The sequence below is a fragment of the Pleurodeles waltl genome, chromosome 11 (genome assembly GCF_031143425.1).
Source record: "Pleurodeles waltl isolate 20211129_DDA chromosome 11, aPleWal1.hap1.20221129, whole genome shotgun sequence".
NCBI classification, from domain to species: Eukaryota; Metazoa; Chordata; class Amphibia; order Caudata; family Salamandridae; genus Pleurodeles; species Pleurodeles waltl.
The window spans coordinates 6,765,108-6,822,387 of record NC_090450.1 but is presented as its reverse complement, the minus strand read 5'-3'; the positions used below and the strand labels follow the sequence as shown (position 1 = coordinate 6,822,387).

Below are 57,280 nucleotides of genomic sequence, written 5' to 3'. Positions count from 1 at the left end.
CTCTATCACAAACATGACAAGTGTCCTGTCCGTAGTATTAGATCCAGCGGCGCTTGTAATACTGAAGATGGGGTATGTGTCACGTTTGTGATGGAGTAACTTGTGAGCCAATCCCAAAGTCAGGCCCTTGGTAGCGTTCAAAGAATATTGTGGAACTTGGGTGTTACACATGAAGAAAGGCCGGGGAGACGGAGGGGGGGGCTAATTATTGGAATATTTGCTGAATCCTGCATTGGATGCTGGCTTGCTAGCAGCCTCACTGAAGACTTTGAAGTCACAGCTCCCCTGACTTTTAACTATGTTTGCGCTATGATAATCCCATATACATACAGCCACAAGACATTCTGACACTTGATGGGCTCAGACCCCAGTTTCTTATTCGTTTGTGCATGGCTTTTGTAAAGTCATATTTATTATCTTTGGTCATTTCAGAGCACTAGAGGAGATGTGAATGTAGACATTGGCTGAGGGAACGGGAAGTTAGACTCCATTCTGAACACCGTGTTTGGCAACCATCGATCACAACCTCAGGTACAGTAGAAGTTCAGTTGAAGTAACAAGGCTGAATAATTCCCACTTTAGGTGTTTCGTGAATGGCTGTTGGGATTGGATCTCTCCTTTCTGGTGTTTAGGAATTCTATGGTCTGGGCCCTCAGTGCTTAATTTGTAAATAAAAAGGTGCCGGTGCCCAAAGCTCTCCTCTGAAACACACGGCTGCTGCATTTAAATGTGCGAACACGGAATACTGAGGCAGCATAATCCTGATGCCATCTCAGGCCTCTTTAATCCATTTACAGCCACTCCCTGCCCCTTTAGCTCACTCTTGTAGTGTTCCGCTTTCTCCCATTGTGACGTTTTTTCGTTTTTCCCTTCCACAGTCTTTCCCATATGTGTATTTTGCTCGCAGCAAATACTTGACGCAGAAGAATAAGCCCAGGCCCTCAAAAATAAGTGCCGGTGCTTAGCACCGGCAACAACAAGCACAAATTAAGCACTGTGGACCCTGCACCCCAGGGCTCTGCCTGTGTGTGTCATTGTCAAAGCAGGAATTTGTTACAGCAGACTGCTCCCGGAAAATGCAATGATATCCAGAGCCCAAAAAATGAGTCTGGATTTGTTTTAATATATGAGGTCTAACTTCCATCAACCCCCAAACAAGCTCATCTTCTCTGCTGTGTTGACCCCTTGCCTTCTTTTCCAACTTTATTCTAAAAAGCTAAGACTTTTAAGGTCTACATTATGAGACTTCTCCAATTCTCAAAGGGGACATATCTATTTCACCTTCAGTCATCTTAGATGTATTTCTCTATTGACACCCCCGCCATTGGCACTAACATGGGTTGTTCCATAAAATTGCAAATCACAGGCAATTCTATGGCAGTGGTTCTTAAACTGAAGTCTGGGGGACCCCTTAGGTCCAAAAGACCTACTGGGGGGGTATGACTGCTTAGAAAAATAAATAATATTAACAGATTAATAAAGTGTAGTAAAGTGATTGCAATGTGCAAAGTAAAGTGAAACAAAATGGAAATCTGAAAATGTTAATCCATCGTGTGAATTTGAAGGAATTTTGAATTAGAGGCTAAGAATGAAGTTGGTGCCCTCAGACTGACTTGTGGGATCAGTGCAAGCACTTCAAACAATGTAATATGGGTAATTGGTGGCTTTAGTTTAATATAGCAGGACACCAACCCCTCCATTAAGATTTTGATTTTCTATATTTGTAAATAAAATAAACAATTTCATCATTAGTGTATTTCATAAATGCTCGTGTCTGTATTTTTGTGTATTCTTTAGTGGTTCAAATAATTGAAACTGTGTAGACTGGCATCCCCAGCTTACACTAATGACTCAGTGGTGTCCCCGGATTCCAATAATGATTCAGTGGGTCCCCCAATTCCAGGAATGATTCAGTGGTATTCCACAGAAGTCAACAAGTTAAGACCCACTGCACAATGGTATTCGGTGTGATGCAGCATCAACCGTTATGTAGAATTTGTGCTCAGACACTTCTGGCATGTTCCTGACATTTTCAATTGTCTTGTGGTACTTCCATTGTAAACCGAGTTCCATGTACAAATCAAAAACTTTGACTACAAACCTACTGTTAAAGGTGCTGAATTGGTTTAATTATGTAATGAGGGTAACCAATTCCCACCTGTCCCATAACTGTGGGTAATGATGTCCCTGATGATAGATCCTCTATGACAAATGATTCTCAGTTGCCCTCTTTTCAAATCAATTAGAGTATGTACACCACGCGACCAGTGTGCTGTCTTTTTAGAGATGTAAACCTGGGATCTGCTGTGTCCAGAAGAGGGTCCTCTAATCCCTGGCTCAAGAGTCTGTTTAAAGAGGGGACACTTGAGTCAGAGGTGTGGACCTCATTACAAGTGTGCTGTGCTCTCAACATTCCTCCATATAGAGCGGCCTAAATCACTGATCACAGGTGGCATGAGGTATGTTATGGTTCAATGCCATTTTCAATATATCCTGGTTTCGATGTTCTCTTGCAACTCTTGCTTGTTTCCTGTCCAGGGAGGACCTGGCCTAGCTGTTCGGGCTGGACTATTCCCATGGGGAACAGGGTCAAGATTGATTTGCATATGGCTGGGTCTAAACTGGGGTGACGTGGTGAGCAAAATAACGATGTATTAAACCCAGATCTGTGACTGGGGGTGAGTGTTTGAAAAGTTTAGACTCTCCGTCCATCATTTTATTTTGTTTTGTGATGTTGCTTTGTGTGCCCTAAGTGGCAGGGGTATGCCCAGACGTGGGTCCCTTGCTCACTGCGCCACTTGATTCAAGCTAGTCTGGCTAATGAAGGATGAGACCCAGAAACCGCTCCCAGGATGCTTGTTTCCTGTCCAGGGAGGACCTGGCCTAGCAGTTCGGGCTGGACTGTTCCCATGGGGAACAGGGTCAAGGCTGATTTGCATATGGCTGTGTCCAAACTGGGGTGACGTGGCGAGTGTTTGAAAAGTTTCAACACTCCGTCCATCATTTTATTTTGTTTTGTGATGTTGCTTTGTGCACCCTAAGTGGCAGGGGTATGCCCAGACGTGGGTCCCTTGCTGGCTGCACCACTGGATTCAAGCTAGCCTGGCTGATGAAGAGTGATACCCTGAAACCAGTCCCAGGATGCTTGTTTCCTGTCCAGCGAGGACCTGGCCTAGCAGTTCGGGCTGGACTGTTCCCATAAGGAACAGGGTCAAGACTGATTTGCATATGGCTGGGTCCAAACTGGGGTGACATGGCAAGCAAAATAACGATGGATTAAACCCAGATCTGTGACTGGGGGTGAGTGTTTGAAAAGTTTCAACACTCCGTCCATCATTTTATTTTGTTTTGTGATGTTGCTTCGATGCACAACCAGGCTAAACAAAACTTATTGACTTTGCAATTGTGTGTCTCAGTTTTACACCTTTCGTGCTTCTAATCGTACAACCACACCCAGATTGTTATGACAGTCAACGAAAAACAAGACCACTCAATATTACAAGGTGGGACTACCCCCACTAGCTTGCACAACGGCTTTCTTAAATGGCCAACAGTGTACTCATGAGCGGACTCCAGGCACCGGTTCTTAGATTCCTCATGTTTCTAGAGCTTAGCAGATAACAGATTTGAGCCTCTGGGAAGAGGGTGACTGGCATTTTCCTCACATCGCTCCTAGAAACATAGAATTTTTTTACTACCGGGCATAGAACATTACACGCTGTCGTGTGTTGCTTCGGGGAAGCGATATAGCTGGGATTAGAGCCTGTGGCTTGGAGGCTACATACAGATGTCCGCGTTAGTTGCATTAACAAACTGAGCTTTCTCGCTGCGATCATGTGGCCTAGAATATACTCAAGGCCTCTACAGTAGGAGAATTTATCCCCTGACATTTCTCGCTGGGATCACTACTTGTGGCCTGAAGGAGACATTAAGAGCTCTACAAAAGTTGCATTTATCCTCTGAGATTTTCAAGGGAGGTTAGTGTGACCCGAAGATCACACAGGGACCTTGTAAGACTAGATAATTCTAGTTACCTGCAGATCACATGTGGGGCTGTGATCTTTTAGAGTGTTTAATTGTCTGACGTCTTCCAAAGTCTACAGTTATATTTGCTAAGCAGTCTCAAGTCCTTACCGGCCTTTTAGTGCAGAGAGTAAGGAGTCAGCCTGGCCATGCGATGTCCTCCCCTTTTTTTTCGAGTGCACTCTTAGCCGGCTCCTGTCCCTTCCTGGGTGGTGATGTAATGGATACGCCTGCGCCTGCTGCACCCTTGGGCATGTCAGGGCCCAATTGAACCATTCAGATACAGCTTGTACAGTTTAGAGAAAGGTATTGCATTGACTTTTGAAAACTGAAGACGTGGAACGTTGTTCCCAATAGTTCCTGCCAACTTCAACCTCTACTTTTGCATATCTTGACAGTAACTTCACCTGCTTAAAAAAGCACATTAAAAGAGATCAGAAACACCATCACTCACTAAGCCACTTCCTTTCCACACGGTCTCCTTAGAGATGAGTGCAAGGGACAGTAAATATAGCACCACAGCTACCGAACGTAGGGCTTTCAGGCACTTGCAGCTGCAGGGAACGTGGAAGGCACTTTCCAGAAATATCAAGATCTGGATCTTTTGCTGAAAATCAAATAGTTGGGTTCAGTTCTAATATTCAAGGGCTTCTGAGCCCAGTGAAGGAAGGACCTCTCTTTTATTCGAGAGATCACGGTCATGTGTTCTACATCAGACTGGAGGGTACAAGAGGGGCAATATATGAAAAAGTGCAGGTGAATCGAAGAAAAAAGATGCTAAGAACCAAGAGGGTATCATCATTCAGCAACTCTCTCTAATACTAAATGAGATAGCACTACATGGTGACAAGACACAAACCACAGAAGATCTTACCAGCTACCAGAATACTAACACCTCCAGGGGCATCAACATATTGACATCTCTTACACGAAAGACCTTCATCGAGAACTCCAACTTACTGCTTTCTAGCAACAGGACAACAGGAAACTGGAAAATACATTGAACAAACTCTATCTACCTTAAGTAGTAAATGCACTCAAGCAGCACGAAAAACTCAAAGTCCGAGGGGATAATTTAGGGATAGGTGCCTGCTGGACATCCACAGAAATTCAACATATGCCCCATCTGCCCACCCTGAGATTCTCCTCCCACATTTAGAGAGGGAGACTTGCCCGCTTTATGATGGAGAGCCCTCGGCCGCCTCCGCCATCAGAAACATTTTATCCAGCAGCTCGTCCTCCAAAGGACCGCTGACTCCAGAACGTTGAAGGACCGCCCCACTTTTTCTTGGCCATGATCGTCATGTAAGCCATGTGGGTTGGGCACAGAAAAAAATAAAACATGTAGGTGAATATGAGAACCAGGGAAACATCTCAATTTGAGCACAATTAAAAAATGTATGTGAGCCTAAGTTTGGGGTAGGTGTTAGTGAAGGCAACATTCTATTCCTGCTGTCCTGTTTGCTCCCAAAAAATGTCTTCACAATGCTGCATTTCTGTATCAGCAAATTTACTGCTTTCAGGTCTGTGGGTGTTTCTGAGAGCACCCACCTCTAAGACACGGTGACCACTCACCAATTTGTGGTTGTCAGGGTAATCCCTCCCATTTCATAGGCAGTTTCCACGCTGAATCTACTTGTAGGTTTACACCTGCCAAGGGCATGTGTAAGTGTATTTTCATGGAGGGAACAGGGATGGGAGCCACCTCTGAAACTGAATGTCATGATTCAACTTCTTCACTGGGGAAGAGAGATAAGGAAGATTGCAAGTCCAAATCCGCGTTTGCCTTCCATTCTGGCTTGCATTGGTCACATTCCCAAATGTGGAGGTAGTTAACATAGGTGAGGAGTTATGTGATTGTAATTTGTTTGTAGAACTCATGAGTCCAAGGGGATTGCCCTATATGCCGCTTCCACAACAGACCAGTGCCCCTCAATCCCAAGTGGCAGAGGTTGTCATGGTGAGTTGTACAGAAAGCGAGAACATTGATTCTTTTTGAGATCCGAGTCTTTAACAGAATGGTGGCTTCCATCGAAGTGGCGCACCCCTGGCCCAGCCAACCAGAAGGAGCGGGAAGTTGTTTTGAAGAGTTGCGGTGCAGGTTTGGCAGGCCTCAGTGCTCAGTTGTCCTGTCATCCACAGAGTCAGGCTTCTCTGGCTCCGCCCACCCTCTACCATGACAACGCTCCTGGTTTCTCACCTGAAAGGCCTCCAGAGTTTGAGTCCATCTGGCTTCTTGGCTCAGCCTCCCTGCACAGGTGCCTCTTCATTTGCATCACCTTACATGCAAGGAAGAGCAAAGCACCCTGGGAGATGCAGCTAGTGAGAGGGACTCACACCTGGGTCTGAGTGACCACCTGTGTGGCTCGTCCACACTTATATTGTTTAAAATTTTAAGAATTGTAAGAATAAATATATAATGTTTTAAAAGAAAAGCTAAAGAGGTGTAAGAAAAAAATGAGGTTGCTGTAGACTTTTTTTTTTTGTATATCTGCCTCGCTTCTGTAGGATAGAGACGAAGAAATACTAAGGAAGAAAGTGCCAGACGGAAAGAAGAGTGAAATGAACATTAGGTATGAAAACAGAGCAGAAGAAGGGTGTGGGAAGGATTGTGGGGCAATGGAGGGCTGAAAGCAGAATGGGGGAGCCAGGGCCTGACTGTAAAAGGAGGGGTGAGCTGACGTGGGTGAGGAGTGGATGAAGCCATGCAAAGCCAAAAAGGAAGAAGGGGTGGGTAAATGAGGGATAGAGGGAGGAGCCCCCTCTAAAGATAAACAAATGTGATAAGGTAGGTGGTAGTGAGGTGATGTGGGTAGGTTAGGCTGAGGTAGAGGGAGAAAATGGGGGGCTAAGATAGTTAAACAAGATAAAGTAAAAAAAAAAAAGCAAAAGCTCATGGAGAATCTTGTTGGTGGAGAGTTGTGAACTGGAAGGATATTCACCAGTTCACTTTCATCGATCTGGTGAACGCCTTCAACGGTGAAACGTGTACGGGAGTTGTCAGGACTGGATTCACTGAGTCTAATTTTTGTCAAAACTACTTGGAAATGCCCATGTGCACACTCTAGACATTGGTGGTCGCATCCTAATGCTCAGTTTTCTGTACTTTTTGTGTGCATGCTCTGCATGGTGAGTGTTGGTCACTGACGCCACACCTTCACGCACTGAGCGCGGCTGGTCAGGATCATGTCACCATCCCAGGCCCACGGAAGCGACCAGGATCTTTTGCACATCGTATATACCGTATAAATAAAACAGAAGCTGCAACAGAGCCGAGTTGAATACTGGTTTTCTTTGCCTGAGACTTTGGTTTGCAGATGATGGCCGCCAGCTGAGACCCATACAACGCCCCTTCAATTCTGTCTTTAAAACTGGAAGAAACATCTGCAGCTTGGGTGATAGGGCTTCCGGTTTTATGGTATTTATTTTTTGGCTTTTCCTTCTGTATTTATCCATATTTATTTTTTGCTGATTCTATCTATATTTACACATATGTTTTCTGGTTTTGTGAAAAAATCAATCTAAAATTGGTATATTTTAACTTTGTGGAACCAAAAAATTTATGTTTTCATTTAAATGTCTGCCAGTTTACAATTATATTAGGACCTCTAAATGATAAATCAACACACTTTTAATAAAATATGGAACGTTTAGTAACAATCTTCTGTGTATATACTGCTCTATAAGCAACATTATTAAAAAGTCTTTTTTTAACCTTCTTACCTGTCAATCCACACAATTATTGGCCTGGCAGCATTTAGCATTGGTCAGAAAAGATCCTGCTTTCCGTTTTTATCCACATTTAAAAGTAAAAACAGACAGAAAAATAAATTGCTTTCTGTCTGTATTTACCTTTAAAAATCGCTAGAAACAGAAAACAGGGAGCCTTAGTTACAAGTGAGACTCTGCTTTCACTCCTCTGAAGTCAGTGTCTGGAGCTGTGGAGGTGTGTGTCAGTCCTATCGTGGATTCTGGGGTCTGAGGTTTGCCTTCACGATGCTCTGATCAGTGGTGCCTGAGCCTTGTGCTTGAGCACTGCCATGAAACACTGACAACCCTGTTTTACATATCAGTGTGCAGAGTTGTTAGTGCAGCATTGTGGTCACTGCTGTGCGTAGTATCTTACTTTCGATACGTTCTTTGTTTGGTATAATAAAAGAAACAACTTTAACCTGAGTCATGTCTTGTACAATGTGTTAATGGGCTCATCTTATGCATCATACTTCATAATATTTGTTGTTCCTCTTCTTTAACTTTCTATGTGTTTTTGTGTTTGTGTCATATGTAGAGCTCCCATTTTAAAGTTTTTTAGCATTTCCATCTGTATTTATCCATATTAATTTTCTATTTTGAGGATACACCCACAGGTAAATATTAGCATAATTTACAGATATATGTTAGCATATGCCTGTATTTGAGAAAGCCCCATCCTCCTCATGCGGTCTCTCTGCTCAGTTTTCGGCCTCGAATTCATGAAAGACCGCATGGAGAGTCACTCACAAAAAGCACAATTTTCTGTATTTTTCCACTTTAAAAATTAAATGGAGAGGGAAAAACACAGTTCTGTTTCTCTATTTGTCTGTACAAATGAGTTAAAAAGGAAAAATTGGAGCGTATAAAAATCATGTTTTTAAGTAATTATAACTGCATTATGCCTACCCCTGAATTCTACATCACAGAAATCCATTTAAACAAACACAAACGAACAAGGAACCTTTATTCGATTTTGAGTAAAAATCATAAAAGCACAAAGACAGAGATGTTAAAAGTTGTAACATCAGTACAGAATAGCCTGTGATAGTAAAGTGCATTCGTTTACTTGTATCATTAAGAACCATCTTAAAAATTACCCTTCCATCGTTTTGCTATGATGTACAGACATTTTAGGAAAGCAGCAAACACTGAAACAGTTGTCAGGTCTGCATAGCGACTGGAGGTACTCAAGAGACACCCTACATTTTTTGATAAGTGATTTCAAAATGTATTTGGAGACAAAGTTGAAAAGGATTATGAAAAAAAAAAGCAAAAAATATAAAATGCACTTAAGATTGCCTGGACGTCCCATCATAGGGGTTTAACGATAAGTTGTATCCCACACATTTGCCCCATCAGAAATCACAGCAGGTGCCGCCCCCGGTCCTGTCCTGAATCTAAAAAACAGGGACTTCTTCCAAGAATGTGAGCTCCAAGGTTGGATAAGTTGCCATGCCCTGGTGGCAAGTGTGAAGTAATAACTACGCACAGACTGCATGTCACAGACCTCCTCTGGTCTGTGTGGCAGACTGAGCCCTGCATAGCACGGGCACAGGCAACATCTACCCTTCCGTCAACAGGTACTGCAGACACAAGGAGCTCACGCACACCTGTCCCGATCTACCTATCACACACACACAGCTCGATACATTCATTGGGTGCTTCCGGTAGGCCAGCTGCGGAAGATTGAAGGTATACATTGCAGAGTCTATTCCTCATAACTTCACGTGCACACATCCTTTGCATGTCAGGGTAACTATGTTCCAGCATATTGATTTTTTAAAATAAATACATGCAACTTTTATTTGTGACTTTTCTATTTTTTGCCTTACCCTTTTCATCATCAATTTAATATGCATTTTATCTAACATTTAAACATTCCACTCAGCTGGGACTCTGTCATTATTTTACAATTGATCTTACTTAGACATTCACATAACTAGTGCATACAATATCTTTAAAACACAGCAATTGTTTTTCGAATATGAGACTGTTAATTATTTAACAAAATACATCTTCTACACAGTGTTTCCAGTCTACTCGGTTGTTTGTTGGTATTCATAAGGATAGTGTTAATCTTGAAAATGCCTTAGACCCTCCTTTTTCATGCAGGAAGTGATCCTCCCTGTTGCAGCGGGACTGCCCCCTGCATGTTGAACGGGTATGCAGCGTGCCTCTGTAGCCTGACTGCATGTGAGACAGGTGCCTGCTTTAGGAAGGCTGATGACAGTCGCTGCAGAGATCAGACACTTTCTTCTGCCTTTTTGAGATACTCCTGTGTGGAGACAGCACTATGCCGGCCCTCAGTGAGCTTCACCACCTCGCACAAAGACTGCTTCTGATAAAAAGCAACATTTTTTTTTTTTTTTAAAGAGAATAATGTTAATCTGCAAAATGCTTTGAGTCCATCATGTTTCATTCATCCTGCTACACCCATTTTGGCTACTCTTAGATAAAAATGTAATCACTGACTGTTTTCAGCTTTCTCTGTGGCTTGTTTAACACTAACTGCAATTAAACCCACATGTTTCCACATTGAATACATGTAAATTCCACAGCCCTTCACATTAAAGTCATACAAATCCCTCACTCATCCACACTGAAGGTGTATAAATCTCTCAGGGCAAAAAATGGACAAAGACTCCTCCACATCGAAGGGGTGCTTGTCCCACACTTGACCACATCGAAGTGGTGCTAGTCCCACACTCCACCACATCGAAGGGGTTCTAGTCCCACACTCCACCACATCGAAGGGCTGCTTGTATCACACTCCCCCACATCGAAGGGGTGTTTGTCCCACACTTGACCACATCAAATGGTGCTAGTCCAACACACCACCACATCGAACAAGTGCTAGTCCCACACACCACCACATCGAACAAGTGCTAGTCCCACACACCACCACATCGAACAAGTGCTAGTCCCACACTCCACCACATCGAAGGGCTGCTAGTCCCACACTCCACCACATAGAACGGCTGCTAGTCCCACACTCCACCACATCGAAGGGCTGCTAGTCCGACACTCCACCACATAGAACGACTGCTAGTCCCACACTCCACCACATCGAAGGGGTGCTTGTATCACACTCAACCACATCGAAGGGCTGCTAGTCCCACACTCCACCACATCGAAGGGGTGCTAGTCCCACACTCCACCACATCGTAGGGGTGCTAGTCCCACACACCACCACATCGAAGGGGTGCTAGTCCCACACACCACCACATCAAAGGGGTGCTAGTCCAGCACTTTGCCACATTGCAGGAGTGACAATCTCACACTCCACCACATTAAAGGTGTGCCAATCTCACACTCCACCACATTTAAGGTGTGCCAGTCTCACACTCCACCACGTTGTAGGGATACAAGCATTGCACTTCACCACATTGAAAGGGCGCTTGTCCCACATTCCACCATATCGAAGGTGTGCTAGTCCCGCACTCCACCAGAAACAATGACTGAAATTTTCTAATTCCTCATTTCAGACATAATTTCAGGTGAGGAGCAGATCCACAGTGTAGAAATGGCAGTCAGTACTCAGAAGGTAGTAGTTTGTTCACATTTCATGTTTCAAAGTTTCAGCAGTGGTCCGTTCTTATTGAGACAGTTAACTTTGTTCGAACAAATTGAATACCTGCTAATGCGAAACATTGTAATTACTGAAATATTTTCCAAAGTAGATAGATTTTCATTTTTCCAAACTCATAGTAAAGAAAGGCTGAGTCAATCCCACATAGAGAGGAACTTGTGACATGAAAATAAAAAAAAAAAAACAGAGCACGCGTCCGCGACTCCGTAACCCGCTGCACTTTGCTGTTGGCTGGAAATTTCGCCTGGTGCTGGAGTTGGTCCAGAAGGCACTTGCTTGAGATACTCCTTGGGTGACAGAGTGGTCCTGTTCTCTTCAAGAGTCACCAGCATTGCTTGGTTTGTACTTGTACTTTGAGAGGTCTCGTGGAGTTCACTGTTGTGTGCACATCCTGTGCTCTTGACCTCATGCGGAACCACCAACCATGCTGAGGTGTCCCTGATAATATTTGATCTACCAGTCACCAGTGCAAAAAGTACTTGTAAAGATCTCAGAGGGGTGCAGAAATGCCCACAGCCATGGAAGAAGACTACTTTTCTTGCGTGCTTCATTCGTAATTCTAAAATACTTCAAACTTGACCATCAATGGGCTCTTCCCCAAACCACACCTCTCTCGCCAAGTACAAAGGAATAAATATTTTTTAGACCAAGTTACAGCTTAGTTGATGGAACTGGAAAACAAAAAGGAAACATATGTCAGTGAAGTTATAAAATATGCAATTTTTGCAAATATGCAACAATTTAAAAAACAAATGCTGGCAATTTGTGAAAATTAAGATAGGTTGCCCTTGATTTAAAACAGTTTATTACTGTATGTTCCTTGAGGGTTTTTAGCCAATCTGATGACTGAGACTTATGGCAGGTGAAACACATCTTCACCAATAGATGGAGCCCAGACAGGAAGTGACATGACAGGAAGGGAGATCTGTGGCATGACTCCAGTAACATATCCAAAGTAGACTTGGAAATGCCCGACTGAAGTAACAGATGCAGGATAAACTTGGAGATGGCTGGCTCGATAAACAGACCAGGATGGACTTGGAAATGTCTGTCTTCAGTAACACATGAGTGATAGACTTTGAAAAGTCTGGCTCTGGTAACTGATGCAGCATAGACCTGGAAATGCCTGACTCCATTAACAGATGCAGGATAAAATTGGAAATGCCTGACTCCAGTAACAAATCCAAGATAGACTTGGAAATGGCCGACTCTAGTGACAGGTGCAGGATAGACTTGGAAATGACCCACTCAAGTGACAGATGCAGGATAGACTTGGAAATGACCCACTCTAGTAACAGATCCAGGAAAGATTTGAAAAGGCCGACTCAAGTAACAGATCCAGGATAGACTTGGAAATGGCCGACTCAAGTAACAGATCCAGGATAGACTCAGAAAGGCCTGCCTTTGGTAGTAGATGGCGGATAGACTTAGAAACGTCTGACTCCCCTAACAGATGCAGGACAGACTTGGAAATGGCTGACTCTTGTTACACATCTGGGATACACATGGAAATGGCTGATCCTCATTAAAAGGATACATTTGGGAACAATAACCATGTCTAACCAGACAAGAATAGCATTGGTAAGACAGCAGTGAGCAAGTTTTAACAATTTGGAGAAGACTGAGAACTGCTGAGCAGCATAAAGAGAGTTCAAAGGTTGTTGCATCTAGAAGTTAAAAAAGTGAAAGGATGAAAGTCCTGTACAAGGGGTGAGAAAAGAGGTGGTACAGCACGGAGAGGGCTAAGGGAAGGCATATATATATGGGTACACAAAAATGATTTATAGAAGCTAAACCTTACAAAGGAAACAGACTTGAGAGATATGCTGGAGGAACATTATAGCTAGAGGTAGCTGGAGAAGTAGACAGATGGTGGTTTTTCAAACAGATTGAAGAAAATACGAGGCCGAAGAGGAGGAAGGATAAATTGGTTGGATACATATAATTCAAAAAGTGACATGGCAAAAGTTGAAGGTGGTGTGGGTAGAAAATTTTAATTACTAGTTATGCTGTGTTATGCAGATTTGTAAAAACCTTATTACCCTGTGGAGTATTCTGGTGCAGGTGTGAGTCTAGGCAAACCTAGGGCCTAGTGGGACTACTAAAAAAAACAGGTCTTCTTCTTGTGGAAATCAAGAAGTGAGGGGGAGGCTCTTATGTGTAGCTGCAGGTCGTTCTGAACTTTAGGAGTGATGTGGGAAAAGGCTCTACAGCCTGGTCTGGTTTTCCATATGGGAGGGACTCGAGATGAGCAGAGTTGTCTGGAACGTTAGTGAAAGCAGATGAGATTGTGAAGGTATACTAGGCCAGTGTGTGATAGTGCCTTGAATGAGTGGGTGAGGAGTTTGGAGGGTGCTTGTTTGTGTATGGGGAGCCAGTGATGCTTCTTCAGCTGTGGTATGAAGTGAGTGAGCATGAGAGGTTGAGACTGATAATGACCGTTGAGTTCTGAATGGTCTGCAGGCTTCAGGTGAGCTTTTTGTTGATCCAAGCATAGAGGGGGTTCCTATAATCTTACTTGTTTGTGAAGAGGGTGTGTAACTTTTTTGGGTGCTGCCGTGGGAGCCTTCCTCAGCATCCTGAGGGTATAGAAGCAAGAGCCGGTGATGACATTGACTTAGGCGATCCAGTTGAGTTTACTGTTGATGACTATCCCGACTTTCTTGGCAAGCTTGGTGGGGGGTGGGTGTCAGCCCTAACTCTGTTGGCCACCAAGAAGGGTCCAAAGATAGGAGTCGACATCTGGAAAAGAAGAGGTGGGAGCCAGGGAGGGGCCTGATTTGCCTGTAAAATGACTTTGAGGAGGATACTCACAGCTGCGAATGAAAGACCACACAAGAGATATGATTGTACTGAGGGGTGAATGAGGGAGAAGGAAAAGAATGATAAAGAAATGTTGAACTCACAGACATAGAAACGGATAAAACCGTGCAGTGAGGAACGTCTGTAGCAATCAAAGAGAATAACCTGGCCTCTCACATCAATGACAGAAGCAAGGTTAAAAAAGGGGTGATAGAGAGGTTAGAACTGCTGGAGGAATTGGGGGTACCCGTGAACCCTCCATTGGACTGGTCTGTGAAAGCCAGACTGAAGGGGGCTGATGAGGGAAGGAGATTCAGATCTGGAGGAGAATTGATAATGAATCTATGCATTTGAGATTTTGTATATTGTGAACATATCAGTGTATCACGGGGCATCAGATATCATGTGACAATGAACTTCAAAAGAAGATGCAGATGCTGACAGAAGCTCACTACAGATGCAGGACCTACAGAAAAAGGTTGATTCACTGAAACAAAACTTAGGAGTGTACAAGCGTCACCCGAACCAAGAAATCACAAACTGATTCACAGAATCCGGATCTATAGATATTTACAGGCCAATATTGATGGGAAATACTCCAGGTAACCTCAGTTGTCCACTATTGTAAGTTTAGTTACTTGGTGGGTAACTTAGAATACTCCAGGGAGGGTGCGTGTGGGGGTGGGGGGGGTGGGTTGGGGGGGGCTAAGCAGCCTTGGAACAAACACGAAGTTGTTATTTTGGGAACATTCACATTCATTTACAATGCACTTTCTGACCATATTTGCACCCCTGATATAGCTGTCAAATATCCTGTGTGTAATTAAGGCGAGAAAGCACACAAAATATCCCGTTAGTTTGACAGCGATTTAGAGAAGTGGTTTCCTAACACGAAAAGGCTATTTTCCAAAAGGACAAAAATTTCATGAGAAATTGTGCAAAGGCGAAGATTTACTGGTTCTTCTGTAGCTAAGGCGTACAGAGCATTGAATTTAATCTTCTCAATTACTTCAAGTGAGGGAACTAAGTGCATACAACTCTACGGTGGACCAATAGCTCTCTTTTTCAATGGGTGCCCTAAAGATCAGAGAGCGCAGAAAGAATGACCAATACAAGCCAAAGATCAGAGAACGTAGAAAGAATGACCAATACAACCAAAGATTAGAGAACGTAGAAAGAATGACCAATACAAGCCAAAGATCAGAGAGCGCAGAAAGATTGACTAATACAAGCCAAAGCTCAGAGAACGTAGAGAGATTGACAAATACAAGCCAAATATCAGAGAGCGAAGAAAGACTGCCCAATGAAAGCCAAAGATCAGAGAGTGGAGAAAGATTGACCAATGCAGAGAGCGCAGAAAGATTGACCAATGCAAGCCAAAGATCAGAGAGTGGAGAAAGATTGACCAATGCAGAGAGCGCAGAAAGATTGACCAATGCAAGCCAAAGATCAGAGAGCGCAGAAAGATTCACCAACACAAGTCAACGATCAGAGAGTGCGCAGAAAGATTGACCGATACAAGCCAAAGATCAGAGAACGTAGAAAGAATGACCAATACAAGCTAAAGATTAGAGAACGTAGAAAGAATGACCAATACAAGCCAAAGATCAGAGAGCGCAGAAAGATTGACCGATACAAGCCAAAGATCAGAGAGCGCAGAAAGATTGACTAATACAAGCCAAAGCTCAGAGAACGTAGAGAGATTGACAAATACAAGCCAAATATCAGAGAGCGAAGAAAGATTGACCAATGCAGAGAGCGCAGAAAGATTGACCAATGCAAGCCAAAGATCAGAGAGCGCAGAAAGATTCACCAACACAAGTCAACGATCAGAGAGTGCGCAGAAAGATTGACCGATACAAGCCAAAGATCAGAGAGCGTAAAAGATTGACCAATGCAAGCCAAGGATCAGACACCGCAGAAAGATTGACCAATACAAGTTAGTGAGACAGCTGGAGCCTCTCAGGGTTTGAGAGATTTAGCAGCAGAGAGCGGCATATAGTCGGGGACACCGTCTGAGAGGATACGGTCCAGCCTGCACCAATACTGGTCACTGATGGCATTTGTAAAGTGCCTCGATTGGATTGGTCTCTTGGGGTCGTGCTTCGTGGATATTTACAAACACAATGGTTAAAGAGTGCCCACTGGATGACATCTAAGGTGCCTTTGATCTTGCCCATGCATGTGAAAGGATGCCCTTAGCTCTGACGCTGAAATGTGCGTTTGATGCCACACAATATGAGTGGCACATATTTACCGCAATTCATTGCCAAATAGTGGCAACATTTCCACTGAGAAGTTTTACGGTGACCTAGTGAGCCTCACTTGGCTTTTTGCTTAAACCAGCTTTAGTGTTACTTATCAGTTCTATATTTAAAATGGAACTATATCACTTGCGGCAGTAACACACCATCACAGGAAATGCAAACATAATATCTTTCCTATTGCCACCTTTGTTCTTTTAACTCAGCCTCGGGAAGCACCTTCTCGTCTTGTGTAAGGTATCAGTGGGTGTGGGGAAACAACTTAAAACAAGAATGAATAAATGGGTGAATTAATGCATTCTACCATCCATGCATTCGCTCGCCCGCCTGACCATACATTGCATTGCCCTTCTTGCATGAGCTTTATCGCTTATCCTATCACTCATGCATCCACTGACTCATTATTTCATTCACCTACTCACCCATTTGAAGTATCACCAACAAGCTCACCAGTCGTCAATGAAGAGACCCGTTCAGTTATAATCTAGACTGATTGCCTTTGCAAGTGTTTGTTTCTCAACAAGGCGTCATACCGCATCCATGCACCAACTTATGCCCCACTGTGCAGGTGTGCCGCATTCCTCTCTGGTAATGGACAGGGTTGTGTTACTCACCTTACTCAGAGAATGAACACACTCTTCCACCGTGTTTTTATTTCAGCTTCTTAATTATTTATTCAGAGATAGATTATATATGGAGCAAAGCCTCGTGCAGAGGAAGTGAGTGATAATTACAAAAATCTGCCATACCCTATAAATCAATGCCAGATAACTCCATGTGTCTCTTTAGTGGTTCTAGTGAAGAAGCTCTCTCGGGGTGCTGTTCCAAAGGTCACAAGAGGTCACTTCCTGAGATGGTGTCATCACGGTGATATGTTATCAGGGGCAAATGTCACACCGCGTAGCTTCCTTTGGCGTCACAGGGGCAGAGATCACATGACGTCACTCCCTGTTACGTCACAGTGTGCGCGGTATCTCTTCGGCTGCTGAACCAACGTCAATGTGTTTCAGAGCTGACTTCTGTTTTGCATGCGTCTATGTCCACCATCTTAGAACAAGACTATGTATCACCCTAGTTACTTGATTAGATGACTACATTGTCCAGAATGCATTGGTTCTAGCCCATCACATTCGAACTGCTACTGAATCTTAGTTTGTTTTTACTTTTTACTGGAGTGAATCTTATTTTGCTGATTTTAGGGCATCCTCTGATGCTGAAACTGTGCCTAATGAAGTGCTCCATGAAACATTAATTTGCTGCTCTTGAGTTCTGGGAGGTCCTCATGTAAGATGTATGAGGCTCCGCTCTGCTTAAGATTGCTCATTAAATATGGATGATATCTCAGGCCTAATGGGGCTTTTATACCACGGTCGGGTCAGCTGGTGTGTGTGCTGCATCAGAGAGGGTGCTTGAACCCCCTAGGGACCAGGCTTGGCTTCATCGTGTGCAGTCAGACATCCCGCCTCTGCTAGGCAGGGGCTCCATATACGTCTACATGCATGCACAGCCAGACGTGGAGCATCCCTTGTGAGCTATGCTCTAGAACCCTCCTATCAACCCTTATTCTAGGTCCCCACATCTTTTATCACAAACTAGGTGCCCCTGTAGTACCTGCTAACGCTGTGTACAGCTCTCCACTGCCTCTGTATGGTCTGTGGTTTAAGTCAGGGCCGGCTTTAGGGCAGTGCGACAGGTGTAGCAGCACAGGGCCCTGCCCTGCAGGGGTGCACTAACTTCAGGGGGGCCGCTGTATTTGACAATAACTTACGATTTGAAAACACATGCTACATAGTTCCTTGTGCGTCCATCTTTCACGCAGGATAAAAATGCCCAGATAACTCCTGTAATTAATATTCCCGCTAGAGGGACAGAGATGGAGTTTTGTCCAGTGGCAGTTTTGACTCGCCATAAAGTAGCACAGAGTGTTAATGTGCCTGCTGCAAAGAATGGATCTGTATTTTATGTGAATAGATTAGTAAAGCCAGTCTTTAAAACAAATGAAATGTATGTGAGAGGGGGGCCATGGAGAGATGAGGGGCACATTTACTGGGTGGTCGTGAGGGAATATGACAAAGAGGTCATATTGAGGGGAGAGGAGGCTTCAAAAAAGATTGTTGCACAGGGCGCCACAAGCTCTTATGCCAGCCCTGGTTTAAGTGTAAGCTAAGTCACACGATCAACAAATACAAAACTTAATAGGCAACTCCCACAATGTAATAGACAACGTACATGATGTAATAGTCAACGTACATGATGTAATAGACAACGTACATGATGTAATAGTCAACGTACATGATGTAATAGACAACGTACATGATGTAATAGACAACGTACGTGATGTAATAGACAACGTACGTGATGTAATAGTCAACGTACATGATGTAATAGACAACGTACGTGATGTAATAGTCAACGTACGTGATGTAATAGACAACGTACGTGATGTAATAGTCAACGTACGTGATGTAATAGTCAACGTACCTGACGTAATAGACAACGTACGTGATGTAATAGACAACGTACATGATGTAATAGACAACGTACGTGATGTAATAGTCAACGTACATGATGTAATAGTCAACGTACATGATGTAATAGACAACGTACGTGATGTAATAGCGCACAAGATCTAATCACTTTGTTATTCTTATGCTTGCGCTTGAGTGAGTTTTAGTGACTTTAGTTAACATTAAAATTGGTGGATTTCAGAGTTTTTTTTAGTTTAACTTTAAAGTGACATTTTCACTTTACTGTAACCATTGTGTAGGGAAAAAGTGTCCAGTCCCTCCGGTGGGAGCTGCAAGAATCCTCCTGCCGGGTAGAAGCACACATTTTTCCCTACCCACCTCTTTTAAGTAGAGAAACACAGAAAGCACCTGCACACCAGTGTAAAAAATACCTGCTCTAAATGGGCCTCAGCATTGCTGGTTCCCATTGGAACCAGGATGGTGGCAATCGGGGTGTCACTGGGGCCCGGGGACTCCCCATACAGACTGCAAGAAGGTGTCTTGTGAGTGCCCTGGGTGGACGCCAGATGCAACTGCCTTAAATCCCATAGGGTGGGGTCCTTGGGGCCAGTGTAGTAAGGGTTGCGGGCCCACCACCTGCAAAAAAAAACAGCCCCAGGGGATTCGGTGTCTGGACCCGTAAAGGCTCAGGGAAGGTGGCTGAGCTATGCCTCCCCCCTAGAAAGAAAATGCAGCTCGGGTGATGGGGTCCCCGTGGCCCTTAAAGAATCTGGGAGGGGGGCACCCCATACAAAATGGATACAGCTTCAGGGGATAGGGTTCCTGGGCCGTGTAAAGGCTTGTGGATGAGGTAGCACACACCCTCTAATATTTAAATATATAAAACAAATAATTGTTGGCTCCCACGGTGTTTATGGGAAGTGCACCAGAAGCTACTAGAAAATAGGTAGAAAGCACAACTCTTATAAGTTCACTCTCTCTCCCTCAGCCATGTCAGAATATACATTTATATTCCGAGTAACATAGTACTTTGAGCAGTGCGTCAGCTGATTCTTCTGCAGCCCCCAGAGTATTGTTATGAACAACTAGAATGTTAACATTACATACCTATAACTAAAGTCTGGCACATCTGAGCAGCATCTTGATGGAATCAAAGCTGAAACACTAAAAGCATTTCCTTTAGAAATCAAGACAGTGATTGGGTTTATTTTGTCCTGGACATTATGGTTATTGCTCTTGGAAGTTAAAATGAGGACCGATGTTCTAGAACTTCTTAAAATGTCTTCCACTCAGTGTCAGAAATAAGTCTATTATGCTGAGTAAAACGTACACCCAACACAAGAGCAGCCTGAGTACCGATTCCTCTGTGTTGTAGAGCAGCTACTCCTCACATTTCTAAAGAGTAACTAGAGTGCTAACCTGCCGCGGGTAAAGCAAAGTGCGGCACATCCGAACGCCACCTTGAAGGAATCAAAGCTGGAACGTGAGAGGAATTTCCTACAGTGATTACTTCAAGAAATGATGAAAATAAAAAGGTTATTTTTCTCATTGAAATAGTGATTAGTGCTCTAGAAGGCTAAAATAAACGATAAACACATTTTCTGTATCTTCCTCATCCATTTCAGTAAAACATTCTGACACGCAGAGTGAAACACATCAGCCTTATCAGCCCTGAGGGCACAACTGGTCATCTCAACACTGCTGCCACCCCGACCCCTGCGGCCTGAGTCCAAGGCACATCCACTGACATCCAGCACCTGCTTAGCCAAGGTAGGAGATGCAGTGGGAGGGCCAATCAGGTGGGAGTGTCTGTCAGGAGAGGCCAAGTTTGGGTTAGTTGAAAGACCATATCTGCTTGCCCATGAGTGGTTTCTCCGATCTCCTTCCAATCACTAAGTCTTGGAAGACTTCGACTCAATGTATCACTCAAGAAACGTTGTTGCAAGCCGAACTAGAAAATGAAGGAGTTACTTACTATTGGCAGGGCTGCTGAAATTATGCGGAAGGGGGGTACCAAATTATACCTCAGGGTTGACTAAATTATGCGGCGAGAAAAGGCAAATTATGTGGCAAAATGCAGCACATTTTTAGACAGTATGACCATTACTTTTTTTTTATTTTTACTCTTGGTGATATTGTCTGGGAAAAGATTACACATTATTGGTATCATTTTAACAACTAATACATAAATGCGCAACTTAAGGATGGCGAGTTAACAACAGACCTTCCTACAGCGGAAACACATATCCCCACGTTTTTAGTGACTTTTGTTGCGTTTGAGCTCGAAACAATTTTTTGGGTTACAATCTTCAGATTATGTAGCAGATGATGTGATTTAATACGGGAAATCCTTAATTATTCCAGAAAAAGCTGCAGCCATAGAATCTCATGATTCCAGTGGCCTCGACCAATGGCCAGGCCGTCACTTGCATGGTGTAGTTTTAAATGGTAAGGAAACTGACAATACCATGCGGTGCTTTCTGCTCAGGGCCGGACTGGCCGTAGTGGGCATTTCCCCGGGGGGCTGGAAGGGTGGGGGCCGGCCTCACAGCAGTGGAGGCTGGTTTTGCACCCGTGCTGCAATATCTGCCCCAGTGCTTCACACGTGCACCCCTTCTCCACTCCTCCTCCCCGGGGGGCTGGTCCGACAAAGTGGCCCTGTTTGTGCCACATGTTAAAGCTTCGTAAATAACCTCACAGGAGTTTTCCCAGTGATGTTGCGTAAAAACCTTTCTACCGAAGACAGGAGAGCCACGACGTTAAAAAATTGAAAAATCTTTAAAAATGTAAGCACTTTGTAAATGTGTTAATATCCCGTCAGTGGTTAAAATTGTGCATGTTTAGTGTAGGCGATGTTTCCACCAAGGTGGACGAGTTGCTGCATTTTTAGTAACTTTTTAACTGTTTGAGGTAGAAACATTTCAGACTAAGCAGCGGGTGATTAACTGGCAAACGCTACAGAACTATAATTATGCGAAAAACGTCACGACGCACAATCGCATAATGGTAGATTCTCGCCATATGTGGCCTGAGCACAGTCCAAGCCCCGGGTCACTGTCGGTGACCTCGGATCTGTCACCTGGGAAGTAAAACTGTTTGAAGTGAGATTGGGGTCGGTCGGTAATTTACAGTAAGATAGCTGCGTCGGCTAATGCACCTGCTGTAGATGTCACAGTGGCAGCCGAGCCAACTCTCAGCAGGGGACTCACCCCACATCCTTCCAGAGTCGATCGAACCGGTACCCAGTGCTATCGACTTCTGAAGTAGCACCAGGTGGGTACGCAGGGCCCTGACACGGCACCCCTGGGGTGCAGCGCCGGAGAAGCGCTTAAAAAATTCTAATTTCTTTGTGAGGAGCTTCTGGCTAGGAGTGATGAGTTGATGGAGTTGAAGTGTCCAAAAAGAAAACATTGTTCGAATGAATTCTCAAAAGTGGCTCAACAGGGAGGTCAGTTTATGTAAAGGATAGTCGGTTGAATGGCCTTCTCAGGAGGTTTTGGGGTGACCTGCCGGTGACAGCACTGACCGGTCCTTTCCTCCATCAGTGGTACCCACTCAAGCGTCACTCAGGGGAGTAAGGACACCGGATGTCAGTTAGCAATGTTTTAACAACTTCAGAGAGCTGCCCTTACATAAAATAGCAGCTATCGAGGACAAGATGGAATGAAATACCGCGGGCGCCACGGCTCTCCCGTGTGATCTTTGCACAAGGACGTGCACACGGTGACAATAAACTCACAAGCATGTTGTGAACCGATCGTTTTCACTCAGGCCCTTCAGCAGGACAGTACCCCCCCTCTCCAAGGGACAGTCTGCCCTCCACGGCCCTGCTCTGCCCACCCCTTACCTCTGAAGAGCGGTCCTCCTGGCTGGTACTAGTGAGCCCGGCGCCGGCGCACCGTGGCGCTCCGTGTGATCTTCGGACGCGTCTCTCCTTAAGGCGCTAGACTCGGGAGCGCGGAGACTCTGCCCAGACCTCGGGTCCCCTCCTGTGTTTTGGTTTGAAGATATCCCGGTAGCGGTGTTTCAGGTAAAACCGGTTCAGAGGGAAGAACTCTGCCTCCGAGAGCCGCACGCCACCTCCGGCTTCCGTTCAGCTTTTTTTTTTCTTTTTGAACTCGGTTAAGAAAAATGTCGAGTATCTGCCCGAGTGTTAGATGGAGTCTGTGAGTCACTTACTCGCAGAAAAGGAAAAGTGCTAACCATGGGAGGGGCCAGATGAAGCGCTAAGCGGCTTCCAGACACTACAGCACCTGCGAAAAACGAAGAGAGCCAAGAACGAGGGTCCTCGCGACCTCTCCCATGAGTTTAATTATGTATTTATTTATTTATGTATTTAAGTTACATGAGCAGGAGTTGTGACCAGAGCACTGTTCGGATTTATAGTAAAGGTGATGAAACATCCACATGAAATCCTTCCATTACCATTTAAACATCTTTTGCTAAAGCAAGACCAGTAGAAGAGCCGACTACATTTTATTAACTGTAATAATGAAAAATATGTTTTCGTTGTTTGGTTTTGAACACGCGGACCATATACTCACGGCCTGGTTAGCGTCAGAGCGACGCAAGCCTTAAATTAAATTTAGGAGGCCATGCAAGGCCGCCTTGCGTGGCCCTGAGTGGCTTCATAAATCTTGAGTAATGCAGCGCAAATGCAGGGTTGCGTTACTCTGCCCTGGGTATGCGTTCCATGGGTGTTGCATGGTTGTTCCCACTCAACATCCATGGCTTTTGATGCATTCCTAGATTTGCAAGAACTTGTAAACTTGGGAATGCGTCAAAAGAATTCTCCTCCCCAGTAGAAGCTTAACTAGGAGAATATGTTTATTTCTCATTTTCTTCCTCTTTTCACGTGTGCTGCAGAATGGAGCGCACATAGCACATAGAAAGAGGAAAAGCCTTCCAGGATTGTTTTTGTGCAGGAAGGTGACCTTTCCTGCACAAAACAATCCTTCATGCAACAGAGGCACCTTTGCACCACGGTGCAAGGAGGCCTGCGTTGGTGCTGGGCAGCCCGTTGTGCACCAGTGAAGGGGAAAAGACAGGAATGCACGTATTGGATAAATCCGGCACGTCTCTGTCCTTTCCCTGTGAAGCAGGACACACAAGGTTACTTGCTGCGCTCCCCAGTGTCGCATAACCGTTAAATGTGGACCAAAGATCGAATAGTACGTGGGCCTGGGGGTAGTTTGCGCTATAATACAGTGAGTGCCGTAGGATTTTCTTTAAGTGTTGCTTTCTTATAGGGGTCATCCGATGAATGATGTCACAGCAGATCTATTATTCCAACACCACACAATCAAACAAACCAACACAGTAGGGGCCAGATGCATCGAAGAGGTTTACCCATTGTGTGTCTATGGAAACGTGTTCGTGCGCGCGGCTCTAAGCGCCTGTTGTTGGTGGCTGTGGTAGGTGCCTGACTGGGACAAGAATACTGCTTTCTTTCTGTGCACTTGGTGGTCCCTTTAAATGTTGAGACTCTTCTGAGTAGAGCTGACAAAGCCCTTGTGACTCCGGGGCCCTGCCCTGGCTGGGCCTGGGCTCTCGAGAAAGTCAGACTTTTCTTTCCCTCCTCCTTCCTTGATTGTACATGATCTAAAACTGTTTCGTCTCCTGCCATATGAAGATCAAAGTCCTGTATTTAAAAAAATAAATCAGGTTTCCTCTTATGCTTGCGGTACGTTTCTTATCTTATGAGAAGTCCCAAACATTCTGGGATGAAGTTTGTGATCTGCCCAAAAAAACATACAAAATGGGAATAAGATTAAATATTTAGCGACCATTCCTATACAGTTAGTACAAACACAAACTACTGTGCACTATTTGTGCTTTTATTAAAATGGAATTAGTTGTTTATGAATTGATTCACAAAGGCAGGTAAGAGTATGAAATACGGACCCTGGCTCACTGTATATCCAACCTCGGTAACAGCATGATCAGCAGCAAGGTCACAGACATCTTCAACGCGTCCATCACCTCAGCCACCTACCCGGACGACTGGAAACTTGCCGAGATCAACCCTCTGTTTAAGAAACCTTCTGCAGATCCCAATGAGCTCAAAAACCTCTGACGATCTCCCTGCTCCTATTTCCTGCCAAAGTCCTTGAAAAGGCCATCAACCATCAACTCAACTCATGGAAGTGCTTGAGAACACTGACTTTCTGGATGCATCCTAATCCGGGTTTTGCCCCAAGCACAGCACCAAACCTTCCCTGATTTCTGCGATAGACAACATCAGAACCCTCCTTGACAAAGGAAACTCAGCCACTCTGCTCCTCCTCGACCTCTCAGCAGCTTTCAACACTGCCTCCTACTGCACCTGGATAAAGAGGCTCCATCACATCGTCGTCCAAGACAGCGCTTTCAAGATGAATCGCATCCTTTCTCTCTGGTAGAACTCGGAGCGTCCACCTCCCTCCCTTCACTTTGGAAGCCAAGAACATCATTTACTGTGTCCCTTAAGGTTCATTACTCAGCCCCACCCTTTTCAGCACCTACATGACCCTCCTGGCCAACATCGCCAGAAACCATGGACTAAACATCATCTCCTATGCGGATGACATCAAGCTCATCCTCTCACTTTCCTGAGACCCCTCCACCACAAAGGCCAACTTCCACCTCTGCATGACCAGGTGGATGCAAGACGCCTACCTCAAACTCAACATGGTCAAGACGGAAGTCCTGCTCTTCAGGAACACTGCCTCACCGTGGGACGACTCCTGGTTGCCCGCTGACCTGGCACCGCCCCCCATGGACCAAGCCGGAACCTCAGCATCATACTGGATAGCAAACTCACCATAAAGATGCAGATCAACACCGTCGCCTCAGCCAGCTTCCTCAAGCTCCACATGCTTTGTAAGATCTGTAAATGGCTCCTGGTTTCCACCAGACAAATCCTCACTCAAGCCCTCATCACCAGCCACCTGGACTATAGCAACGCTCTCAATGCCCGAATCACATCAAACATCCTGAAGAGACTTCAAACAATCCATAACTCAATGGCCAGACTTATCATCGGCCTCACACAGACAGACCCACCTCAAACCCTACCTCAACAAACTCCACTGGCTCTGGGTACACAAGATATGCCAATCCAAGATTCTGATGCTCGCCTACAAAGCCCTTCACAAGCAAGGACCAGCATACATCAACCACCACCTGAGCCTCCATGGACCTTTCAGACTACTGTGCTCTCCATCTCTCTCCCTCACTCGCACCACCTGCATCCGTCGCAGCAAAAGGGGAGATCGTTTCTTCTCCCATCTTGCCACTTAATCCTGGAACAGCCTCTGTATCTACCTGATGACCTCTCTCCCCGCAGGAATTCATAAGGGGACTCAAGACCTGGCACTTTGACTGAACCCCCGAGTATGCTAGACCTAACGCCTGGATACCCTCACGGGGGATTAGCGCTCTTTAAAATTCCTGATTGATTGATTGATAAAAGAGACTCCTATAGAACCACTTCCCATACTTCTAACCACTTTTGTGAATTAACCCCCTCATTAGGTGCTTGGAAATTAAGAACAATCATAGATTTCCATGAGTAAGTCGACTAGCAGGATTCAGTCCTGTGAATTATTCAGTTGGTGGAAAGTCAACTTGAATAATGCTGGAAGGACTGGGCCTTTGCACAGTTAATGTTTTTGTAAGTTTCTTCACTTCTAGACTAGGCATGGACGTACTAACCTTTGACCAATGTAAAGCAGAAAGGTCACTTCTCTTGCATTGGTGCACCATGTTGGCGCAAACCCAGTGCACTAGGTCTAGTAAATGCATGGGTAGATGAATAGGAATGCCTGTATTCTGCCAGCATAGCTCCTACCCAACAGAGTGCAATGCAGTGCAAGGAGTTGCGTCATTTTTTTTACAGTCACGCAACGTGATGCAAATGAGTACTTGTGTCACCTTGGAAACCTCGGCTAGCATTTTGAGTCATCGCTGCGCCAAAGAAGTGCTTCCACCATCACTCAAAAAGTTATCAAATTTTGGCCCCAAACTTTTCTGTGGAAAAAACCCATTTCAGCAGACTCCATGTTCCCGATTGATTCCTTGGGAATGAAGCCTTATTCACATGGGTAAATTTACATGGGTAGCTTTACTCTCATGTAAATCTCCTCCTGCACCTGTGTATCAGTCTATTCTTTTCCACTAGTCACCATTTCCGAGTGTAGATTCACACCTATATGTAAATGTACACGCCTCCACCGCCTGGTTAAGGAGGTTGAGGTATTTAAGACTGAAATTATGAGTGTAAAGTTTCTACTAGTAACTTTTCACACGTAGGCGGAGATCCCTAGCACAGTGCTGGGGATTGTCCTAATAGGAAAGTATAGAGAAAATTAGTAAAGTTTAATATTTTAAAAAATGTGAAAATATTTTAAAATACTATAACGATATAAATGTAAATAAACTTAAATAAACAGTTTTAATCCAGATGTAATAAAATATCTTTTTAGAGCACATAAATTCTTCACAATGCATGTGTCTGAAATAATTGAAAAATTATATAATTTTTTTATAAATATTAGATTTTACACAAACAAAAGAAAACCATATTAATATGATTCTTAATTTTAAATTGCTATTCAGTAAAGTTAGTTAAAACTATTTCCTTGCACAGGCTGTCCCTTCTTCATGGAGCACAAAGTCAGAAAGCAGACAAGTAGCTGCTCTGATCAGAATGCTGATTCTTCCAAGCAAACTTCAGACTCCAGTAAAGGAATGAATGAACAAACCTATGTAAGCAATACCTTGAAGTAGTCTGCAGCTGAGCAACAGGACTGCTAAGAATCACGTGATTTGTGAACCCAGCAAGCTGTATGAAGAAACAGTATCTATGCATCCAATGTCCTGATGAAGTCTTCATTAAAATGAATGGCCCGCCATGGAGGTCGAAACACACAGCGTCAACAATTATATTCTGTGGATTTGATCCTTAAACTGAGAGGCGGTGATATTTTACAGAAGCCGTTATTTGATATGTACCTTTATATGAGTACGTTTTTATGAACTTTTAGTAGGGCTGATTGACCCGCATTACTTGACTGAAAGCAATGATATCGGCTAAACGTCTTAGCATTGGATCCCTTGACTTCTATCTGTTTTAATGTACATGTTTCACATTTGTCATATCCCTTGTGCATTGAGAATAACGCATGCAGACAGTTATGTTTTAGATTCACTGTTTAGATAATCTATGCTTCACCTGTAAGAGAGAATAACATGTGTACAAAATACTCTGCCTCACATAAAGAGGTCTCCAGTTGTTTTACTTCTTGCAAATATGGATTCTTCTTTTGTTGACTGGGGATCCTGTTTCTTCATACTGTTTACCTAATTCCGTCATCTCTCAAGGCCTTGACTTGAAACTAGGGTAATATGAGAAGTGGTCAACAAAAGAATGTCCTACAGACATGGTTTAGTTATGGACAAATGATGGGTCTTAGTGCTGAGCAAAAATGAAGTTGAGGCATGAGGAAAGGCCACTATGAGGTGAAAGGACAATGTTTTCAAAGACTTCTACGAGATGGGTAGCAACTGCTGCGGCTCGTAAACAAGGCAGGAGACCCGCCACAACTGCATCACTGTCAAGAATGCAAGAAGTTTCTTTTCATCTCTGTGATCTTGCACCAACATCCCTGATGCAAATCCATCTTGTTCATGTCAGTAGAAAGCGAATGGTTTATTAGAATCAGGCAGCCCTAATATTTGCGTAGGACAAGAGAACATCTCAAAGACATAAAGGCTAGCGCCATGGTCCAATGCAAACCCTCTCGCACACTTTTCTTTAGGTAATCTCGGAGGGAGTTAGCCAAAGCTAATTATTCCAAAATCCATCGCCTGTAGTAACCTGCCATCCCCAACAGGATCATTACATGACAGGCAGTGACTCATCTGGGTATCTTCTAGATGGCTACCATGGCAGGTCCCTCTCCCCTGCTGAAAAGGTATGATGAAGATAGGGAAAACAGGGAGGAGAGGATTTAAATTTTTCTTTAGAAGCTTTGTGCCTTTCCTCCGCTAACCCAGTAGGAAGATACAAGGGCTCAGTCTTGGATTGGTCCACCAGCATATCATCTAAAGATGATGCTGTTTAGATCTTGGGAGAAGATGGATGGTGCCTCAACAAATCCTGGTAGGAGATGACACCACATTAACTGGACCCTCGAGAATGAAACTGTGAACACATGCAGGATTTCTGTGTGCATGTGTACAGAAAACTAAGTTGAACACAGATCCCCTGCTATAAATGTTGTGGAGGGCTGGAGGACAGGCCAGTTTTCTTTCAGGGTTAGGAATAACAGGAATAGGAGGTATCACAACAACATTAATAACCCTCAGGTATTTCACTCTTGCTTTTCTACGTCTCTCTCACTCGATCCCACATTCCTTCTCACCCTCTCCACCCTGTGGTTTACATTTGTAAAGTTTAGATTCACTTGTTTCCTTTTTCCTGGCTTACACTGCCAGTGAGAGATTATTAGCAGCAGATACAACCCAGCTGAAGCCCTGGTCTGCCTCCCAAATCAGACAGGAAGGAGTTGTCCCTGTGTCTTTTTCAGACCTTGAACAAAAGCAGCACCAACATAACCTCAGACACATCTCTCAGATGATCAAAGTAATCATCGGGAGATTCAAGCTTATTCTGTTTACAATTGGACATTGTGGTCCAGTCAATCTTGACTGAGCACACCATCATTATAGTGTTTACGAATGCCTTCTCCGTCGTCATACAAGCAGCTGCGTCAGCAGGTGCCTGCATAGGCCCGTTAGTGTTTTCCAATAAAAGATCGCAAATTTTAATTGGCGTAATAATGCACCAGTTGATGCACATCTGTCCAAGTAGGCTTGTAGCATTCAGAGACGGTTTGCCGCTCTTCTCAAATCTTCATGAGATTTTAATGGATATTAGGGAACTGTTTCTTGATGTTAACTAAGTCTGCAAGGGGATAAGCAGGGGCGACTCGTTCGCTATGGCGAAGGAGTGTCCCCTCCCCCGGCCAAGAGCCAGGAGATGAAAAATGAAACAATAATTTCACTATTGTTTCATTCTTCATCTGCTGGCTCAGCCAGCAGTACAGGGGGCGGGACTGGGCCACGGGAGGTGGGAAGGTGCACTAAGTGCGCATGTGTGTTTGGTCGGCCGTCTGATGCGGTCCAAACACACATGAAGCACTTAGGTTTCTGTAGCCCGGCTGTGTACACAGCTGGACTGGAGAAATTGCACAGACCCCAGCCTTGTGTCTGAGCAGCAGTGACTGCTGCTCAGACCAATCCTGGTGCTGCTTTGAGGCCATGTTTGCTGGGGAGTCTGTGCTGGTGGCACCACATGGAGGGAAGAGGAGCACGAGGCGGCAGGAGACGGAGATGGTGGTAAAGTATGTTTTTTTATTTTATTTCCCCCCTCTCCCGGTCCGCCCCCCACCCCTCCCCCTTGAGATTTGCAGTGGACGCCACGGGGAATAAGGAACATGAATAGTAACTTAGGGCCAGATGTACCAAGCTTTTATCTTGTCGTAAACGGCCCAATTCGCAGAATCAGTCCCACAGATCACTGCCTGCTCTGAAAAAATGAAAAAAAAAACATTTAATTTTTTGTTTTTAAATGCCTCTCGTTTAAGGAAAATGGGATGCATTTAGAAAAAAAAAAACACTGCTTTATTAAAAAGCAGTCACAGACATGGTGGTCTGCTGTCTCCAAATTCTGATCTATCTCATGAATATTTATGAAGTAGGTCACTCGCAAACAGTGTCATTGACACTGTTGTACATCAGGTTTTGCATCTCGCAATTTGCGAGTTGCATACTCTGATATTTGTACATGTGGCCCTAAGTGTCCTAGCCACGGCCCTGGATATTCTACCAGACTTAGGAGGACATCAGATAGGCTAAATAGGGAGACCCTGGGAGCATCTGAATCTGTGTCAATGGCTGAGGGGATGTGGTGCTCATTTTAGTGGGAAGAGGGAGGGAGTTCTGGAAGAAATGTGTGAAGTCATGCCCTCAGCCTCTCTACCTGCATGTGCTGCACCATCGTCTAACGGTTTAGTGATCATCACTCTGTGCCCAGCATACACACTGCGCTCCTCCGTGCATTATTTGCTGGTATTCTCTTGCTTGGATGATCCGCCGATGATGCTTTACTTCCAGATGCCTGAACGGGCACACCTCCAGCATCAGCTGACGGAACGAGGAAAGCCATGAGTCGAACGGGCCTATCTCCATGTCTTCCATTTGTGCTGAATAAAACAAGGAGGAGAAGTTAGGGGTCTTACACAGGCAACAAATCAACGCAGGAAGGAGACGAGCACAGGCGCAGGCAAGTAGAACAGTGAGGGTGTGAGAGAGAAGACAACACGGAATGCATCGGGGGGAATAAACGTACATGAGGATGACAGCTGAAAAAGACTAGGGGTGGGCAAAAAATTCTGCTCAGCCCGGTGGCGTTTGCAGAGTTTTGTGTTCCGCTTCCAGTGTGGAGTACGAGCAGAACTGTAACAACCACTGCGTGGCAGATTTTCTTCTCATGCGCGGCTCACCAATGTTAAGTTGGTGAGAATGAGCAAGGATTTGCATCCTCCAGCGTGATTTTTGGGTGCTAGAATGCCTCCTGGAGAGATTTCTCAACAGGGCAGATGCAACTGTTTGTGTTCCGAAAGCTGCCACTTGAGCAGAAAATCTACTTGAGCGACAGGAAGAAGCAGCGCTCTCCGGTGTGCTAGGTGGTGCCATTCGTGCTGATTTTACAACACATAACAGGCTCCCAGCGGCAAACATCAGCACGAGCAGCGCAGCACGCCCAGATTCTGCGAGCTCGTGGAACTCCATGGGATCTTGCTGAGACTTTGTGTAGCTCCATGGAATTCCATGAGGGAAACTACGCATGCTCCCCTCAAGCCTGCAGAAGACGCACTCTCATGGGGTGCTTCATCAAAAAGAAAAAAAGTTGTGTCTGAAAACTAAGCAGGATCCTTAGAAAAGCGCTTTTCCCCTTTGTGCAGGAGTTTCAACCCCCGTACAGTATTGTGTGTCATTGTGCACGCCTTAGGCCTGGTGTAAAGTGTCGTCTGGATACCTGTCTGCCGGGGGTAGACTCAGTGTAGGACGTTATGTACTGATGCTTGAATTAAAGCAATCCCGCCCTTGGCGCACTCTGCTGTCTTTCCAATGATATATTTAGCTTGTTTTAATATTAAAGCGGTGTTTTTTTTAAAGTGGATTTATTAGAAGTTTTCTGCTACCATTTAAAACTCGCTGCATTATTTTCAATTAATGTTTGCTGTCTGAGAGCGAAGCGAAGTGTACTGAGCTCAATGACTCGTGCAATATTTCTCATTACTCTTCTAGTTCAATTGTTTTCAATTCTATGATTTTGTTTTAAATTAGTTCTAAGAGATATGGGCATGAGCGGAGCATGGTATTCCTCATTTTAGAACAAATGGAATATTATGTTCGCTGCATAAAATAAACGATGGCCTCAATTTATAAACAAAAACATTGGAGTCTGGAAGTCTGAAGAAAGCTTTTCTGCCTGCAGATCTGATACCACCCTGCCTGGGGTGATCTAAGGCGCCCCTCTGTTAACTTAGAAATATTGTGCCATTTGGTGCGCTTTGGTGGTGATAAAGTTTGAACTTTGTGAGCAAATGAAATGCAGTTTAATTCCTTGCTAGGGAGGCGATTTTAAAGATGCGCGAGTGAGATACAGGATGTCTTCAGGGCAGAATGATGTATTTACATCCTTGAAAAAGATGTATCTCGGTTCTCTTATACAGCACTAAAATTATGTATCTCAGTCCTTGTATACAGCTCTAAAAATAAGATATTCCTTTTTATAATTCACTAAAAATATGCTTCTCAGTCCTTTTATACAGCACTAAAATGATGTATCTCAGTTCTTTTATACAACACTAAAATTATGTATCTCAGTCCTGTTATGCACCACTGAAAATGATGTAACTCAGTCATCTTATACAGCACTAAAAAGGATGTATTTCACTCCATTAATATAGCACTAAAATAATGTATGTCAGTCACGTATAGCACTGAAAATGATGTATCTCAGTCCTTTTATAAAGCACTAACATGATGTATCGCAGTCCTTTTATGCAGCACTGAAAACAATATATTTCAGTCCTTTTATACAGCACAAAAAACAAGGTATTCCATTCCTTTTAACATACGCTAAAATTATACATCTCTGTCCTTTTATACAGCACTAAAAATAATGTATCAATCCCTTTATCCAACACTAACATTATGTAACTCATTTCATGTATAACACCGAAATAATTATGTATCTCAATACCTTTATGCGCACTAAAAACCATGTATCTTAGTCCTTTTATACAGCACTAAAAATAATGAATCTCAGTACTTTTATACAGCATTAACAATGATTAATCTCGTTACTTTTATACAGCATTAACAATGATGAATCTCAGTACTTTTATACATCATTAACAATGATTAATCTCAGTACTTTTATACAGCACTAGAAATTATGAATCTCAGTACTTTTATACAGCATTAACAATGATGAATCTCAGTACTTTTATGAAGCACAAACAATAATGAATTTTGAATCTCAGTACTTTTACACAGCACTAAAAATAATGAATCAGTATTTTCAGACAGCACTAAAAATGATGAATCTCAGTACTTTTATACAGAACTAAAAATAATGAATCTCAGTTCTTTTATACAGCACTAAAAAATAATGAATCTCAGTACTTTCATACAGTACTACACATGATGAGTCTCAGTACTTTTATACAGCCCTAAAAATGAGGAATGTCAGTACTTTTATGCAGCACTACAAATGATGAATCTCATTACTTTTATGTGACACTAAAACAATGATTGTCAGTACTTTTATACTGCACTGAGAATGATGTATCTCTGTACGTTTATACAACACTACACATGATGAATCTCAGTACTGTTATACAGCACTGAAAATGATGTATTACAGTTCTTTTATACAGCACTAAAAATGATGAATCTCAGTACTTTTATACAGCACTAAAAATGATGTATCTCAGCACTTTTATACAGCACTAGAAATGATGTATCTGAGTAGCTTTATACAGCACTAACAATTATGTATCTCAGTACTTTTATACAGCACTAGAAATGATGAATCTCAGTACCTTTACACAGCACTAACAATTATGTATCTCAGTACTTTTATACAGCACTAGAAATGGTGAATCTCAGTACCTTTATACAGCACTAACAATTATGTATCTCAGTAGTTTTATATAGCACTAGAAATGATTAATCTCAGTACTTTTATACAGCACTAACAATTATGTATCTCAGTACTTTTATACAGCACTAGAAATGATGAATCTCAGTACTTTTATAAAGCACACACCAGACGCTGGATTGTTGCCGGAGACCACACAGAGGTTTGGAGTCAATCGATTCTACTTATTCACTTTATTAAACTAAAGCTAAGTCTTTAATTCAGTGTGAAATAATTGCTTAAATCCTATAAATTGAGGGATGCACTATGAGTGATAACTGTCCCTGTGGACGAGAAAGAAAGGCTACTTTAGAGATCCTTGTCAGTAGGGGACAAACCAGGTAGAACTAGGAATGTTTCAAGGAATTTAATAGGAGTGAATGTGTTCCATGACGTGTAGTCGGATGGCGGCGTATGTAAGAGAAGTGGTAATCCACGGTGATGGACACTGATCAATTTGTCCTTATTATCCTCCTTTTTTGTCTGATTGTGGCTGAGGTTTGAGTTCTTCTCTAGTTTAGAAGGTATTCACTTCCCTAAGATGTAGTCACTTCCGACAGGTGCATGAACAGGTGAGTCCAGAAGCAGAGATGGGGAATTTGTTACCTGGCTACGTGTATCCTTCTTTCGACTGGTTTCAAGGGTCAGAATCTAACAAAGTTTACTCCCTTTATAACACAGGAGGAGATTTTAGGAGAATTTAAGGACATCTCAACAAGCAGACCAAAGGAAACAGCCTGGACCGCGGGGCCCAGAGCATGTTAGAGCAAGCGGTTAACTCCAACATGAGAGTAAAAATGCAAAGCACATGAGACTATAAACAATAAAAAATTAAAGGAAGCTAACAAAGACCTGGAAACAGTGAAGAGCCTAGTGTAGGGTAGAAGGGATTACGCTGAGGAACCATCGCTATAGATTTGTGCCTTAGCCAAGAGTAGGAGCAGTAAGACATTTAGGTCCTCATTATAACATTGGCGGTAAAAAACACCTACCGCTGCGGCGACGGCCACCAAAAGCCCATCGCCGTGGCTACCAGCCGTCTGCGGTATTATGACCACAGCTGGATTTCTGCCAGAAGGATGGAGGAAATCCTCTTGTGGCCATGCCATCGGATGGCGGTAAGGTGGCACTGCTGCCAACAGTGGTCAGTGTGGTACATTGGCTACAGCTAAACCACCAATGTCATAAAATGGTGGAAAGTACAGCCAGCCTGTTGGCAGTACTTTCCACCATATTACCGCCGACCGCCAGGGTCATAATGAGGGCCTTAGTGCATTATTACAATGATTTGACTCTTTGCACTCTTCCAATTAATTTAATATAATTTCCTTGAGAGATCACAATTACCATAAGAGACACTGAAATATTTAATGATACAGGGGAGGGTCATCAACTTCTGGTTTCAGATAATTTTATGTGGCCCTTAAATTTTCAAGATTTAAAATCCATCATGGCGCCATCTGGACACCTAGAGAACCTGGACAAAATGTCCTTCCTCTGATTCAGTTTAAAGTAGATAAGAGTTTTCTGAGTACTCTTTTGTCCCATTATCAAGAAGTTAATTACTGCTTCTTATCATTCCTGATTCACAGGAAAACTGGTGGCTCTTCCTTAGATTGGAAAAAGGTGACACAAATACTTGCAATGATGAGTTGATTTCCTTGTTGGATTGTGGTTAAACTATTTGCCAGAATGCCACTTGCTGACAGGTCTGACCCCCTTTCTTCAAGCTGGCTTCAAGAAACAGCATCCAACCACCGACAATGCCCATGATCCCACTATCATCGGGGACAAACTGGTAAAGCAAAAAGGCTTCCTGTATGCTTGCCTAAATTGACCTATTTGCAGCATTTTCTAGGGTTGATTGGAAAAAGTTATGGGTGAAGTTGCTATAATGGGGCGTTTGCCCACATTGTAAAGTATGATTCTCCAGATGTGTACCCGGATAGGGGTTCATTTGAGGGTAGGAAAATTGAACAATTCATATACAAAGTTAGCAATGTTATAGGGTCTTCAACTGAGACTTGTGTGGTCTCCTTTGTAGTTCACTCTCTAAACAGCCAAGTGGGATCATAATGGTCATCTTCCAATGTCCTCACCCCTACCCTTACTGGGTAGTCCATAACATATCTTAGGTATTCAGATGACATGGTTCTTCTGGAGACAGTATGCCTAGGTCTTTGGAATTGGCTGTTGTGTGTGCTTTTGCTTGATACTAAAGAGAACAACTTGCTACTAAACTCTGGGAAGGCCAGGAACATGTTGTTGAGTGAAAACAATCTGTGAGATAGGTACTTAGGAATCTTATATAGAATTATTGCTGCAGCATTCTGGACAACTTGAAGACTGTTTATCGCATACTTAGGGCTACATAGATATGGGGAATTCCCATAATCTAAACACAAATTGATCAGACTGAACAGTACAATTCTTCTTGTTGAAAGCAGTAGCAGGTGCAGCAATTTTCTAAGGGATCAAAAGATCCCAAAGCAGGAGCCCACATGCTTTTTGGCGTGGGTCTCCAACGCCACTATTTTATCTATCCAAAACCCTAGGCTCTTGATCTCTGGAACAGGGTTGGAAGGCCACCCAATTGTTTGGGCCATCCTAATTGCCACTCCCTTAATTTGTCATTACCAAACACCATCACATCAGTTTTGTCTCCATTAGGTTTGAGACAGCTCCTCGACATGCAATCTGTAACATCGTTGAGGCACGCATTAAGTTGGGAGGCAACAATGCTAGTCTCTTATGTAAGAGCCATGGTGATTTGCATATCGTCAGGGTATGACACTTACGCTAGTCCATGGGACTGAACAATCTCTGCTGGCGGACAAACATATAAATGAAATCATATAGGACTCAAGGATGAGCCTTGAGGAACCCAATGATCTAATCGGAGGATAGCCGAGAAGCAGGAGCCTTCGCCCACCTAGAAAGTTCTGTTCCCTAAGAATGAATTTGGCCACCTGAGCATGTCCCCGGTGATTCCTATTCCCTCCAATCTCTGAAGGAGGAGTGGGTGGCACCGTGTGAAAGGTGGCACTCAGATCCAGCATTAACATGGCAGCTGCGTCACCTCGACCGAAAATTGCCCAAATTCCTGCAGGTACCGTCAGTAGAACTGTTTCTGTACTGCCACCTGCTCCAAAGCCCGTCTGAGAAGAGCGCACATGACCTTGCTCTTCTATGGAAGGGAAGAGGTACTGATTTACAGTTTTTTTCTAAAACTTTGCTTACAAATGGTAGCAAGGAGATGGGCTTGTAGTTTTTTGCCACAAGATTGTAAGCATCCACATTTTTAAAATAAAGATTTTATTATTGCAAGTTTCCAAGATTGGGGAATACAGCAGGTTGGTAATGAATGGTTATGAAATTCCATCAAGATGATAAGCAGGGTGTTCCCACCATTCATTAGAACATTGGAGCATTGGGGGGGTCTAGTGGGGAACCTGATTTAAAAGATGTTATTATATTTTCTATCTCATCCACACTCATCGAAGGAAACTCTGATAGAACTGTTCCCTACCATTTCAGGTTGAGGCTGTAGCACCCTGTGGACTAGATAATGCAGGGGTGTAGCTGATTTAAGAAGTTCTTGACTTTGTTAGTAAAACAAATCTGCTAGCCAGTCGCATCGTTCCACTGATGGCTGCGGGCCTAAGCAACTACGCGGGAGGTAAATCTTATTTTAACTATTTTAAATAATTCCCTGGAGGCATTCCCTCTCACCACAACTTTTCAACACTTACATGCTCCCATGCAGGTGCACGATCAGACATGATTACAAACACATGCTGATTATTTCCAAATCCCTGTTCAACTGGCTAAAAACTCACAGAAACATCATGTAATACCTGAAAGAGGGTTCTGTTAGATGAAATACAACTTTTTTCGTCTGAACAGATTTACAACAAAGATCCCAGTATAAGAGGACCTGCCCATGGCAAAACTCCTCATCTATTTCACACGAGCCTCCATCCCCCATCAACCACATCTTCAAACGTTAAGCATTTAGGGATAGCTTGTGATGCAAATCTCTTGTGTGCCCCACAAGTCAATGCTATAGTGAATGCTATAATTTTCAACTATGCTTCTTCTGGTAGATCTGGTGGTTCCACTGGACGGCTGTAATGTGCACTACATAGGCCTCCCAAAAAGCTTAGAACAGCCAAGCTCTGCCTCTGTCAGTCTGTTAGAAATGGGGTTTCTGGTTGGCTGGGGTATGCACCTAGGCCAGGCAGAACCCACCCACTCTAGTCAGGGCGAGGAAGTTACACGTCCAAGGTGACCTCTGCTCACCCCCTTGGTAGCTTGGCACAAGCAGTCAGGCCTATCCCAGAGGCAATGTGTAAAGCGTTTGCACAACACACACAACAAACATGATGCACCTTCCCCACCACAAAGGAAACAAAACACCAAGTCATATGAAAATATACTGTGTTGTACACCACACAATTATTAGACCAAACACAACATGTCAGTAATATCCTGCTACCTTAGCAGTTGTCACATATAACACACAGGTTACTTTGTATTCTGCAACATAAGCAGTAGTCAGGAGTCACGTTACTAAATAAATGCACTTGTCATAAAAATATCATAAATGCCTGTACCAAGAGCATTATAAAACACATGGCAAGTCAAGAAAACATATTAGCATGTCATGCCCATAAAAGAAACATTTGCATACATACATAAATGAAACATCATAAACATAGGCAGATACACATATAAACCAGTAATGTCTATATAAGGAACATATGAAATATGTCTGTCCAAGGAAAGTACCTGCGTTCATGAAGAAGGGCACTTTTAGTGCCAAAAGTTATCCATAAGGGTCCCCCAGCGCATCATTGGGCAACAAATGGGGGCCTTGCGATGCTGTGGGGAGAGAGAGGTGGCAGGCACCCTCTCTGATTTTTATGATGGGCCCCTCCTGGAGGCCCATGATCTCTGGCCCCCCCGGCCTCAACTGGCCCTCCAGAGGGGGCCAAAGTCAGCACCACGACTGAGGAAGGAGGGGGGTACCGTGCACCCCCAATAATAGGCCTCTCCTGGGGCCCACGATCTCTGGGGGACCCCCGGGCCTCCACTGGCCCTCCAACAAAGGCGGGCCAAAACAATTCCCATAACAATGCAATATGGGGCCCGGCGGCACAGGGAGCCTCCGATGAGGCTTCCACCTCGGCCGCCCAGCACCCTGCACAACAATGACTGGGGCTTTTCAAAGTGCTGAGGGCAAATTATCAATCCCGGGTCACGGCAGAGATTTCTTGTGACAACAGAAAAGCGATTTCCAAAGCGCTAGACTATAACTCAACAGAGCGCTCTCAGCGCTGAATCCTGAACAGAAGCGCTTTCTAGGCGCTTCATCTGATGATGGCAGGGGTCAGGGGCCGCAGCACCCATCTCCTGGGGGACAACAGTACCAAAAAGGAACACAGGGTGGCAGGGCCCAGAAACAGGCCAGCACAAGGAGAATGCAGGCAGTGGGCAGTTCCTCAAAGTGACCAAGCAGGTCACAGGTCAGCAGAGCAGCAGCAGTCCATGGCAGTTCCTGGTGAGTCCCTCAAGCAGCATTGTGTCCAGTTCCAAAATGTCACCCCATTGTGGGGAAAACCCCCCTGTACTTATACTCAGTTTTACAGTGTGTCCAAAAAGGAGGGGGAGAGGACGTTCCAACCAGTTACACCTGGGTCTGGGAGTGACCCCTCTATCCTCCAGCACAGGCTCCAAATATCAGTTGGGGAAAAACGACCCTATTGTGGGATAGGATGGCCCAAACAATTGGGTGGCCTCCCAACCCTCTCCCTTCTTTCAGCCCAAGAAGACTATTCAGCATGCAGATGCACCTCTGTGTCACCTCCACCCTCCCTGTGTACAGGCTGTCTGAAAAGTATGCACAAAGCTGAACTGTCACTCTGCCCAGACATGGATTGGAGTCAAGCTGCAAAACACCAGAGTCATAAGCACAGAGAAATGCTCACTTTCTAGAAGTGGCATTTCTGTAATAGTAATAAAAAATCCACTTACACCAGTAAGCAGCATTTATCACTACCATTTCAACCATATCAAACATGCCTACGCTATCCCTCATAAATCAGACATTACCCCCTAGATATAAGGCAAGGCCTTTCCAATGCAATCCTATGAGAAGGCAGCACTCACAGCATTGAGAAACCAAATAGGCAGTTTGTCACCACCAGGACAGGCCACATTACTAGGCACATGTCCTGCCTTCTACATACATAGCACCCTGCCCATAGGACTCGCTAGGGCCTACCTTAGGGGTGACTTACATGTAGTAAAAGGGGAGTTACATTCCTGGTGAGTAAATTTAAATGCCACGTCCCTGTGGCAGAAAACTGCGCATGCAGTCCCTGCGCTAGCAGGCCTGAGATGGGCTTGAAAGGCTACTTCATTGGGTGGCGCAAGCAGCACTGCAGGCCCTCCAGTAGCATTTAATTTACAGGTCCTGGGTATAGGGATACCACTGTACAAGGGACTTATGGGTAAATTAAATATGCCAATTAGGTATAAGCCAATGTTAACAACTTTAGATGGGAGAGCACCTGCACTTTAGCACTGGTCAGCAGTGATAAAGTGCCCAGAGTCCTAGAGTCATTTTCTTTGCCAATTTTTGTTGAGGGTGTTATCCTTTTTCTTGTGAAATGCTGTCTCTTTATATTTGTTTAGGAGACTTTGTAAAACATGCTTTTCTGAAATGTAGATATTGCGCGTGCAGGTGTTGCTTTTTTCGACCTTACATTCAGGTGTTGATTGTAGTTCTTGCCTACCCGGGTGGCAGTGGCTGTACAAATGTGTCTTCACAGACCATCAGTAGTAGTTTGTGCTGTTGAAGATTGTGTGAATGGGACCTTGTTTGAAGATCTGATTAATTTTTAAAGAAATTTTAAATGAGGAAAGTTTTGTGTGAGTTTCCTTTTAAATTTAAAATGTGGTGGAAAATTCATAGAGAATTGGCCATGATCACTGGGATCCTTGCCGGGCACACATTGCTATGTTGTGTTGTAGTTAGGAGAAATATTGTTTATATGTATGTAGTATATTGTACTTAATCCTCTGAGTTCTTACTTCACTGTGTGAGCATGTCCTGCTTCTCCGAAGAGGAACATTTGCCAATTCTGAGTCGGTTTCTCGGTGACTAAGAGATCATGAATGTTGTGGACCAGGAAGCGTTGAGACTTACTGGCACGGACCGCCTCGCGCTTGTCACTTCCATACCTCAAGGGCTGAGGGAGGAACTGTAATGCATGGTTTCATTCTTTAAAATCTCCAAGAATAAGTCTGTTTACAACTCAGAGACATTCAAATGCCTTAACATGTCACATTCTTTGACAAAATGATCGTGAAAAAGAGATGGCTGTTGAACCAGTTTTATTTTGTTATTATATGATGTAGAGATACAGGACCCGTGCGCAGTCCACCTCCATGGAATGTCAAGGGAGCACCAGGCTTCCAGCCTTGTCTTCTTCTATAAACAATTATTATTTTGACTCTGGCACATGATCTCTCTCATACTTTTATTTTAAGGGTTAGTGATGTCTAAAAGTATCAGCTAGAAGTCTGGTCCCTCTTTCTTTTCTCCTAAAGCTCTCGAAGCAGGACCTGCCAGTCAAATGGGGCAAAGCTCATTCTGCCCCCCATAGATATTTCCTCCATCTTGCCCCTGGTCCCAATCCTTTACTGCGCATGCCAGGAAAGGCCCCGAATGTGGCGAGTTGCAGCTGGGAAGCACCAGTGGCTGTGGAGAAGCAGGCAGTCAGCCCCCCTCTCGTGCAAGACGATGCAAGCTCTTTACTGTAATGTACCCTCTTGCGTGTCACAGTGACAACGTTCTCTTGCTCACTGAGACCCATTCAGACCTGCCCACTGTATTACATCCTTGAGTTCTCATGTTGGCTACGTACCATCCATTCCCAGCCTGGGCCGACTCTCAGCTGACTGTCCACCTGCATCGTTACAGTCAGCTTCTGCCTGCCTCTTCCCATTGTCGCTTCATGCTTGTGCAGTGCCTGCTCTCATTCCGTGTGTCCTTCGGGGCACTGTATCCTCAACTAAAGCATCAGCGGTCTCTCTGTCCTATCCATCCCGACAGGCGGCAAATAGAATGCACCCGGAGGACACAAAAGGACATGCCACCCCTGATCCACCACCCACACACACATGCAGGCACCAGCTTCACTCAGACAAAGCAACCTCACTATGAGGCATACCAACGTCATGTCTCTAGACCAGTGGCTTAGCATCAGTGACCTGGTCGAGGTCAATGGTTTAGATGACTCCCCAACCTCACTTTCTGGGGAGGAGCTAGTGGACCAGAATTGGGAGGGCCGAAAGGTGAACAGAGGTCATATGAAGGGGACAACACTCGTGCTGCAGGATAGCTCCTTACAAGTGGGTATTTATTAAGAGCACAAGGGTATTACTAATACATTAATGGGAAATCCTCCCCCTCGACTGTATGCACCGACATCCAAACTGGTGATGGGGGACCACAGAACAACGGTGATGTACAGGGCAGCACTAAAGTGATAAGTGCTCATCACCCAAAAGGAGTCAGTGCCAACTCCAAACAATCCACCCTGAATCCAGCATTGCTGGTGACCGATAAGAGTGAACCGCGCGGTAACGCGAGACATGGCTGGGAGACTAAAGGGTTCAGCTTTACCTACACCCGCAGACTATGAACCCTACACGTGCAACTGAGAATTTAAAAATGAGGGAGAACCGACCGGTGAGTCCATCTCAAGACTGTGGTATCTAGTCAAATACCACAGCAAATTTACTGATGAAGCTGCCATCTGACTAGAAATCATAGAAGGCTCCTAGTCAGAAAACATTGATTGTCTCGTACTGTGAAAGGGCTACACTCAACAGCAAATAGATGAGACGACACGCCTCAATGTTTAAGCAGAAGCTCAAGCAAAAAAGATAGTAGCTGGAAAAGTGGAAATGAGAGTACAAACTTTCCAGCTCCAAAGTCATTGCAGAAAGAAGTCACGCTAAAATGACTCTCAGCAATCAAGGTCCAAAGACCGACAACATGAGGACGACTGACACCACAGCTCAGACAAGAAAAAGAATGCCACTGGTGTGAAAGTCATAGTCACATATACACACCTGTCCCACAAGGGACAGGAGTGCCACAAGTGTGGAAAAGACAACTACTTTCAATAGATGTGCAAAGGAGCACAACAATACAATACAACGTACACAATACTAAAGAGACAGACCAAGCAACACCACGCAAGAGCTGGTTAGAAGAAACAGCTCCTCCAGTCCCCGCAAGAGTAAGGTGAAATTAGGGGGTTGATGTCCAGAAGGTGACCCATCCATTCAAGGTCATCACACACCCAAGAAAGCAGTGAATATCTGTGCATGGTTGCACAAGAAGGAAGTGTCAGTGTGTAAACCTTACATTGGTGAATCACAATGTGTTTCTTACTTGACAGTGGTGCGTCGTTAAACTTCCTCTGTATTGCAGATCACAAGAAGAGAAACCCCAAAACTAAACTACTACACACTGATGTATGAGTTTACACCTGGATTGGGAAAAAGCCAATTCTGTGTGAGGAAAGTTGACAACAATGTTCAACTACAGTACGCACAGTGGAAGCTGAAATACACATCATCGAGGGGCCAGGCGACTGTCTCCTCATTCTACGCACTGAGGAGCAACTGGAATTAATTTCTATCTTCTGTGTGGCTGAGAGTGCGCCACTCTAGGCCTTTGGACTCCATGAAACAAAGGATTTCACAACAGAACTAAACATAAATGAACATGTAAGACCAGAAGCTCAAAACCACCAGAGGATATGCTTTCATCTTCCAAAGGCAGTTGAAGAAGAACTCAAAGAATTACTAGTGTTAGACATCATTGAGCCTTCCAGGAAACTGAACTCCGCAGCATTTCCTCTTGTATACATTTGGATGGAGTTTACTGAGTTCCACTCTGCGGATCTCCTTGAAGTGCCGAAACAACTCTGCAAGTGGCGGAGTGTGGGTAAGTTGCACTATTTGCACTGTTTGTTAGTCCCAGGAGTTCCTCTTGTGCTGTAAAATCAGCAGAAACGGCATCACATGGAGTACCAGAGAACACTAACTTCTTTCTGCCACGCGAGTAGATTTACTACTCAAACAGCAGCTTTTTCAATGCAAGCGGCAGCTTTCTCAACACAAGCAGTAGCAACCTGCCCACTTCCAAAAATCGCACTCGTCAACTTAGCGATTTCTCTCACTCGCTCTTGCAAACTTAGCCATTCGAGAGAAAAAACTCTATGTCACTTTGCAGAGTTTTTAGGAACTCAGCGCTTTCCACAGAGTGTGGAGTGGGGAAACTCCGAGATCTCCACAGTGGAGTGGAATTCTTCACCCATCCGTACCCTGGTAGTGGTACCAAAGCACAATACAGGTGAGAAAGTGCACCTGTGTGTTGACATGAGGTTAGCCAACACCTCCATAAAGGTGGAAGGACACTCTGGCTCCCATATGGCTGACATGATAAAGCCCTCAATTGACCTCATATTTTCTACAGGATATATCCAAACAAAGGGTATCACCAACTAGAACTACTTGAGAAGTCATGGTCATGGCAGGTTTATCACCTATTTACACCTATTTCACTACAAATGCCTTAGTTTTGGAGTATCTTTGCATCTGAGAAATTACATGAGGCCAGTCGAAGGATCATCAGCCAGTGGTTAACACATTCAACTACAGAGACAATATCCTAGTATTTGAATGCACAAATGAAGAACATGACCAGGCACTAGAAAATGTGTGTCAGGCATTATGGAAAGTCTACTTGACGATCAACGTGTCCAAAGGACCAGGGCAATACACCTGACCATGACAAAGTCAAAGCTCTCAAGGTCACATTGGCCCCTAAGAATGCCAGTGATTTTTGGAGATTCATCAGGATGGCATAATGTAAAGCCAATGCCACCATCAGTAATTCAGTTCTAAAGCTGACCAAGAAATGACACAAATTTGCTTGGACCCCAATGTGCGCACATGTATTTCATGAAGTGAAAAGGATAGTCAGCAAAGCCATTAACATGGCATGCTTTGAGTCAACGTTATACACCAAATTCTCACAGTGGAAGCCAGTCCTATAGAACTAGGGGTGATCTTAAAGCAACACCTCTGGGACAATGGTATTGACCGAGTTGTCTTCTACACAAGTTTGAGCCTCACAGATTTTAAGATGGAACATTCTCAGGCTGAGATATAAAGCCTGGGAGTAGTGTGCTCGTCTGAACAACATCATGTGTTTATGTTTAAAAGCACTTCCACATATTTATGGGCGTCCAAGCACTATCACAATCTTTGGAAACCCCAGAGCCAAAATGCCACTGTAGATTGAATAATCAGGAATTCACCTTCAGGGATACTACTACATAATACTACACAAACCAGGGAAAGACAACAGTTCGGCCGTCAACATGTAATGACACTGATTAACAACCAAGAGTAGGGATGGTCTTCTCATCAGCTGAAGAATAGCTCAATTTTATGATGAGTAAAACAACTCCACAGTCCTGCCACTGCACATCATTGAGCAAGAAGCATAGACAAAAAAGTAAATGGACGCCCCTTGATGAGAGCTCACTCACAGAGGGAGTGAACTACAAATACCTATCCTTGTATCGGCATGGTGAAGAAACACTGACAGTAACTACACAAGGCATTCTTCTGCGGGGATCCAGAACTGTAGCCCGGATGACATTCAGAAAGCAAATTGTGGCACTTGCTCATGAGGGGCAGTGAAGAACGGTGGCACTTTGCTGCCAGCCAGGCATCACATACTAACGCAGGCCTTTGGGGGCATATTTACAAAGCCCTTGTGCCTCCAAATTTACAAAGTGGCTCAATGCATGAATTGGGCCACTTTGTAACCCTTTGAGCCACACTATACCTGCACCAGATATAATGTATGTAAGGGGGCTTTCCTACACAGGAGTTCCAAAACATGGAGTAGTGAAAGTTACAAGATTTCACAGCACCATTTTCTTCATAATTTTTAATGCCTGCTCAGGGCCGGCGTTAAAGTGACGCTCCCATAAGGACCTGTGGGCCTCCCTGTGCTTTGCTGGACTAGCGCCATCATTTATGGCGCTAATCCATCAAAGCGCCACAGTAGCATCATAAATTATGACGCTGTCGTGCTAGCGTGTGGCGTGGTGTGCTGTATAGTAAATACAGCGCTACCATGATGACGTTAGGGGTCACAGGGCCACGCAAGAAAAGTGTTGAATCACATCTGCTGCACCACTTTCTTGTAAAAGTGCCGCTTGGTGTTTTCCGGCTCCCTGAAATGCACCCTGAAAGCCATTATGCAAGTCAAGAGAGCCAGCAGTGCTGGTACCAGAAGGAATCAGCACCCCCAGCAGCCCAGCTGATGCCCCTGAGCACAGAGAAGCGAAGGGCTGCTGGTGGCTGGTGGTGGTGATGCCAAAGAGAGTTCACTGAGCCACAGCCTGGGATTAATAATCTTCATACTTTAATAACTACAGACACCCATACTAGAATGTTTGGAATAGGTACCATACCATAAGAGGCGAGGGGGAGGGCAGAATTTAAGATGGTTCCCATGGTATTCCACCAGTCCTTTGCTGCCAGAAGTCAGGTACGTGAACCAACACGGTGGCTTACAATTGTGACTTCCCGGGTGAAACTGCGGTAGTGATTGAGAGTGGGAGAGAGAGAGAGAGAGAGAGAGAGATAAAGAGAGAGAGAGACAGATATCACTTTACAGCTGCCATAACCTAACAAGTGGTTTCCAGTTATGCTTTAGAAGATATTCACCAGTTCTACATGGAATAGCTACACCCAGGAGGTGTGTTGAGCTTTAAAGGACATATGCAATAATTGCATTCCATTGCATTTCAAACTTGTGTTTCATTAACAACAACAGCGGTTTTAGGTTTGCCCCATGCTACTCGAAGTGGCTCACAAAGCCTGGAAAGTACCAGGAAACCCTGCCCAGGTTCAAGAGCACAGGGCTCAGCAGAGCGCGGAAAAGATGCAGCAATGCTAGGTGGGGTCCAACAGGGATACCCTGCAAAGTGTGATGCAAAGAGTGCTCTCCCGTGCTACTGCCCGATGTAACTGCCATGTCCTGCCTTGTGGGCAAAAGGAGAGAGCGTTTATGATTGGATAATATCTTTCGTCTCCAGAGTTCTTTCACTTATTGTGGAAAGGTACCCCATAATTAAGAGAGAAATGTTAGCGCACTCATGAAGTTTGGATCATTTCAGAGCTTTTGTGTGGGGCAAGGCTGTGGCAATTTTTTGTGACCATCACGTGCGGCTCCTCCGCTAAGGTGGAGGAGCGCCGCCCCACTGGATTGTGGGGAAAGCAAAAATAAAATTATAATAATGCTACATTATCATTATTTTATTTTTCCTGGGAGAAGTGGTGGGGCTGGCTTGGGAGAAGGGGGACGGAGGTGGACTTTGGCTACATAAAGTGTGCATGTCTGTTTGGCCGGCCGTGTTGGGCTGCCGAAACAGACACGCGCACTTTTCATGTTCTCTACCTGGCTGTATTGCACAGCCGAGTGAGGAACACACACCGGCTCCCACTCCCAGTCTGGCCACTAAGACCAACCATGACTCAGCTGTCATGCTGGTGACAGCATCAACATGATTGGCTGGGAACCTGTGTGCAGTCGGGAAGAGGAAGGGTACGCAGGGGAGCCAAACACGTCTCTCCCACAGGTAAGCATTTTGTTCTTGTTTTTTTTTTCTCACCCACCCGCTCCGTACCGCACCCCCCCACCCCACCACCCCCGTTGAATGGCAGCTGCCACTGGTGACCATAAGCCTCTCATAAAAGCTATTGACAATGGAGGGTAGCGGGAATGCTTCTGCCAGGGTTGCTAAGTTGTCAATGAGGATGTAGGATTATATCCATAAACTGGTGAATTTGCCTTTCAAAGACAATGGAGTGGCAGACCGCTTATCCAGGATGTCTACCAAATTAGAAGAATGAGAAGATGAAGTTTGGAAAAAGTTTCAAGTAGCCTTTGTAAAGGGGGATTGTGGCCGTGCAGTGTGCAAGGATGAATAGATTGCTGAATATGACAAGAATGAGGTGCTGATACTAGATAAGTAATGCAAGCAGCTTGCATAGCAATAGTAGAACACACCCCAGTGGACATAACAGACTCTGTTTGGGGTTGTACCGGAATCTTAGCTTCTCAGCCCCAGTATCCACAGGCCCGCGGGCCTCCTCCCTCACCCTGACCCTGGGTGGACTGCATGTGTGTTCCTTCGCTCTGGTCTTTTGGTATCTTATGAACCATTCTATTCTTATTAACATGAACTCTTCTCTGATCTCTCTGCACTTCCTGCACATGCACACCATGACCGTTGCTAAGCACAATGCACAGTTAACCTTGCGGTGTGCATCATCATATTCCCATTAGTCCAGTTTACCAATGTCTGGGGTGGATACTTTACTTTGAAAATCTGACAATTATAATTGTGCGTGTCCATTATGGCAGGTCCAGTCCAGGTAGCACGCGATGGAAGAAGACAGCACAATAAAGGTGTAAATGTGTATGAGCAACCGTATAAGTTAGTCTTTCAAACTTGATTTGTTCCCATTTCAACGGCTCCTAGAGACAATTGAATCAGTAAAGTGTGCTGAATAAACCAATAAATATCTGACTAAATAAAGATCTCAATGAGGCCTTTTGCAGAGTGAATCTAAAAACCCTGCTAAACAGCCGTTCCGCTAGGCCAGGCTTCAATGGCGGTGTGCTAAGCTTCTCCTGGACAAACAGGGTCCAGTTCCTCCAAATTAGATCAGTCCACTCCATAGCCATGTCAGTAATCTGTGATACCCCACCATAATCCATTCTGCCACTAGTAATGACCCCCTGAGGCTCTCCTGCAGGCCAAGGCACCAGCAGCCACCTATTAGGCAATGAGCCAACTCTTCACAAAGGTCTCTTCCAAGCTAGACATGCGTCGTCTTAAGGTCTAATTTACCACCACGCACCCTGGGTGCTGAGTGTCCATCTACCGCAAACCCATAACCAAATAAAATATTTCATCCCTAAAAACATGTTCACAAGCCCCCTCTCCAGGGTCGAGTGAAAGTGATATACTGTATCTCCTCAAGCTAAATATGACAACAGGGCCTCCTTTTTCATACAAAGTTGTCGGCCAATAACAAAGGTGTGAAATGCTTTTTCATCCGGGGGTTTCTGATGCTCTGAGGTGGAAAGCAGAATGCCACAGAGGTCATCTCTCCGCTGCGCGCTTTCACCAACTGTGGGCTCACAGACCCCCGCTGTGCTGGGAAGCTAGCCTGTCTAGATCAACCTGTCTAGGGATCATTGTCCTTGCGCTTGACGCAGGCACCTCTTCTCTATTAGTATATGTCGGCCATCTGTGACTCTCCATCAGTCTTGTACCAAAGATGTGCATTAATTGCACTGGTGGAAATGCTTCTTTGAAAAGCGACCACTACCCATAAAGAACTAAACAGCTGCAGGCGCATTACTCTGACCCGTCTTAGCTCACAATGATGGAAATGCATCCAGTATTCTTATGTAGCACTTGCAAGAGCATAGCTGCCTGGATGGCCCAGGAGCCGGGGTTCTGCCCCAAAACATGACTTATAGGCAGAGGTGTATGTAGGAATCACGCGGTAATCCAAGTTTGTTTTCTTCGTCTTTATTCCGATGTTGATGGTATAACAGCATACATAACCCCCAGCAACGGATCAAGCCTCCATCTCTGCTCAACACCTTACTCCTTCTCCCCACACACCACTTCTGGAATCCCCAGACCCTAGGATTCCACCTTCTAAACATTCCCTCACTATGAGGCATGATCCTACACATCTTCCCCCTTATGAATTACAACAATTATAACCACAATAAATATTACAGTAATTGAAAAAGGAAATAAGGAAAAAATAATATGAATTAGAATGGAAAGAGATACAGACAAGAATAACCATATAGTATACTCAGTGTATAATTTCCATTACATATAATTCCCACTACTGGCACATCGTAAGATGACATCATTATAATCAGTGCAAATTGGATGGAATAGAGCAAATAACCATTACTTCTGTTTGACTATGCACAAATTCCCTAAACTCCATTCTCTTCCATCTTCCAATTTGACTACAGAATTCTTTACAGAAATTACTTTCTGTGGCATGTGAAATTTGCTGTCACCCTTTCTAACCATTTCTACCTTCTTAACCGCTACGAGATCCCCACACTTCACTTCAATAAATTTAACTCCTTTTCTTCTGTCTTAACTCATTTTATTCCTTTTCTGAGAATACATAACTCTTGTCTGCAATTTCTTCTGATCAACATACACTTGCTGTTTCTCACTGATCCACCAGGGAGATTCCTTAGTACCCGTCTCTCTCCCTTTAAGAGCAATGAAAGGTGACACACCTGTCACAGAATGAGGTGTAATCCTGTGCGCCCATAACATATTATTCAGCTCCTGTCTCCAATTCAATCCATTAGCTAAGGACAATTGAATATTCTCCATTATGATTCTGTTCACCCTTTCTACAAGACCATTAGCCTGGGGCCGACCCAACGCAACTTTCTCATGTTTAATTCTCAACCCATCCAGAAACGTGGTCATGGCAACAGAGACCAATTGTACACCGTTGTCTGTTACCAAAATTTCCGGAACCCCTTCCTCCAAAAATGAATCCTTAAGAAATTCAATTACTTTATCCGTAGTGACCTGCTCAGTGCACCTAATACGGAACCATTTACTGTAGTAATCCACAAGGACCAAGAGGAAGCGATTATTTTTTCCTAATTTTTCAATTGGCCCCACTAAATCCAAAGCTAGCTTCTCCCATGGCGCCTTGGGAAATTGCAATTCACCTAAAGGAGGTTCCCTCACAATCTTTGACTTGTCACTATTCCTACATGCCTGGCACTCTTCAACCACCTTCTCAACATCCCTGTCCATCCCAGGCCACCAGTAGAATTGCCGCAACCTTCTTTTTGTTGCACTCTTACCCAAATGTCCCTCATGCACAATTGTTACCAATCTCTTCCTCAATTTCAATGGTGGTACTATCCTATTCCTTCTCAAAATCTTTTCTCCCTGTAGACTCAATTCATCCTTTACCGCAAAATAATTATTAAAATCTTCTTCCGCCCGAAAATTTTGATCCATTACAAGCTCTCTTAACTTATTATATTCTGGGTCGTCTTTCACAGCTTCATCCCATTCTTCCTTACTTAGAGCCAATTCTCCATCAATCAAGAAGGCTTCCAATTGCACACTGCACATTTCATCACTTCCACTTTCACACCCCTCAATAGGTAGTCTAGACAGGCAATCTGCAACCACATTCTTCTTTCCCTTTACATATTCCACCTTAAAATTGAACTCCATAACAGACAATAACCATCTAGAAATCCTTGGAGTTAAACTACCTTCTAATCCTCGTCCACACTTGAAAATTTGCAATAAGGGTTTGTGATCAGTCCTTAAGGTGAAAGGTAGCCCCCATAAATAATACTTAAAATGGTTAATTCCCCAACAACAAGCCAAAGTTTCTTTTTCTATGGCAGAATATGTCCGTTCTGCCCCTTGCAATCTCCGTGAGGCGAAGCCAATGATTTTTTCATCATTATCTTCAATCTGAATTAAAACTGCCCCCAATCCTACATTACTTGCATCGGTAAATATAACTGTCTTCCTCATCACATTAAAATGGCCTAAAGTTGGAGATCCCGCGATGGACATCTTAATCTGTTCAAATGCCTTTACACAATCTTCATTCCACTCAAACACTGTTCCTTTTTTCAGTAAGATCCTCATGGGTTCTACACATTCCGTAAAATTGTATACAAATTTTGAGCAATATTCTGCTAGCCCTAAAAATGACTTCAACTGGTCTTTATTGGTAGGACATGGGGGATTTTTGATTGCCTCCACTATGCTTTTCTTTTGTTTAATGCCATCAGCTGAAATCTCATGTCCCAAGTGATTCACACAACTTTTCCTTAGTTGACATTTCTCTTTTTTTACCGTCAAACCATAATCCTCAATTCTCTTCAATACTACCATCAGTAACTCATCATGATGCTCCAGTGACCTCCCTATCACAATTACATCATCTTGAAAACATAAAACATTATCAAGATTTTTAAATATATTCTGCATTATTCGTTGAAAGACAGCAGAAGCTGATGCCAAACCGAAAGGCATCCTACAATACCTATATGCTCCAAGAAGGGTTACAAAAGAAGTCAGAGGTCTAGATTCTGGATGTAAATTGACCTGGTGATATGCAGCTGACATGTCTAATACACTAAATACCCTTCCACTACTCATTACGCTCAACATTTCGTTAATATTCGGAAGGGGCTGTCTATCTACCCATATACTCTTGTTGAGGTCTCTCAAATCGATGCACAACCGCACCTTGTTTCCATCCTTGGGTGCCAAAACTATTGGTGCCAACCACTCGGACGACTCAATTGGCTCTATTATCTTCTGTTGAAGAAGTTTATCTAATTCATGTTGTAATGGTTCTCTCATCAAAAAGGGGACTGGTCTTACTTTGTGCACTATTGGGATCGCATTGCTTTTCAAAATTATACGATGTGTAAATCCCTTCAATTTTCCAAGCTTGTCAGTGAAAACGTTTGAAAATCTAGACATTAAATCTTCAGACCATTGTTCATTGAAAACCAAATCATCCACATTGGCCGCTTGATCCATAACCATAACTGGATTAGGAGCATTCGGGTCAAGCACTATATTCAAATCTTTTTGATGTCTCCATCCCAGAAGATCTGATCCCTCGTTCGTGATATAAACCTTACCATAAACTCCATTCCCTTCAAACACAATATCCATCCATTCCATTCCTATGATTTCTATTCTCCTGCCTCCATAGCCAACCGCCTTCACATCAGTTTTAAACAAATCATCAACCCTTTTTTTTAGTGTGCCTTCAAAAGTCTCCCTAGAAATCAATGTGAACAGACTACCCGAATCCACTAATACTTTCACCATTACAGAATCCATAAGCACATGGCAATGTGGTTTTTCTAATTTGTAGGAACTTTGACTCTTCCACCTTCCCACACCTTTAGGTTCTGCTATAGATTGCTTTGTTTCACCAATTTGATATATAGGTAATATGATTTCTTGGTTATTCTGATCTAAATTGTCAATAGATTTCACACTATTCATCACCTTTCCTTTGGATCTGAAAACTTTAGCTAAGTGTCCCTTTCTTCCACAGGACCTACACACTAAGTTACGAGCAGTACACTTAGAACTAGATGCAATGTGACCTGAACAGCCACATCTAAAACATATTATGTTAAAAGTCTTTCTTTCACCCATTTTCCTTTCTGTATTATCAACTGAAAATCCCTGTTTTTTCCATTTTACTTCCTTCACCTCTATCGTAGATTTATCATCAATATCCCTTAACTGAGTGCTGGAGTTTACTATCTCCTTCATCCAAGTAGCCGTTTGTTCCATACTTCTGGCTACTTGAATACTTTCCTCCAACGTAGGGTCCATTGATAATAACTTTTCCTTTACCTTCTTATTATTTGTGCAACGCACTATTTGGTCCCGAATCAAGGAGTCAGATAAATCGTGAAAGTCACACGTGACCGCCAACCCTCTAAGAGTTGCCACAAATGACATAGGGGGTCATTCTGACCTCGGCGGTAAAAGGCGCTTACCGCCGGTCAGAAGACTGCCATAACACCGCTGCGGCCGCGGTAAACCGCCACGGTCATTCTGACCCGCAACTTGCAAACTGCCAAAAACCCGACATACACAAAAGTCCGCCACACCAAAGGTCAGCGAAAAAATGGCGATGACCAAACCTCCACCGTCACGCCAACAGAAATACGCCCATACCATTCCGACCCACAAATCCACGCGGCGGTCTTTCAAATGCAGTATTCCATTGGCGGTACACACCGCCGCGCTCAAAATACACACACACATAGAAAACTCAGCCACATTGGTCATTTTGAAACACACACACCTGATACACATACTAACACCACTCCCACACACCCAACACAATATAAAACACACACCCACATCACCCACAAACCCCTACGACCTGAAATTATTGACGAAGGCTAGAGAGAGAGCACAGAATTGACAATCCCACAACACAGAGGCACACAACACCATCACCCACACAGAATCCACGCACCAAACACCACACACCACCACGCGCACCACACTCATCACCACAAACGCCACCCCACACCTCATCCACACCACCCCATGGCACCCCAAAGACACCCCAGGTTCACTGACGCAGAACTTAGGGTCATGGTGGAGGAAATAGTCCGTGTAGAGACCCAGCTCTTCGGGGCACAGGTGCAGCACACCACAATTGCCAGGAAGATGGAGCTATGGCAAAGGATAGTGGACAGGGTCAACGTGGTGGGACAGCATCCACGCAATCGGGATGACAAAAGGAAGCGCTGGAACGACCTACGGGGGAAGGTGCGTTCCATGGTATCAAGGCACAACATTGCGGTGCAGAAGACTGGCGGCGGACCCCCACCTACTCCCCCAGAATTTACAGCATGGGAGGAGGAAGTCTTGCACATCCTGCATCCTGAGGGCCTCGCAGGAGTAGGCGGAGGAATGGACTCGGGTAAGTCAAATATTCACTACTGCTTCCCACCCCCACCCCACCTGCATGCCAGCACATACCCCCACCCTCACCCCCACCCCCATCACACCAACTCCTTGCAAATGGCTCACCATCACAACCCACCCATCCCAACACCAAGCCCTGCATGCGACCACAAAGCATGGACACCCATCACCAAAGCATGCCCACTGCACACACACATCACCTCCACAAGCCACCCTCACAAAAGCCCCCACAAGGGAATGCCTGCACTTGGGTACACGGACACCCACCCATCACACGAAATGCCACACACAGAAGCAATAACCATACCTTTCTACACCTGCAGGACCCGAATGCCACCACATCGCCATGGAGGGTACAGAGATGTCCATCCCACCCCCAGAAGAGGCCCCCAGCGATGACAGCAGCTCTGTCTCCCTGGACCCAGATGACCAGCCCGCCCCATCGGGGACCTCGGGACAGTCGGTTCCCCACAGACAGCCACAGGCTACACCAGACCCAACCCCCTCTGGGAACACCAGCACAGCTCCCACCCAGCGGGCCCATGCCTCTGTCTCCAGGACACGTCAATCAGCGGTGTGTCCACCACTACAGGGCACCCAGGTTGACCCACCACCCCAACAACAACAGGGACCTGGGGGCAGTGGTAGTGGGCACACCGTCCAGGGGACAGAGGCCCAGGAACACAGGGGAACTGGGAGGGCTGCTGTGCGACAGGGGGGGGACAGGCCCAGGGAACCGACTCTCCAAGAGGCCCTCTCCTCCATCATGGGAGCTTACCACCACTCCCAGGAGACAATGGCGACGGTACTGGCCAGGTTCCAGGAGATCCAGGCACTGCAGGAGGAACGGTACATGGGGTTCAGAGAGGAACTGAGGAACATCGGTTCCGCAATGGGGACCATCGTCGTGGCCCTTAACCAGATAGTCACCACATTGCGGGACCATGTGGCACCCCAAAGGGCCCCTGTCACTAGACCAGGCCAGGAACAGCCTACCACCTCCGCCGGCGCTAGTGGACAGGAGGCCCCCACACAACAACAGGCCACCAGAACCCCACCTCCTGCAGAAGAAGAACCACCCCACAAGCGGAACCTGAGATCTCACAAGAAGACAGAGTAGGATTGCAAGACCCCCTCAAGCATAAGATACCCCCTGATTTCATCTCACTGTCCCACATTGTCACCCTGTCCAACCTTTAACTGCCCCTGCTCCATCCTTCCACAGGCATATGGACAATGCACCTGTGCGACTGAGAACTGGACTCTGCCATGGACATTACTCCACCCCCACCCATCACCGTTTTACTATCATGTACCTATATGTAGCACTTAAAATAAATCACTTATTGCACTTAAAATAACAGGAGTCTGCTTGTATTCTTAACAAATGTATTACACATAACGGTGCAATAATGTCCAGTTACTTTGTGATGACAACATACCAATTTCAATAAGCTTTAGTCCATGGGCAAACAAAGCAGAAGTCACGCAGTGGGTCATACAGCTCTGAAAAGGGAAGGGAAAGTCACTAATCAGTTAACAGGAACTGGGGGGAAACACAGACAGTGGAGACGCATGAGGCCTTAAGTAAATGTAAAATGGCGTGGGTGATTCTTACCTGTGTGCTACTGAAAATATTGTTGTATGACTGTATCCCTGTTGTCCGTGTCGTCCCCGTCGTCTTCCTCCTCTTCACTCTCCACAGGCTCCACAGCTGCTACAACACCACCATCTGGACCATCCTCCTGCAGAAAAGGCACCTGGCGTCGCAAAGCAAGATTGTGAAGCATACAGCAGGCCACGATGATATGGCACACCTTTTTCGGTGAGTACATTAGGGATCTTCCTGTCATATGCAGGCACCTAAACCTGGCCTTCAGGACCCCGAAGGTCCTTTCTATGATCCTCCTAGTTCGCCCATGGGCCTCATTGTACCGTTCCTCTGCCCTGGTCCGGGGATTCCTCACTGGGGTCAGTAGCCACGACAGTTTGGGGTAACCAGAGTCACCAATTAGCCACACACGGTGTCTCTGTAGCTGTTCCATCACATAAGGGATGCTGCTATTTCACATGACATACGCGTCATGCACTGACCCAGGGAACTTGGCATTTACATGGGAGATGTACTGGTCAGCCAAACAGACCACCTGGACATTCATCGAATGATAACTTTTTCTGTTTCTGTACACCTGCTCACTTTCTTTGGGGGGAACCAAAGCCACATGGGTCCCATCAATGGCACCAATGATGTTGGGGATATGTCCAAGGGCATAGAAATCACCCTTCACTGTAGCCAAATCGCCCACCTCAGGGAAAATAATGTAGCTCTGCATGTATTTCATCAGGGCAGACAACACTCTGGACAAAACCTTAGAAAACATAGGCTGAGACATCCCAGATGATATGGCCACTGTTGTCTGAAAAGA

The 57,280-nt window shown here is 44.6% G+C and overlaps 1 long non-coding RNA gene across 1 annotated transcript; it reads right to left on the bottom strand.

Annotated features, from left to right (window-relative positions):
* Nucleotides 1-8,723: 8,723 nt before the first annotated feature.
* Nucleotides 8,724-22,984, bottom strand: LOC138265215 (uncharacterized). Its single transcript, XR_011199314.1, has 2 exons — nucleotides 22,747-22,984; nucleotides 8,724-12,036 (listed from the first exon to the last, which is right to left on the bottom strand). It is a non-coding gene; the product is annotated as an uncharacterized lncRNA (long non-coding RNA).
* Between the last annotated feature and the right edge of the window lie 34,296 nt (nucleotides 22,985-57,280).